The following is a 71,753-nucleotide window of genomic DNA, read 5'->3' as shown; positions in this document are numbered from 1 at the left end:
TTATGCTTTCTAAAATGCCAGCTTGCCCTTCAGGGGAAGGAAGTCTGCTCCATGGAAGCCAAAGAAAGGACCAGCCGCCAGAAAAATGATGGATGGTAGTGGCAGATCTTAGTGATATGTGAGAGCCCTGACTGCCTTCAATGTGTTTCAATGTGAGAGATGGGAAGGGGAAAGCATTTCTGAACCTTCCTTGTTGTCCCCTGCCCACCCCAGCCTAGCCTGTGGCATGCAACAATCCCAAGTCCCCAAACAGAGCTGGAGACACCGGTGTGTCCTCTCTAGCTCTGAAAGAAGTCTGGAGAACTGGGTCACAGCAAGGAGTGAGGAGCACCCTGCATGGCACATGTTGGGGGTATCTCACCACACGATGGGTGGCAGATGGGTCTGCTCTTGTCAGTTAACAACATCTACAGGCACTTGATGGTTCCAGGACCAGATGGTCAAGGCAGGAAAATCCTGAGAGCAGCCCCTGGCCATTGGACTGACCTGCTCCTTGGCCTGGTTCAGGATTTAGTACCCAACTGAAGACAAGTACAGCTGTGGCCACCTTGCTTGGACCCAGGAGATTTGCCCAGAGAAGCTGTGGCTGCCCCATCCCTGGAAGTGTTCAAGGCAAGTGTTGTACTGGAGCTGGAGAAACCTGGTCTAGTGGAAGGTGTCCCTGTCCTTGGCAGGGGAGCTGGAACAAGAGGATCTTCAAGATCCTTCCCACCCAAATAATTCTGTGATCCTGTGATTTTTCAGCAGGGACACAACCCCTCAGTGTACCCTGAATTTAATGAAACAGGTAGTGCTTTGGAGCTGCAGGACAGTGAATGTCTTTGCCCCCTTTGCCCCTGCTCTCTTGCCTCTCCCCAAGGTTCATTGCTGATCAGAGATCTCTCCCTGTTGGCTCCTTCCCTTGCAGTCTGCAATGCCCTCACCTCCCCATCTTGACCCCATTTGCCCACCACACCACCATTCCTTCTTGCCTTCAGAAGAATTTTCCCTCCATCCTCTCTGCCAGCTTTTCTGTGTCTGTCCCACAGCTGCTTCTCCAATCCTTTGCTTTCTCCCACCTCTCCCCCTCCACATCACTCCAAACACCCAGCTCCACCAAGGACTCTCTTCCCATCCTCCCTCAGATACTGTCTCATGTCCTGTCTCTCTTGGACTGTAAGCCTTTTTCTTTGTCTGTACTGTGTGATATCACTCACTGCTTGAATAAATGATACCTCACCTACCAACTGCCCCTTCTCTCTCTGTCCTTTCTTGGTGTGACTTCACTAGATGTGTCTGCAAGTGCCTTGTGTGTCTGTCCTGGTGGCCAGTCAAGCAGTCAGTCTTGCTTCTGCAGATCTGTCTGCTTTTAGGATGACCCTGTTCATGCTTTTGTCCTCTGGTACTTTTGTTTCTTTTCTTTTACAGCCACAGGGACAAGCTTTGTTGTCAGTGTAGGAGCCTGGCACATTCAGAGCTGCAGGATCTTCTGGCCCTTGCCATTCTGGTGCATCTGATAAAGAGGTTGGCCTTTCTCCAACTTCCTGCAGAGATGCCCTGTGCTGCCAGGTGGCTCAACAAAGGCAGCAGCCGAGGAGAATGAAGGAGAAATCTTGTAGCCCAGAGCAGAAGCAGCTGATGGTAAAGGAACAACATTCCCCTGTGACAGGATGCAGTGGGCAGAGATGTGTCAGTGGAAATCCAAGCAGATATGTCTCTCAGGGGAATCAGCAAAAGCTGGCTTAGCATGTTTCAGAGGTGGATGCCCAGGAGGCTTCTTGTGGCTGAGAAGGTGCCCTGGACATCTGCTTCCTTCATCCCAGGCGAGGACTAGACCTGTCCTTCTACCTGTGAGTACATCAGGACCCAATTGTCACTCAGTCTCAGATGACTCCTTGCTGCCTCCTTGTCCCTATTTATTGCCTCAAAGTGCTAGTTTGGTTGGTGCTGGCTGCAGCTGTTAGTGTATATGGAGATGGTGCTTCTTCCCAGGTGCTCCTTATAAACATGGAAAGTTGCAGGAGCAGCTCAGTTCCTCTACCCTCACAGTGACCCTCACTGCCTGTGGTGTGACACCAGCCTGCCAGAAAGCAAAGGAGCCTCCTGGTTCTGCTCAGTGAGCTCAGAGCATGGTCAGCAGTCTGGTTTCAAGGGTCTGAGGACCCAAAGAGAGGCAAAACTGAAGCAGTTTGGTGGACATGGATGGGAGAGGGATCAAGCAATGCCAGTCCCCTGGGCTTCTTTCAGCGCCTGTTCCTGTCCTGTTCTGCCTGCAAGAGCAGACACAAGAGATGAAATGTGTGGGGACCTCAAATCCTCAGTGAGAAGCCTGGAAATGCCATCTAGGACAAGGAAGACTTGCAGCTGGGCTGTGCCTGACATCTTCAGGCTGAAGGAATTTTGGTGTAGGTGCTGGAAAGAAGCATTGGGAAAGAGGATCAATCCCTTGATGTAGGTGATATCCTGCATCCTCTCCTATGTGCCACCATGACTTCCACCTGCCTTGCTTCCACAGGGCTGCTGCCTCCTCCTGCAAGCTATAGATTCCACCAGTAAAAAAGCACTGAAAAAATGCCAGCTGCAGTTTTAGGGTCTGACTAGTATTTAGGACATGATTCATCCATGCTGCTCAGGTCCTCATCTCACTTGAAGGTATGCAGAAGTCTTCTAACATCTACATTTCTCCTAGCAGAGCTCTGTGAGAGCTGGCCTATCTGCTGCTTTGGTTTGAGCTCTGAAGGGTTGAGATGCTTGTTGCTCATCCCACACCTACATCAGGCCAGATTTCACAACCAGGCACTTTCTTCTTCAGACCTTGCTGGCCCCAAACAGGTGCACATTTCCAGGTCTCACACCTTTGCAAGGACAGCAACCCCTCTGGCAAGGCTAAAATTCTGCACTTTCCTAATTTCACAGGGTTATATCTACTGCTTGATGTGCCTTTTCCAAAGAATGCAACTGAGACCTATTATAAACTACCATGTTAAGACCATTTTTCAGTACAAAAAAAGTTTGTATTTTTGTTGCTGTTTTGTAAAGACAACAAGCTTCAGTGCACAAAGGGCAACACAGCATTCAGAAGACAGAAATGACTTGTCATAACCTACTCATAAACTGGGAACTTGCTCAGAAATCAATGAGTTTCTATCTTTTGAGGAACATGAACCTGCCAATGCCCTCCTGGATAAGGGCACCAACCAAAAGGTGGTTCTTCCACAGACAAGAGCAGTCTCCTCTCCTGAATTCTATGGGAAACAAAGGACAGATTTCTCATGTTTTTTTCTTTAAAACATTCCTTCAGCACCCAAGTTCTGCGCCTGAGGCTGTTTGCTGTTTCTGTGCCACTGATTCAGGTAGAGGATTCCTGCTGCTTCTAGGTCTCTTAAAGGCAACTTTTAATTTTCTGTGTGCCTATACTGACTCATAACAGCTCCCAAATAGCTAAACTGCTTTAAATTAAAGTAATTTTGCAGAAGACAATACAAGTCACCAGCTCATTTTGATATGAGGCCACCAAAACATCAAGATGTGAATTCATAGAGGAACAGGGATGAGATGTGAGCATGTCCTCCATATCTCTGAGGAACAGGATAATATTGCTGGAGCTGTCAGAGGCAAGTTTAGACCCCAAGTCACAAAATCCCAGCTCCATGTGGTTATACCAGGACCAGCAAAGAGGAGATGGTGCTATGTGTGCTCATGGTGGCCCATGAACACCCCTAGTTATTTCCAGACACCTTGTGCTGACTCTGGGAAACAAACCCCTCCTGAATTTCATACTCTTTCTGCTCTCTCAGACTTAACAAGAGGAGAAATCTGTCACCTCCAGTTCATCTCTTCCACATTTCTCACCTTCTCACACAACAACTTGCCATCAGCAGCCCTCATGAGGGCAAAAATCTTCAAACTCTTTCCTTGCTTGGCGTGAACAAAGATAATTTATAAATGTTACTGCATGTGTGTTGGGCATTGTGATGTTTCAGGATCAGGCTTTCCTTTCAACTCTCCTATTTGCACACTGCCAGCTCACTGTTCCCAAGGCTGGTACCTAGAGCCAGACCTCGCTGTGCAGCCCTGCAGGGAACAGCCATGGTTGTTCTCTGCTGTGCCTGCTCTGTTGTCTCTGAACACCAACTCTGGGGGAAAATAACATCATTACCCACCACTCACACTCCCTCCAGTTTAAAACAGGTTTGGATGGACAATCACACAGTTGTCTATATGCATGCAAACAAAGGGGAAGCCAGATGGGACACAGTCTCTTTCCCCTCCTCAGTCCTGAAATCCCTGGCTGAAGGATGCACACAGTCATGGGAAAAAAGCCAGTGGATTAAAAGGAAGAACACACACTGCAGGCAGCAGCTTTCTGACTGCCTCAACAGGGAGGGACCACCCTGGTGCTGCTGAGATGGAGGAATTTCCCTGGTGATTCTAGCAAGGGCTCAGGAAAATGTTGGTGGATTGAAAACAGTTCATGTTGCTTCAGGGAGAGATGATTTTTTACTTTCAAAGCTCTCCTCTGAAATGCAGGGTGTAGCAGCAAGAGCAGGGTTGGATACCAAGGAGGGGGTGGGATGGCTCTGGTGTTGGCCCACCTGGATCAGGTTGAACCTGGACCATCATGTACACACTGGGACAGGACAACCTGAGATCATGCCCCATGGTTCCTGCATCCTCCTCACTAAAGGAGGTGTGAAGATGTGCTTGGTACCTGCAGTACCTACTGATGGCCTTCAAACTGCAAGTGCAGGTGCTGTTGGGCACCATTTCCAGTGGCAAGGATGTGCAGGCATCTCCAGCCTTCTCCAGAGACCAGGCAATGGATCCTGTCCCAGCAGATGCCTGTGCATCAGCAGTATGGACCTGGCCTACCCTGACAGTGGGGCGTCTTTCCAAAGAGAAGCTGCTCTGCATTTTCCTTTGATTTGTGGTGCTGAGCTCACCTCATTCCCATAGGAGCTACTGTGCTGAAAGAACTCAGCAGATTTCCCACCAACCTCTGCCAACAGCTCCTGGCAGCAAATGTCTCTTTGTAGGAAGCAGAAAGGGCAAAATGAGGGTGAGTATTTGAGAGAGAGGTGTCCTGCCAGGGCTCTTCACATGGTCTTGCCCCACACAGAAATGGGTTTTCTCATGTCCGGGTTGGGTTGATTTCATAGACCAAGAAAATGGTAACCAGCCACTCCATGGTGTCAGCCCCTCCTTCCCTCCTCTAACCTGGAACCACTCCCTGCACAAAAATCATGCAAAACTGGGGGACAAATGGGGATCTCCACAGTCCCTTGATGCAACCACCATGTAAAGCTCCCCATTTTAAATCTTAGCAGGTTTCTCGTGCATCATCAACTGCTTTCTGCATCCTCACAGACCCATTCCCATCCATCCATGTCTCTCCTCATCCCCAGAGATCCTCCTCCTCTTTCCTAATGAAGACTGATTTCCTTGTTCCCTACAAGTCTTTCCTTCCCCGTCCCTCCCTCTGCGCTTTCTCAGGACCGAGCCTTCCTTCCAACACATGTCCAGAGCTTCTACTGGCAGCATCTACCCCAACTCCAGGCTGCCTTTGTTATTTTGTGCTGCCATCCAAGACTATCCAGGTGCAAAAGTGACCCTGCCAGTCATCCAGTACCTTGGTGCCACCACCACCTACTGCTGTTTCCTGGGGGTATCAAAGAGAAAAGGGGTGCTCTCAAATTGGGGCTAGGATATGTTAGCTGGGCTTACTTTCCTTTGGTTGTTTTTAACAGGTGCTTCCTGAGTGACAAAAGAGCTCAGCTCCACTGTGAGAGGGCTTTTACCACCCATCATGAGGGAAACAAACTGCTTCTTTGAGAGACAATTTTACAGCAAGGTGTTTGTTCGATGCATGTTATGATCAATTGGCAAGTATTTGTCGTAGCTGATGGTGGACATGATCCTGGTCACAGTTAAACCAAGGGCTGGTCAAAAAGTCCAGCCCGAGCCCTCACATGTTTTGTGGACATCCATGAGTTTTGGACCAGTTCCTTGTAGGGAGCAGGACCACTTACCAGCCAGCCTGAGGACAAACCAAATGTGTGGTTGCTTGGGGAACACTCTGCAGAGCCATTGGGAAAATTCCACCTCAGGGGTGGCATTTTGTTTTCATGGGTCAGCTGTTTGCTCTGATAGCTTTGCAATGATGCTCTTTCTTCTGCTTCCAGGACCCCTGAAACAAACACTGGTGCTACAGAGCAAGAACCAAGTACCTTAGTGAAGGATGAATTGACATGAAGTCAGGAACCTTCGTCTGAGCATCAGCTGGAGCAAATGTATAGTTCGCATGAAATGTGTGTTGTCTGGCTGGCATAAAATAAAGCTGATTGTGAGAGCTGAATGACAACTTCTGTTGTCTCTCAAGCACTTTGAAGTTATTGTGTGATGCAGTTAGCATGTCTGTGCCTTGATTTATGTATAGCAAAGTTACAGAAAAAAATGGGTCCAATTCTCCCTTGATTCATAGATGGGAAGCAATACTCATTTTAAAGGTCTCTCTATTTCATGTGGGCAACAGAGAGATAGATTCATATGCATAGCCTGTGGAAGGATCACACTGGATTTCAGAGATTATTCCAGAATCCTAGTTGTTAGAAATGACAACTTTCTTCAAAGATCCTTGGAAGATTTAATACATTATAAATGCTTAACCACTGTCAAGAACTTGTGTTTGGATATTGCCAGGTGAGACACACCTTGTGCAACATCTGGCAGATCCCCTTGTCACTGTGCTGTAGTCACGAATATTTCAGACCTTCTTCTGAGGCTGTTAATATTCAACTGATTGCCAATTTGGGTATCACTTAAAGCAAATAATAAAATTATTTGGGTTTGAAGGGACCTTATTAGATCATCCAGTTCCACTGCCCTGCCATGGGGAAGGACATATTTCACTAGGCCTGGCTGCTCCAAGCCCCATCCAACTTGGCCTTTAAGACTTCCAGGAATGAGGCATGTTGGGAAGGATGAAAGTTTGACAGGAAAGTCTCACAGATATATATGCTTGGCAGAAAGATTTTTGAATGTAGAACCTGAGAATGAAATAGAGATGGAAGCAAGTTTTGATATAGAAGAAAATAATTGCTGAGCCAGTCTTACTGGATAACCAAGGAGGCAAAGGGTATGTTCGTTAGAAGGGGTTTTTATGACTTACAGCAAAGGATAAACCCACCTCAAACAAGAAGATGTTTTTGCCAAGCAGAAAGATAGCACAGGCAAATAAGCCTGCCAATGTTGCAAGTAGAAAAAGGTCTCAGAATTTTCCACTGCAAGAAAACTGAAACACAACTTCTAGCTTATACTGTAATGTACTAACTTTTAGTGATTGGAGAATAGTAACATGAACATGGTAATTATAGTAGTTATGATAGGCTATAGGTAAAAGTTAAGGTACAGATTGGTTCTTCTGTATTAAGATGCTCAGCAAAGAAAAGTATATAATGCAAACCAAAGGGTCTCCAGGCCTGCCTGCAGCTGGAGCTCCCAGCTGTAGGCGCAGGCTCTGTCACCCATGACCCTGGACTGCTGTAATGTATTGGATACAATAAACTGCATTTTAAAGAGCCACCTGGAGTCCTGCATCCCTCATTACGGCTCTTACAGAGGCAGCCCCAGCTTCTCTGGGCAACCTGTGCCAGGGTCTTGCCACTCTCACAGGGAGGAACTTCTTCCTGATATCTAACCTAAATTTCCCTTCTTTCAGTCTTAACCCTTGTCCTGTCACTAAATTTCCTCATTCAGAGTTCCTCTCTGTCTTCCTTGTAGGCTCCTTCAGAAACTGGAAGATGTTCTCAGGTATCCAGGTGATGCCTTAAGTTTTAGCTTTCATATTTTTCAGATTCTGTGCTGCCTAGGTGTGCATCATATTAAGTGTTGGTAAGGTCTCTTCACAGAGTGGGGAGACAAAACAATTCCTTTTCTAGCTTGGGACCAAGGACAACCATTACAAGTTTCAGGCCCAAGAGCATAAACAGTGGTAGTCTGAAGAGAGAAAACAAGAAGGATGGGACTTCATAATCAGAAGCTGTAATTGGACAATTAACCCCAATATGCAAATGGACCAGAGATTATAAAATGAGAGACCTCATGACCAGCCATCCATTTCTGTGACCATTTTGGGTTCATCTTGGGTGAAGCCCTGGCTGGGCTCTTGCACTGCTCAAGGTGAATCCATTGAGGCCTTTTAATAAATCCCTACTTTGTTCTTTAATTCTGTCTAGCCTCTGCTCTAGGTCAGCCTTCTCAAGGTATCAAGGCAACCTTCTGCTTTCCAGGCTGAACAGCACTGACTTTCTCAGCCTGTCTTCTTCAGGGAGGTATGCTAGAGCCCTTATCAAAAGCTGGACAAGACATCAAGCTGGCAAATTACTATTTCTTCTCAGCTTATTTTCTAAAAAATGTTTTACTAAAAAATTGAGAGGTTGTTCACAATTGGAAATGTAGGAAAAATTTGGTTAACTCATGGTTGTTCTGTATGTTCATGTTTTCTGGGTGAGGTTCCATATGTTCATAAGATTGGACCTGGGTGATCTTGGAGGTCTTTTCCAACCTTTATGATCCCCATAGGATGCATGTGGCACCATGATGGGAGATGCAATCCAGTTCTACAGCCTGTCCTGTACAGATGGCATGGAGTCCCCAGACTGCAATTCCAGCAAGGCAGTGGCTCAGCAAACTGCAATAAATATTTCTAAGTTTAGGCTAAAGGGTTCTAACATTTAGAGCTGAGATTAGGTTTACTTTTCTAAAGTGGTAACTTCAGGCAAAAGGCTGCTCTTCCTTCACAAATTAGTTATGCAAAGCAGGTACTTCACTGGAGGTGGGGAGAACTCCATGGAGCATGGCAGCTCCATAGCCCTCCAGATCCAGAGGGTTTGGTTTGCTGGGTCTAGTTCATATGAAGATTGCATTGGGGTTGGAGAAGTCATTCACGTATTTCAAAGTGAAAATGCAAGTCCATGATACACCTCCTCCACCTCCCCCTCCTTCTCATCCTCCTTGTCCTCATCCTTGTTCTCTTCCACCTCCTCATTCTCCTCCTCCTCCTCCTAATGTTCACATTGCAGAGAGTTCTCTTTGGTAGCAGGAAGGTTGGAAAGAACCTCCTTTTTAAAGGGATAAAATATAGAGGAATATTTGTCATGACTGTGTTTCTAAACCTGTTGTAGATCAAGTGAGAGCCTTTAGACCAGCTCTGCCTTAGGTTCAGATTTTTGGCAGCAGCTTTACTCAGACAGCCTGCACCTACAAAGCTCTGGCTTGCAAGTTCTCAGGAATGGCCAGTCAGGTCTATCATAAAATGAGTTACTGAATGAATAGACAGGAGATCAACAGACAAAAGGCCTTAAACAGAGTTACTTACTACATGGGTTAAAAGAAAGAACTACTAATAGATTTCCGTAAAACAGTGCACAGTATAAACGTGCCTATATTATAGCTAGCAAAGAAATAGTATAGATTAGGAGTCAAGTAATTTACACCAATTGATAATGACTCAATCACACACAGAGTCCTTTCACTCAGCCTCTGGAAGAGTAACCACAAAGTGTGGTCCTGACTTCAGGGAAAAGCCCCATACACTTCCAGGAAATGTGCAGAAGACTTCTGCTTTGTGAAAGTTTTGTGTAGCTTTTACAGCTTGTAAAGTGAAGTGTCTGCCAGTCAGAAATTCAAGCTTATCTTCCTTCAATCCTACTCAGTGCAAGATGTTTATTGTCAGCTGGGAATGCCACCTCAATGGCACAAGAAAGAACTCACTACCTGACAGATGTCCACTTGAGTTATCTCACCAAATAGCAAATTCATGTGGAGGGAAGATGCCCTGAGATATCCCGCCAACTGAGATAAGCCAGCCATCCTGTGAGGAGTTACTCTGACAGGAGTAACTCATAGTAACTAATTAAATATTCACTACAAAGGGATGGAGATTGCATGTCTGTGAATAATTGCACTGAGTGTGTGCCTCACTCAGCAGCTCAAGGATGCTTGTAACTTATGATTAAGTAATTAAATGTTCTTGTACAAAATTACCATGATTCCACAATTATTAGAGAGGAGACCAGTCCAAAGGTCGAGTGCCAGATGGTGGTTGCCTGCAGGAGGTTTTGCTTTAGTTCCCTGAAGCTGCTGGTGTCCAGTTAGCCAAAGATCTTATCTATACATGATTATGGGTAGTAACCCAGACATCCACAGTGGAAAACTTGAGAGAAAGAGGCTTGTTCTTCCATCACTATCTGATTTTTAGGAGTGGTTTGGAGAGGCAGAAAATCCAACCCAAACACGCACCAGAAGACATTTTGTCTGCCTCTTCAACTCCCTGAAGGTGAGAGCAGGAGCAAGTGGCCACCAGCTTTCATTTCACCAGCGGGAAATGTAGGGAAATGTGTTTGAAGTAAGAATGTGAAATTTACCAGAGGTAGGTTTTGAAGCAGTAGAGTTGATTTAAATGCTGACCTAAATCAAGGCAGAAGAAAACATTTGTGTAACATCTGTGTAAATAGTGACATATTTTCCCACCAGACCGGCTACAATATTTCAGACAAACCAAAAAAACCCAAAAATTAAAATTCTAATTTAATTTCATATAGTACTGCAGTGTTCTGACTTACCATAGAATCATAGAATGGTTTGGGTTGGAAGTGACCTTACAGACCCCCTCATTCCACCCCCCTGCCATGAACAGGGACATATTCCACTAGACCACGTTGCTCTAAGCCTTGTTCAACCTGGGTTTGAACACTTCCAGGCATGGGGTATCCACAGCTTCTCTGGCCAACCTGTGTCAGGGCTTCACCACCTTCACAGCCAAGAATTTCTCCCCAATGTCCCTTCTAACCCTGCCCTCTGGCAGTGGGAAGCCATTCCCCATTCACTCCAGACCTTTGTCCAGAGTCCCTCTGTGGCTCTCTTAGTGCCTTTAGGCACTGGCAGGGGCTCTAAGGTCTCCCCAGTGCCTTCTCTTGTCCAGTCTGAACACTGAGTTCTCTCAGCCTGTCTCCATAACACAAGTGCTTTATTCCTTGGAGCATTTCCATGGCCTCCTCTGGACTGGCTCCAGTAGCTCCACGCCACTCTAATGCTGGACAGCAGAGCTGCAGGCAGCACTGCAGGTGGGGAGCTCTTGAACAGGGCAGAGTCTCCCCCTCCTCAGCTGCCCACACTGGGGGGATGCAGGCCAGCATGACTTCCTTATCACCTTAAAATTTTAATTTTGCCACAAGCTGGAATATTTACACTTTATTGAGAAAAATTAATAATTTCTCCATTTCTAGTATTTCTCTCCTCTCCCTCCTGGTGTCAGCTGCTATCCTTCCACTTTTTGTTCCATCAGACACCTGTTTCCTTCCACTTTCTGTTCCATTACCTTTTCTTTCCCTACATATTATGTTCTCCTCAGGTTCCTCCTACTCTCAAAAATAATCAAGTTACTAACTGCACTGCCCATCCCATATATTATACATGATTTCCTGCCTTGGTTTTCCTTTTAGATTGCAAAGTGTTTGCAGCTGAGAGTTTCCCTAATTTTGTGACCTGCTCATCTTGATCTGATCCTGAGGGATTACTGTAATACGTGTGATAGTAGGAACTATCCTCCCACCAGCAAGCTTAATTCAATGCTTCTGAATTTTGCATGCCAGCTGTGGTGTGTGTTGCAGGTTCTTTTAGCCCGGGCTGTGATTAGTGTGAGCAGTGGTGTAAATGTGTAAGGCTGAGGGAAAGGAGAAAATCCCCCAAGCAAAAAAAGCAAAGGCTCAAATAAGAGCAACACAGGAGGCCAGAAATTAGAGCAATGAAAGAAAAGTAGTATTTCAAACTCAGACTTTAAAGCAATGGACGCAGATAGAAGCAAGGGGGCAAAATTTTCAATTCCTCCATCCAGGAGCTGGGTAAGAATACTGGTCCAGGGAGTACATATCCCCTAGAGGAGCAGGAGAAGAAAGTGCTTGGGAAAGTGATTCAGACTGGAGCCCTTTGTAGGCTCCAAGCCTCACAGCTTTGAGGGCATTTGCTGATTTTTCAGGGTACAGCATTGCCCAGGGATAAGGAGATGTGTAAAGTTCACACTGGAGATGCTTTAGTCACCAGCAGCACTGGCAGCATGGGCAGGGATTAATGCTGCAAAGCTCCTTATTAATGGGCTAGTTCTTTTTAATGAGGCAGTGCCTGAAGTTGTCCAGGGGCTAAGGAGGGCTCCAGACAGATCCACCAAAGACCAGGGCAGAAGTGAGGGAGGATTCAATTAGACTTTGAGGCCAACAGCATCTGTGGTGTGAAGTGACCAAAACTGTTGGGATTGTTCAATCTGTCCTGATTTATGGATTATGTCCTTGTTGTGTTCTGCTGTAAGGGAAGCCATGGGGTGTTATTTTAACAGACTTCTCAGATGAAATCAAGCACAAATGAGCCAAATATTACATGTGAGAACTATTTATTGATAAAGATGGGTATGTGTCCCTCTCGGGGTCTTTCGGGTCACTGTGACCTCGAGAATGTTAGAAAGTCTCTTTTCCCAGCCCGAGCGCTTGAAGAAGGAGTTGGAGCTCTTCAGTTCTCAGTCTCAAGGTTGTTTGTTGTGTCTTATCTATAAAAAATTTTCTCCTTCCCTGCCGAGGTCTGTCCAGAAGGACAGTTCCAGGCACTCTGCCTGCCCCCAGGGCAGTGTTATGTCTTTATACTAAAAACTATGTATACAATGTTCACAATTACTTCCCAATACCTATCATCTATGCTAGACAGTGAGTTCTACTCTAAACCAATCTGTAGGTGCCAACATCACAGCAGAAGATGGAGCCAAGAAGAAGAAGGAGAAAGGCTGGACACACCCAGTTCTCTCCATCTTGCCTCCTGAACCCCCATACCAAAAACCCCAAAATCTACTTTTCCACCTCGTGATAACTTCACTATTATTCTACCTAAGCTGTTGTGGCTTGCTGATCTTCATACAAGGTTGGTAATTTGCTCCAGGGATCATAATCAAACCCACAGGTGCTTTGGGCTCCGTGCCAGGGCTTCTGAGCCCCCTGGCCGGGGTGTTGGCCGTCCTGGACAGCCAGAGGGATGTCCTGGGTTCCCACATGTGCCGACCAGAGAAGGACAGAAAGTCAAGCAGAGACGGGAAAAGAACGACACAGAGAGAGAAAGGAGGACCGGGACAGAATCACCAGGACTCTGGGATGCACCGTCGGCCTTGGATCGGCAGCCGGCGTCTGTGCACTCCCTGCCGGGGGGAGTTCGTGCAGCGCTCCCGAGAGCCGCGGCTCCAATGGTCGCGGACAGCGGGTCTGCGGCACGGACGGACGGCGGGACACCCTCGGGATCGCCGCTCGGGCTGGGTGGCGGGCAGGACAAGCCGCAGCACCGCGGCAGCGATCAGAACCCCCGACAGCGTCGCGACAGGCTGCGGCGGGGTCGTGGCGGCGATCAGAACCATGAACAGCGTCACAAGGGCATCCCGGGCAGCGATGGGCTGCGGCGGGAGGGGCTCGGGGAGCGGCGGGATGTTCCCAGGGGTGGCGGGATGTTCCCAGGGGTGGCGGGAGAGGCTCTGGGAGCCGCGGGATGTTCCCAGGGGTGGCGGGATGCTCCCAGAGGTGGCGGGAGGGGCTCGGGGAGCGGCGGGATGTTCCCAGGGGTGGCGGGATGTTCCCAGGGGTGGCGGGAGGGGCTCGGGGAGCGGCGGGATGTTCCCAGGGGTGGCGGGAGGGGCTCGGGGAGCGGCGGGATGCTCCCAGGGGCGGCGGGCAGGTTCCGAGTGCGGCTGCTGCGGGGAAGCAGCGAAGCGAGGGCAGACGGAACAGGGGAGACAGGCGGGCAAGAAGCAGGACAGCAAGGAGAAGGCGAGCACAGGTCAAACGAGCCAAACCGCCCCACCAAGAAACTGAGATGGCGGGAACTAATTGTGGCGCGGTTAACAGCTTTTATGTGCTAAGGGTCCTCCTATAGTCCGGTCCTTTGAAGATGACCATTGGCTAGTCAGGGAAATTTTTGCTGGACAGCGGGGTTTTGCCTGCAGGGAAAATGGCTTGCAGGCCGGTGGTGGGAGCTTTCTCTCCCCTGATGGCACCCCAGAGACAGAGCTTCCCTCCGCATGGTAAAGGGGCTGCCTGCACAGGGACTGACTGTAATGTTGGCAGTCTCCACCCCGATCACACGTGTTGGACACCCTCTACACATGCCACGTGTTCGGGCTCGGCCCATGCAGTAATCTTCCACCTGATGCCAGAAAATGAGTTTGTAACATAAAATCCAGAAAATGTCGAGGCATAAATAAAAATTAAATGTGACCCTGTTCACAGGGGTCTTAGGATGAGGGAAGGGACGAGGATCTGACTCCATGTTTCAGAAGGCTGATTTATTATTTATGATATATATTATATTAAAACAATACTAAAAGAATAGAAGAAAAGTTTTCATTAGAAAGCTAGCTAAGAATAGAAAAAGAAAGAATGAATAACAAAGGCTTGTGTCTCGGAGAGAGAGTCCGAGCCAGCTGACTGTGATTGGCCATTAATTAAAAACAACTGCATGAAACTAATCACAGATCTACTTGTTGCATTCCACAGCAGCAGATAATCATTGTTTACATTTTGTTCCTGAGGCCTCTCAGCTTCTCAGGAGAAAAAATCCTAAAAAAATGATTTTTCAGAAAATGTCATAGCTACAATCAAATTGTTTCCTCACAGTCCTGAAAAGGTGTAAATACTCAAAACTACATGGACTCCATGCTGATTTACCCGAGTCAAAGTCTGTCCAAATGGTGATTTGGAGGAATTGACAGACAAATGGATACCCTGCAAAAGTGCTTTTATTTTAGTTGTTGAGAGAGCAGGGGTCCACACCCCACCAAAGTGCTTCTCCAACACTTAAAAATTTCAGCGGGTTTGTCTAAAAATTTTATAAAAAATACCATATACATCTAAGGTTATTATTTGATAAGCAAGCTACTAAAAATACATTGCATCAGATTCCTATACTTTAGGTTAGTGTCCGCATGCTGTCCATGCACAATCTACATAGCCTAAAGCAGCTGGTCTTCCTCATTGCTTCCTTGCACACGGGTGATTCCCTACTTGCCTGTCAACTACTCTGGTATACTAACTCTAAAACTTGTTGTCAAGTCACAGCCAGTCAAGCTAGATCTGCCAGGCTTTCCTATGCTAACTTATGCTAAGCACTTATGTATAGTCGTGCTAAGTGCTTACTTATTTGTGCTAATTTTTTCTGCTTGTTTATGTAAAACAAATTCCTTATTTTGAAAGGGTTAAGGCGTTGTGCCTAGGCATTCTTGGGCAACAATAAGACACACTGTAACTGTGAAAAATGCGTATTTTATGATTGGCTTTTTGTGAGTATTACAATGAATATTATATATATTATGTTAGAAAGTTATGCTGCATTAATTTTTTAAGTATATAGTTTTAGGTTATAACATAATGTTAAAATAGAAAGTATGTATGTGGGATTTTTTTTAAATAAAGGGATGAGGCACTTGCACCAGATAGCAGCCACAGTACACCAGAGAAAGAGAATTTATATCTCCATTATCAGAAGAAACAAACTTCTTCCCACCTCACTCAGCCCTGAACACACTGTAAGGATTAATAGGAAGAAGTTGACACTTACCAGACAGAATCCTTTGTTTAAATGGAATTTATGCATCATGTATGAGGTGTATGAATATGCAACAGGCTGTTGTTCTTAAGGGTTAATCCTCTATTAACGGGTGTCCTTTTTCGGGCTTATTTTGCCCAGAAAAAGGTACTCGGACCATCTGTAACTCTTTGTTCTTATTGTCTCATATTGTCCTAACCCTAATTGTCCAAATTATTATACTCTAATTATATTACTATTTTTATAACCATTTTCTTACTATTAAACTTTAAAAAATTTAAAAACAAGTGATTGGCCTTTTCCACAGTAACCAATATAGAAGCTAGATGAAACTTGGCAAGAAACAGGGAACAAAACTTGAAAAAAATGGAGGGCAGGGCTTGCTAAAACCAGTGAGGAAATCACTGAAGCAGCTAACAAGAGACGGAGCATGCCCACAGGAGAAGGGAGAAAAGGGCACACTGCGGGGAAGACGTCCAGCCTTCATCAAAGGACCAAAGAGGAAGATGTGGAGCCCTCCTCAGTGCGACCACAGGGTGCCCTAGCCTGTGCTTAACGTATGCTAGCAAAATGATGAGTTCTAAGGAATAGTTTGCCTAACCAGACCTTTTCTAAGGAAAACAATGAATATACATGCATTATAACCGTATATTGTAATCTGCTGTGTGCCGGTGTGTGCATATTTGGAGAAGACATCCCCTGCACACCCAGCACACTGAATAAAGCAATATCTGCTTCTTGGACTTTGTCTAGGAAATGTCTCTTGGCCCGGTTTGGGGCAATTCAATTTCAAGGCACAAAATATCCAACAGCTCTTTTTAATGCCATGAATATCATGTTGAGTTTGCTTGGTTCCCTCCCCTCCTCCAGTGATTCCTAGATGACTTATGATCCCTTGTTTCCTCAAGACTCTTATAAATCCTAATCTGAATTATTAAACCCCCATTCACTCCCCCTTTCCTCCACTGACCTTTATCTTTTGTTTCCTTTACCCTGATGTGTTTATTTTCTGCTCTGTCATTCCAGTCACTTCATTTCTCCTTCTATCCTTATGCATCTTTCATCATTTACCCCACTTTTCTCTGGCAAGGGGCAGGTTTTCCTACTGATGGCATCAATTTTTGTGGCATATCTAGGTTACTGTCAGGACTTCTTTCCTGTGTAAAGTGTCTTTCATTTTGTATGAATTTGCTTTAATATTTTATCCCACATCAAAGAAGTATAATGAAATCATTGTCCTGAAATGGCTTTTCCATGTTGAGGTAAAGGAGCAGAGATGGGCTGGAATGCATTATCCCCAGCTAGTATTTTGGTGCAAAATAAGCCACAAGATTCAGGGGAAGGAGAAGGCTGGAACAGCTGAGAAGATGCTCATGTTTGGAGTCTGGATTAGAAGAGAATGGAATGGATCCATCTGTACTTTGCCTTATAGTAGAGAACATTGAAAGCCTAAGAACAAAATTATCCCTATCCCAGCCAAAAGCAGGACAGACATGAACCACTGAATACTCTCCCTCATGGCCTTTGTCTCAGAGCTAAGCAGCACAGAGATGAACTACTTTAAAGAGAAAGACCCAAAACTTATATAAAAGACCCAAAACTTATATAAAAAACCCAAAACTATATCTTCGCCATAAAATCTTATTCACGCATCTCAGGATTCCAAAACCACTCAGGGCTCCATTACTTACCTTTCCTATGCTGCACATTTTCCTAAGCTGGTCCAAAATGGATCACAAGATGTAAATGATGCTTATGACCCTCATTCATAGTGGTGGGAGATCTGCTGCAATCCTGGTGATCTAGGGATACCTGTGAGGCAAGGTTGGTAGTTGTTTTATCTTTTATTGGAAAAGTGTACTTGATCTGGCTGAAATGAAGTTAATTTTTCCATAGCAGCCTTCACAGTGCTGCATTTTGCATTTTTACACAAAACGGTGTTGATAACACACAAGTGTTTTGGCTACTTCTGAGCAGTGCTCTCTAACATTCCCCTTCCCCACCAAGGGGCTGGGAGTGGACAAGATCCTGGAAGGAGGCAGAACCAGGCCAGCTGATCCAAATTAACCAAAGGGAAATTCCACACCGTATGCTGTTAGCTCAGATATAAAAGCTAAGGAAGGGAGGAAGAACAGTGGGCTTTCATTATCCTACAGTGTTTGCCTTTCAGAGCAACTGCTATGCATGTAAAAATCCTACTTCTGGGGAAGTGACTGATCATTAGAAGTAGATATTAAACTTTCTTCCACTTTGCTTATGCGTGCAAAAAAGTTTGCTTTCTTTTTGCTTTAGTAAACTGCCTTATCTCAACCTAGTAGTTGTCTTTTTGTCTTATTTTCCCTCTCCTGCCCGCTGGGAAGGGGAGTGATAGAGCAGCTTGCTGAGCACCTGGCATCCAGCCAAAGTCACCCACTACAAAGAGGAACAAGGGTTTGAGAGGACATTTTCTCAGGATCAGAACTGCTGCACCAAACTGAATTGAGGATGTTGGTCCAGTGTCCCTTCCAGTGTCCTTGGAAGGGTTGGTTAAGAAGTCAAATGCACACATGCAATATTTTAATAGGCACAACCAATTATAGGGCACAAGCAAAATACTCTTAGTTTTTAGGATAGTGAGGCCCAGGCCCAGGCTGCCCACAGAAGCTGTGGTTGCCCCATCCCTGGAAGTGTTCAAAACCAGGTTGGATGGGGCTTGGAGCACACTGGTCTGGTGGAAGCACACCTGCTCATGGCAGGGGTTGGAAGAGGATGATCTTTAAGGTCTCTGCCAACCCAAACAATTATGTGATTCTATGGTTCTATAGTTCTATGCATGAGTAAAGGCAACCCAGAGCTGAAAGCATCACCAGAGCCATATTTTATCCAGATTCTTCTAAGTTCACTCCAGCTTTCTTCACAGCCAAAGGAGAGAAACAAGCACTTCCAGGAAACAACACAACTCATCCTAAGGGAAATGGTAAAAATAGCTTGTATGAATCAAGTCCCAGAGAACTGAGCCAGAGATGATAATCTCAAATATTTAAATTTATATTTAGATGTTGATGTCCAGGGAATTGAACTCCCTAGTGTCGGCATCCTGTGGCCCAGAGAAGCATACACAAAAGTGTGGAAGCATCTTACATGAAGTATGCATTGCATGAAGGATTGCACAAAAAATGGAGGACAAAGCCTTGCTACAATAGCAAAATATGAATAAATTTAATACATCCACACACCAACCCCAAACAATGCCAGGGCTCCATCTGTTAGCACAACATTATATGATCTACTCTGAAGCTGTAAAAAAGCAAGGCCCCTTTGGTTTTTTTGGTTGTTTACAAATAGAAAACCAAATCACAAAGAATTTAGTTACTTTCATGCATTTGTATAGTAGAGCTATGGCACATTCCCAACCTTAGAAATGAGTGAGTAATGGACTTCCTGCTTAAGCCTAGGTACACACCTGCACACCTTACAAGAGGCTCCAAACCAACAAGGCTCCCTTGCAAGGCTTATGGGGGACCCCACCCCGCTGAACAATTTGCAAGAGACCCCAAAGCCCTGCCTGCCTTTTTGGGGGATCCAAGGCCCTGTAGGCTTTGGGAGGGCTCCTGTCTGCTTTACACTGACCAGGCTGCACACTCATACTCAGCCCACTCCAGCTATTTCACCCGCTGCACCAACAGAGAGACCAAAATCACCCGACAAACATAGCAGCAGACATTTGTAATTCAGATGGAATGTCAATCTCAAGGAATTCTAACATGGATCCTTTGGCTCCTTCACGCTTCAGAGTTCCAAGGTGAACTAATGTGGTGCTGGGAGTCAGGTGTTTGGAGAAGAGACTCCAAAGGTAATGGCCTAGGGTCCCATGTGAGGGTCAGCAGATTGCTGAGGATTGATGTTCCATGTCGTTCCCTTGTTGAGGATTGTTGTTCCATGTGGGACCATCCAGGACCCACTCTGGCAGTCACACTCGCACCACCTGAGCTGGGACTGAGGCCCCTTGGCAGCTCCACCTTCTGCACTCACAGTCAGACTGGGTTTCCTTACTGGCTCAATCCCTGGTTTCCCACAGCACAGTCCCAGACATATGGATCCTTCAAATAATTTAATTGTGCAAGAAAAAAATAACAGCTTAGGGTAAGAGCCTCCAAAAGCAAGGAGGAATCCCCAGGAGAAGAAACCCTGCATCAATGGGGACTGTGAGGCCTATGAGGGCTCTGACAGATATGGGGGATGTTCTCACCAAGCACAGGAAAACCCTAACCCTAACAGGACAATTGCATGCAGGGGGATACATTGTCCCTAAGGATGATGAAGAGGCTGAAATAACTGAGTGTGTCTCCAGGACGTGGCTGTTCACAACATCCTCCTTATGGTCCAGTGGAATGACTGGGATAAGGCATCTTGTCTTTGGGTGGTGACATACTGGTGGTAGTGTGTTTTTATGAGTTTTGCAGTTGTTTTATTGTAAAAGTTATTGTGGACCGAACCATTGTACTTAACAAACACTATTCAGTGTTTGTTAAGTACAATGGTTCGGTCCATGTACCCCCATTTTATCCCCTCATGATGGTTTCTGCCCAGTTGTTTATTCCCAAGTTTTCCCGCCACTTGGCTGTCACTCAGTGTATCCATCTCCCTGTTCCTCCCCTCCTTTCCTTGTATGGCCCTGTCAATCCAAGTTGTGCTGCCTCCCATCTCCTGTCTGTCAACCCAGATCCACCCATTATATTCTGAATATATATATATTCTGAATATATATAATTCCAGAATGTTCTATGTCAATCACCCTGGTTCTAATGGGTTTTGCCTTTATCTAGTCTTAATGGTTTAACTTACAGGTGAAAGTCCCAGTCAGATATCATCAGGGAGGCTTCTTTGGTTCTAGCCTCTTTATAGAGTTTTTGTTACAATGAGCAAAACTTTGTATCAATGTTTGAGGCCTGAATTATTTCAGTCTCTGACATCAGTGAAATCTCCACAAAGAAATTAGTCACACTGTCACCCCTCAGGAAAACCCTTTTCCCTGCAAATTCTGCTGCTGAGGTAGAAGCAGGGTTTGGCCAGCCTGGTTTCTCCCTAGTGGTGCAGCACAAGCCTCCCAGAACTACCAAGTCTTCTGCCAGGTTCTCCCAGCTGTCCCAGGAGGAGTTACCAGCAAGACCAAGCCAAGGAGAGGAATTTGAAGGGGCTCTGTGGGTCGCTGGATATCAACGATTGGAGAGGTTGGGAAGATGAGTCAAGGGGTCAGCTGAAAATATATTTACGATAATTGGAAACTGTAGATGAGTTGAGAGGCCAGCTGGGAATATAATTGGGATAGTAGAAGATAGCACATTTTAGTTAGGATTTCAAAATTAGTTAAGAAGCTGAGTTAAGAATATAGATGGCAAGAATCAAGTACCTTAGTTTTAAAGAGCAACAAATACATTAGGAGAGAGAAGTTAGGAGTGACAGGGATAGATGTAGCAATTGTGAAGGAGCAGAGACCATAGAAACACCTTGCCTTAAGAATAATCAAACAGTTAGGAGAGGCTTGGACCGTGACCAGCAGATCAAAAGTGCTGCCAGCTGGCCATGGGTGAAGAGTTCAGCATGAGGAAGATGGCTTTCTTCCTGCCATACGCCCACTCCCTTATTTTAAAATCCCACCGACCCATTTAAGGGAGTACAGTTGTGGAGCCGTAATGGATATTCAGTTGATAATAATACAAAGCAGGCAGGTAATGATAATGTATTATGTGTCCTTAGAAACTGCTTGGATATGTAAAACCTTTCCTGTATAAACAGAGAGCAGGAGTCTGCGACTCCTTGCACAGGTATTTGGAAATGATTTCACATGTGTCCAGTGTGCTGCAATAAACACCCTTCTTTTCAACTTTGATGAGTTGAAGAGTCTTCTGTCCATGCATCAGAGACTTTGAGATGGTTAAAGAATCTGAATTTATTGTGGAGTACAAATGCTTATATACTATTTTAGGAAGGCTAGTAATATTTCACTACAATGATTGGTTTAATCATCACATAAACAAACTTATACATTTTACAACATCTCTTGCTTGCAGAGCTTGATGTAATTTTTCTTTTCTGGTAAATCTTCTTGCAAACTTGTAAGCTGTCTGTTCTTGCCAAGGCATTTTGTTTACCACATCTCTTATGCCAACCAGGTCCAAAGTCCATCATCTATCTTGTGTATCCCAGTAGGTGGGTACCCACAAGATGGTGAGATCCCGTCCACTGCGGGCACAGTGGTCAGGCCAGCATGGCAGCAGCCCAGCAGCTGACACCATGGGGAGGGCAGGGGTGCTGGAAGGGCTTCCAGGAGGGCCTTGGGCACAGGTCCACTGCCAGCAGCAAGGCCAGAAGGAGCAGAACACACATGGGATGTGTGAGCAGGTCTGAACAATGACTGCCTGTAATCACCTGGTAACAGGGGAGGCAGAGCTGGGACATGGCTGTGGCAGTGCTCATGTGTCACAGCTTGGAGCAGGACTGGGGCTCTGGGCATGGAATGTCCATCACCAAGAGAGACTATTTCATACTCATAGAACCACAGCATAGAATCCTACAATGGTCTGGCTTAAGAAGAATTGTCCAATCCTACCCCCCTGCCTTGGGAAGGAACACCTTCCACCAGATCAGGTTGCTTCAAGCCCCATCCAATCTGGCTGTGAACACTTCCAGGGATGGGGCAGTCACAGCCCCATCTGAGTACCTACTACCTACATACTTCTCTGAGTACCTTTGACAGGTCTTCACCACCTTCATACTGAAAAATAAAGATAAAATACAGCAGGACCTTTTCCCAGAACTTTTTCCAAATAAATGTCGCTGGAAAGTCTTCTTTGGGGATACAAGCCTATTCCACCTTCTCTTGCACTTTTTTCTTTATCGCACTCTGTTCCTTGAAGCCTTAAATCCAACCATCAGTACTAGCTCCACATGTTTTGGAGCAACTTCATCCCTTCCAACCCAAAACCCACCTCCTCAAATCTATCCTCAGCACCAAATCCATACCCCAGCTCAAAATCTTCACTCCCTAGTTCCAAATCCACCCTCCTCAGACTCAAATCCACACTTCAGCCCCAAATCTACTCCCAAATTCCTCCCCAGCTCCAAATCTACCCACAGTCCCAAACCTACTCCCCAGTACAAAGTTATCCATAAATCTGCTTCCCCTATCCCCCCAAGCTCCAAATAAGCTCCTTTAATCCCAAATACACATCCTAAGCCCCAAATCCACCCTGTCTCATTGGCTGCTCCTCCCTCCCAGCCCCTCACAGAAGCCTGTCCCACCCCAAGAAGCAGACATGTTGGCAGTATGGGGTAGCAGGTTTATTCTCCAGTTTTCTTTCAGAGGAGTAGGGCAGCCATGGTCAGCAAGGGGCTGGAGCAGGAAGGGAACTGTCACCGGGCTCAAAAGGTGCAGTTCCCCTCTCCATAGCGCCGGCACTTCATCACCTTCAGGTAGGTCTCCACTTTGTGCAGGTCCTTCTTGAAGCAGGAGAGCAAGCCGTAGTTCTGCAGTAGCGCGTCCTCGCTGCGCAGGTGGATGTCAAATTTCTCGTACGTGGCTTTGAGGATCTGGGGACCCCGGGGGCCTCGGTCCTGCAGCTCCTGCAAGAGGATTTGGAGGTACTGGGGGAGGTGCTGGGGGCCTGGGAAGGACATGGGCCACAATAGCCTCATGCAGGTTGGGGCAGTGTGGCTGGGAATGGCCCTGAGAGTGCTGGTTTCCAGTGGCTGAACATGAGCCCGTGTGTGCTCAGGTGGGCAAGGAGCCAGTGGCACCTGCCTGGTGTTAGCCATGGTGTGTTCAGCAGGGCCAGGGCAGTAACAGCCCCCTGGCCCTGGCACTGCTGGGGTACCTCCAGTCCCGGGGGCAGTTATGGGCCCCTCGTGGCAGGAGAGACATTGAGGTGCTTGAGCATGTCCAGAGAAGGGAACAGAGCACCAGGAGCAGCTGGGGAGGCTCAGACTGGAGAAAAGAAGGCTCTGGGTGGACCTTCTCACTCTCTATAACTCCCTGATGGGAGCGTGGAGTCAGGTAGGGGTCAGGCTCTGCTCCCAGGGAACAAGTGACAGGACAGAACAAGTGACAGGACAACAAGACACAACCTCAAGCTGTGCCAGAGGTGTTTCAGGTTGAACATCAGGAAGAATTTCTTTGCAGAAGGGATTGTTAAACATTGGAAGGGACTGCACAGGGAGGTGGTGAAGTCACTGTCCCTGGAGGTGTTCAGGCAATGGCTGGACATGGCATTCAGTCCTCTGGTCTGGTTGACAAGGAAGTGGTCAGTCTTGGACATTGAGGTCTTTTCAAACCTCAATGATTCTACAATCTTCCACAGGACCCATGCCACAGTTCCCACTGAACTTTAAATGAGGTCAGGGGTTTCTCCCTCCAGTCTTAAAGAATATTTCAAACATATTTTTGAGTGTATGTGTTTGCAGGAAGAGCAGTGATGCAGGAGTGATGCTACAGTGAGAAGGGAGTGGGCACAGGGCTGCAGGGAGGGAGGAGTGTGTCTTTGGGGTTTTAAAATAAAGAGTAAGTTGCAGGGTCACTCTGTACCTCCTCCAGTGAAGGAGATGGAACCAGGCAAATAATTCTCTCTTTTTTCCCTCTTTGCGAGAAAACAAAGCTCTAATCCAGACCCAAGCCATGTACATCTGGAGCTGAGAGCTGCACTCCTCCTGCCCTGCTGTGATCACCAGCTACCACAAACAGGTAAGTTTTGGTTAAGGAAAAGGAGCCTTAAATGGGTGAAATATGATTGTTTGGCTGGTTTCTGTGTACCATTCCCTAATGCCCAAGCCGGAGACCAAAATCATAGAATTGTGAAGTCACAAACTGGTTTGGGTTGGAAGGGACCTTAAAGACCATCTCATTTGAAGCCTCCCTGCCATGGGCCAGGAAACTTCCCCTAGACCAGGTTGCTCCAAGCCCCCTTTAACCTGGTCTTAAACACTTTTAGGGATGGACAGCCACAGCTTCTCAGGGCAACCTGTCCCATGGCCTTACTACCCTCACAGTAAAGAATTTCTCACCCACACAAAAATCTGGATGTGGTACTGATACCTATCCCTACTTTCTCCTGCTGAAGTGCCAGGACAGAAGTCTCTGTTTACTCTCTGAGTCTGACTTTGAGAGTCATTTTAATGCTGGAAGATGTGAACAATATTCCAGACTCATTTCTCACAGCTGCAGGTCACAGAGCTCCAGCTACAGGGTGAGCCTGCCAGATAAACTTAATTACAGAATAAACATAACTGAAAAGGTGTCCTGGCAGATAATACATTAAAATCATTTAAAGCAACAAAGCAAAAATGAAGTTGATTATAAAGGGGACTTAGAGCAAAGGTAGAGAGTGACTTTTTACATGGACAGATAGAGACAGGACAAGGGGGAATGGTTTTACAAAAATAGGAGAGAGTTAGATTAAGTATTAGGAAGAAATTCTTCCATATGAGCATGGTGAGGCCCTGGCACAGGTTGTCCAGAGAAGCTGTGGCTGCCCTATCCCTGAAAGTGTTCAAAGCCAGGCTGGATGGGGCTTGGAGCAACCTGGTCCAGTTCAAGGTGTCCCTGCCCATGGTGTGGGGTTGGAAGGAGATAAGCTTTAAGATGCCTTCCAACCCAGACCATTATGTGAATCTGTGATTAGTTCCTCCTTGAAGAGGATCATCCCACAGCTTTCAGCTCTCTGGATGCTGTATTGGTGTATGAGAGAAACACCAGAGTGCAGGTTTCCATCTGTACACAGATGTTGTTATAAAATGTTGTGAATCACAAAATTTGCCACATTTTGAAGTATTTTGCATGGAGATGGTAGCAAATATTATTTTACTCTTAGCACAACTGAATATTTTTTTGTTGCTGGGTTTGGGAAGACTTTGTGGGTGAATTGTTCTGATTCCTGAGCAGTATCCTTTTGCAATGGGTGTTAACATCTGTTCTGTGTTTTCTTATCCTCCCTAGTGATGAAACCCAATGTGCAGTATCAGGATCTCATTATCTAAAGGTAAATAAAGTCCTAAAGATATCACTGATCTTCAGAGCGGAAGGTGGTGAGATATCTCAAGGATCCGTGAGAGCTGAGGGCCCTCTGTGTGGGAGATCTCTATTTAATCTAATTCTGTCTAATTCTATAGTCATGCTACATGCTGCAACTTACCCTCATCAGAGCTTGGATTCCTTCTTCCAGGTCCTTTAGTTTTTCATACACTCTGTCTGAGGTGCCAAAAACCAGATTGTTTGTGAACATCTTGCTTAGGTACTGCACCGGGGTCAGCCAGGACTGGATGAGAATCAGGGAGAACTGAAGAAGCTCCATGTCCTGAAATTAGGATAAGAAAGGCTCAAAGCTGTGCAGGGGTATTTGATAGCAAGTCCTCCTCCCTCTGGAAAACCTGGAGATGCTACCACTCCTACAGCTTCAGCAGACACAAATTTTTCAGGCTGAAGAGCACCACCCAGACCTGTGCAGACCATAGTTTTTCTCATGCTTGGGATGGGAATGTGATTTACAGTGTAGCCCAGAAAAGTATTTCTTTCTTTATGCAGGGTTCAAGTAATCAAAAAGGGAGGAGAGGGAGGAAGCACTCAAGTGCTCACAAATGAAAACACTCTGTTCCTGCAGTGAAGCACAGCTGGGCTCTTCAGGCAGGTCTGTGCTTGCCCTGAGGGTGAAAAAAACTTACTGATTTCTGCTGAGCATCATCCTTCTTCACGGGAGCAGGGATGGTTTCCGAGTAACAAAATGCTACCTGGGAATTCTTGTTTGTGTGTCTTTGGTCCTCTGGAATATAGGTGCGTTCCTATGGAGACATCCCAAACACACACAGATCTATTGCCCATGTTCTGGAGAAGACCTCAGACACTTCCCAATCTGTTCTGAATGGTTAGTCTTTGCAAGAAATAAATGACAAGGTGCCTTTGGACAGGGTTGGCAGGTAGGAATATTGTGTTGGCACAGTGGCTACTGGGCCTAAAGGTCTTCCTAAGCCAAGGTGTTGAGGTGAACAGAAACCACATCTAAATTAGGTTCTCCCAAGGAGAAAATGACCCCAAAGGACAGCTCATGCTAGCTCCTGTCAGCAGAAGAAACTAAATAGTTTTAAGCACTCAGACTCTCCCAGGGCCAGAGTGACCAACACAGGAAAATCGTGTCACATATCTGTGCCATGTCCCAGCTGATCCTGTGCAGCCATAGTCCTGAGAAGGGGGGATGAGCGGGATCAGAGTAGGGGGGCAGAGGGCTAAGAGGAGGAAACAGGGTCCAGCCTGATGGGACATAACCTGTGCTATCCTGTTTACACCCTCTCTCCTCATCAAAAGAGGACAAAGGACACACCAATAGTTGAAAGGTGTCTGTTACACAGTCCTGAAGCCATCAAACCAAAGCAGAGGAGATTACCAGAGACCACAGCACTTACAAACTCCTTGTATGTCTCGGCAGCCAGGAGGTGAAGGTGCTGAGCCCTCAGCACAGCGTTGGCAAACAGGCTGGAAAGGGGCACGGTAGGGAAGGTGGCAGCTTGCTGTGGCCACTGCAGTCCCAGAGTGATCACAGCAATGGTGAGAGGAGAGAACCATGACCCTGCAGCAAAGCACAGCAGAAAGTGTTAGCCATCCTCAGGAAACTGGGTTGGGTTGAGGAGGGAGTGGCACCTGGGAATTAATTCGCAGTCTCTTCTGTCCATGCTGTCTGAAGGCTCATCTTCCTTGGTGCCTCTTGGCACCAAGAGTAAGCTTAGCCTTCTCCAAAATTCTTTGAAACCCTTTCACCAAGACCTGCCCCCACCAAGAGCTTGTGCCTCTCCTAGTGTTACCAGCAGTGTATTCCTGGGTGCACTCATGGCTGCTCCATGAAAACTAGTATGTGTCCCGAAGTTTTTCCCTGATACACTCATGGTTTTCCTTTTCTCATGAGTCCTTGCCCATGTGAAAAGAGCATGGTGCACTCTGGTTACATGAGCAAGCAGGAGACGATGAGTGCCAGGTGAAGGCCTGGGAGCACCTCGCTGTAGCCATGGTTTAGGCTGTACTGCTGATGTGATGCTGTCTGTCTGCCTCACTGGGTGAGAGATGGTGGCATTACCTGTGCTCTGAGTGGCTCTCTGGGATATGACTGCAGAATTTGGTGACCTTTGTCAACCTTAAATGTTTTCAGCCTTTGACACCTGACTCACACTAGTGTCTGCTGCGAAGACCACAAACTTAATCTCAGACAAATACCCCTTGGAGGAGAAATGCCCTGGAGCCTGTAGGACATGGCCTATTTAGAGTAAAGATTAATTCATGAATTAAAGTCACATTGCAGGGAAAGGTATTCTTTTTCATTGGTTTATAAACTGCCATACTTTAAGTTAGGGCTGTCACAGAGCATGTGTATCCCACCACATACCACCCCATCATCATCTCCTCTCACCCTACACACATTGCAGCACTGACAAATCCTTTAAAACTGTAATAAAAAGTACCTGGAGCCATTTCTGCCTGTTGAGTTGCTCAGGTGTTGCTTGACAGCGAATATTTTCTCCTTTCATCTGTCAAGGGGAACTGTTGAGCCACCCTTTATATAGCAGGGAGTCTGTTTAAAATGGATCTCTGTGTCTACGACCACAACAACTGTGCATCTTCTCCGTGCATAAATGCACAGCTGTTCACAGTGGTGTTGCCTCATTGCAGTAATTTATACACAAATGTACAAATTGTGAAGGTTGTTTGCCTCAGGATAAAGTCAGTGCTCAATGATTTTGCCATATCCTGATGTTTATCGCAAATAGAAGTTTTCTGGTCATTGGAATACCCATCCCAAGTCACATCAATGCTTTTATATGGTAGAATTTGCTTTGTCCACCTGCTTTTTCCTGTCTGGCTCTGCACCCTTGGCTCACAGTTCACAGGCCTGACTAACCATTTTGGGAGATTTCTGACTTAAAGCAAATAGCAAGTTGTGCCAGGGGAGGTTCAGGTTGGATATGAGGGAAAAGGATCTCCTCAAAAGGGTTGTACAGCCCTGGCACAGGCTGTCGTGGGCAGTGGTGGAGTCCCCATTCCTGGAGGGATTCAGAAGCTTTGTGGATGTGGATCTTGGGGACACAGGTTAGTGGTGGGCTTGGCAGTGCTGGAGGAACAGTTTGACTCAGTGATCTCAGAGGGCTTTTCCAACCTAAACAATTCTGTGATCCTTTGTTTTCACCTTTATTGTTAGTGGGGATAGAGCTGGATGGATGTTGTCAGATTAATCCTATTTCTTTCAATTTCTACAAAAATATCAAATATTCAGCAAATAGTATCGTTGAGCTGGTTTGCTGTGGGTGTGACAAAGAGCTATCATGCCTAGGTGCTTGTTTGGGTTCCAGCCTACCCACTGCAAATCCAGCTGCCAGAGCTCTGGGAGGTTTCTCTTATTCTCAGTCTGTGAGGAGATCTGGTTATGAACATCTTCCTGCTCCTGAATAGACTAAGCAGAGGGTTGCTGTGGAAAGGAGGTAGAAGAGATAGGGAAGAAAAGGTGGGGAAGACGATCATAGAATCACGGGATAGTTTGGGTTGGAAGAGACCTTAAAGCTCATCTCATTCCAAGCCCCTGCCATGGCACTTCCTTCACTAGACCAGGTTGCTCCAAGCCAGCCTGGCTCCACAGCACACCTACACTTTCTTTTGAGCAAAATGAAACAGAACCTCAGATGGGCAACTACAGGGCAGGGGGGTCTTAAAGGTCTTTTACTCCTCATAAGGCACTGATTACCCCAAATCACACTGATTTGAACTTTTGTTGGGAGTTCGGGGTCTATTTCTTTCTGGTCAAGTGGTGATTTGTTTTCTCCAGGCCCTGTGTTTGCCATGCCTCCCCCAGACCCTGTGTTTGCCATGCCTCCCACTGTGGGTCCAGTTTCCAAGAGGCAGCGTCATCCCTGGTGCAGCTGGAGCATAGGGTGGAGAGGTGGTTAATAAACATGCTGTGGAGAGTATGATCTGTTCTGAAAGGCCCCTGGGGTGGAGGTGTGGTGGTGTCACAAGGTAAATGTCAGTCCTTGCACAAGTGGGAATGGCTATCAGGTATCCCGTCACCCAAGAGCCAGCAACATCTGGTTGTGTTTTTCTAGTCCAGATTATGTTTAAATATATCAATATTTGTCAGAGATGAGCAGAGCAGCAGCACCTCAGCACAACCCACGCCCTGCTGCCTGTGGATGATGAAAATGTACCACTGCAGCACCTTGCACCCATGTTCTGCTGCCTCTCACTGTCACTGGCTGGCTGTCTAGTTCTGTTAGTGAAAGCTTGGTGCAAAGTCTACATTTTTTATGTTGTAGCCAAGCATGGAGATGCTGGGATGATCAGCCTGTGCAATTCCTCTGAGCCTTGGGTTGTCCCCAATAATTTCTGGGCATTAAATGAGGAAGAAGCATTGTGGGGAAGGTGGTGTGACTGAAGTGTTGGGCTGGGCACACCACTGGCAAAACTGTAGTTGCATTAGCTCTTAAATCTCAACTTAGCATTTTTCTAGATTTCAGACACAGGCATTTGCAACCTATAGCAGTATCTCTTAAAATCACTTGTCATTTCCAAGTTTCTTTTCTTTTTTGAAAGAGAGAAAAACCCCACTTCTCTTCAGCATGTTCACACATCCACCCACCTTACCCTGAGCATCACCTACTCTAACACGTTTCACTAAAGGAGTGAAACAATTCTCCTTGCAGGTTTATGTGCTCCCTGATTCCTAGGAACCCCCCATCTTGGGGTGGCTGTGTGGAGAGGACCTTCCCAGCCTGGCCTCACCTTCCTACCCCAACCTTCCTAACCAGGACCTCCGTGGGTAAGCACAGCTGGTAAGTCCTGACCAAGGAGCCACCGCCAGCCCACAGCCTGGCTCTGTGCATTGGAGGGCAATGACATGACTGACAGAGGATTGAAGTGGCAGCTGATACCTCTTCCAGCTCACTGCTCAGAAGGTAAATTCCTTCTGGAAATTATGGATTCTGCTTACTGGAGGTAGGACTGCACAATTTCCCGGAACCCATTTGGAAATATTTTAGAAACATAAATTCATAGAATGACCAGGATTGAAGGGGACCTTAAAAATTATTGTGTTACAACTCTTTCCACTAGACCAGGTGGCTCCAATCCCCATCCATTTTGGCCTGGAACACTTCCAAGCAGCAGCTTCTCTGGGAAATCTCTGCCAGGGCTTCACCACTCTCACAGCCATGAATTTCTTCCCAATATGGCATCCAACTCAGCCCTCTGTTAGTGTGAAACCATTCCCCCTTGTCCTGTCAGTGTGAAACCATTCCTCTTTGTTCTGTCACTACACTGCCTTGTAAATAGTCTCTCTCCTTCTTTCTTGTAGTCTCTTTTATGCTAAAGAGGTACAGGACTGCAAAACCAGCCACCCTTGTTCAAGCAGCCCTGATTCCAGTTTCTAACATGTGGAACTTTATCTAATGATTATTTTTTTCTGAAAACCCTCCTGTTTTCTGCATCCATAAATGTTGGTTGGAGTTTTTAGCCCGCTTCCTTACTAAACCAATCTAAACCATGCTGTTTTTCTGCTTTACCAGGAGGTCTGCTGCTCATGCTCATTTGCCACACGGGCCATGGCCTCTCTCCTCTGGTTCTGCAATTGTTTTTCCATACTAATTACCCATAAGAAAAATCACATACAGAGAAGTGTGCAAAAGCAGTAAGACTGCTATCTATGAAGTGCAATTTCCATGTGACTGGCTTGGGGCTGCAGCACAGGAACCAGATAAAGGGGTTTCAGATCCCAGGAATAATCCCTACCCCTGTCCTGGGGAATGTCACAGCCACTGCCCATGCCTCAGCTTCTCCATTAGCAAAATGATGGTCCTGACACTCATTAGCAACACAGCTGGAAAGCAGGTAATGATTGCAGAGACACAGGTAGATTAAAAATAAATCTCATCTCTTCTGCTGGAAATAAGGCAAAGTCAGTCAATTTTGCCCCTTTCCAGGGATTTTTTTAATAAGTCTTAAATTGAAATGCAGCAACAGCAAGTTGTCCAGAAACAGGCAGCAGCAGGGAATAAAAACAGACTCTGGGAAGAGCAATTCATTCCCATTTTTTAGTCTCTCTCTCCACCAGTGGATCTGACATTATTATGTGTCTCCCAGCATGAGCTGCCACTCAGGAACCATCAGCCTTCACCCTCCTGGGCTGAATTGCTTGGTCAGTGCCTCACCAAATGAATGCACTGTCCTTGGGGATGCCAGTGGGGTGGAGAGGGAAGGTGCTGAGCTCAAATCCCAGCTCTAGCAGTGCCACAGTCCCATGGAGATTCCCAAAAAAGCTTTCGCTGGAGGATTTTCTGTAGAGTGTGGAGAGGAGCCATCCCAAGGTGCACAGTATGAGGAGGACCAGACCCTCTCTACTCTGGGGATAGACTGTGAGAGGTGGAATTGTTCAGCCTGGAGAAGAGGAGGCTCTGGGGACAACTTAGAGCCCCTTCCAGTGCCTAAAGGGGCTCCAAGAGACTGGAGAAGCACTTTGGACAAGGGCATGGGGTGACAAGACAAGGGGGAATGGCTTCCCATTGACAGAGGGCAGGGTTGGATGGGATACTGGGAAGAAATTCCTGTCTGTCATGGTGGTGAGGCCCTGGCACAGATTTCCCAGAGGGTCTGTGGCTGCCCCATCTCTGGAAGTGTTCCAGGCCAAAATGGGATGGGGCTTGAAATAATCTCCACTAGTGAAAGGCGTCCCTGTCCATGGAAGGGCATGGAAGATGATGCTTTTTAAGGTCCCTTCCAACCCAAACCATTCTGTGATTCTATGGCTTAGGGTGTTCAGCACAAGACATCACAGATCTGCTGGTTTCTGGGTGCTCAGTTTTGGCTTGATCTTGGTGACTTCCATTCCAAAAAAGGCACTTTCTTCTCCAGTGGTGCTACTGGGAGTGGTCAGCAAATACAGAGACTGCTGGCATGGTTGAACTGCAATTTTATAAGTCTGCAAGAGGGCTTACTCAGTTTGTAATTTAATTTTGGAAAAGTCATCTTACTGCCTGCCTCAGTTTCCCCATGTATGAAAAGGGGTTTTGAAGAGGACGCACTTTCAGAAACATTCCCCACTGCTTCAGCTCCCAGCTAGCAGAGTTAGGAAAAACCCTTTTCCTAGGATGCTCAAGAGGTGAATTGGACCAGCCCTGAGATGGAAAGTATATTCTGTGACCACATACCTGATTTCTTAACCCATTTACAACAACAAGCTCAGAGGTAGTCATATATTACCCATTTATTAAAATGTACATTTTTTTGGGAAAACCCACAAAAGTCAAAGATTTGGTCCTTCAAACTGTGTTCTGGGTAGACTGCTTCTTAGGGCATTAGGGTTGTAACTCTTTTCCTTCTTGTTGTTGTGGTTCACTAATGCATATGGTCTAATATCTCTTTGGTTTTATGTTCTGATTTTCTTCCTGCTTCCCTGCATCTCTGTTCTCAATCTGACTCCATCTCATCAGACAAATTAAATCTGAAATGCTGGAAAATGTTTTCAAGTGAATTAAAAATTTGATTTATTTGGTGTTTCTGCTGCCTCAAGAAAGGCCATATATTCTCCTGATATTATGGGGAAATTGCTTTGAATTTATGAGAAAGCCAAACTCAAATTATGGTTATTGAATATTTCCATTAGCAAGACTCCCTGCGACTACGATATTTTTCTTCTTCTTTGCTTAGGAAGAAGCTTGAATGAAAACCCTGGGCTGTTTAGAACTTGACATACTCAAAATTTGGCCCTTCCTGATTCCTCAGGGTTCTCATGCACCCAGCCAAGAACTCTCAGTTACTTCTCTCTTAAGGTATTATTTATTTATTACCTTTAAATCCTTAGCTGAGATTTCCAGAACCTTTAATTGTCTTTATTTTGCTGTGAGTTTCAATCCAATGTTTAACCCATTCCCCAGGAAGAGGCAAGGAAAATACCCTGGTTTACTGCCTTACAATTCAACCACCGTTTCCTGAGCTGCTTTCCTCTCTATTCCTTGCACATCAATATTTCAGTGTGCAGCTCCAATTTCAGTACTAAAATCTTTCAACTACAACCACTAGTCTCCACAGGGAAAAGCTATCATGGCAAATTCTTGGGGCAAACCCACAAGATTGCAACATTCAGTGGGGAAATCTGGCTGCTAAATTTTTCCAAGATGCCATCTTTGAAGGAACCAAGGAATCACAGAATGGTTTGGGTGAGAAAGGACATGACAGTTTCATTCCAATCCCTGCCATGGACTGGAGCACCTTCCATTGGACCAGGTTGCTCCAGGCCCTGACAAACCTGGTCTTGAATACTTCCAGAGATGGGGCATCTGCCATGGACATGTCCTGCTCCCACTGTGAATCCCAAATGCATGGCTTATTTCCTCTGGACACGACAACTAAATTGCTTGGGGACTTCGTGCCACTGGCTTCTCTTACCAGTTGATCCATCTTTTAAGTCCTGAGTGTGACACTCAGGCTGGGTGGAAGAAGGTGCTTCATTCAATATTTTCTGTAAGGGCATTAGAGATTTCCCAGATGCTGGGAAATCTTTTTCAATCTTAAGAGCATCCAAGCAATTTGGAGATACACTGCACTTTGTATCTGCTGTTTGGCAATGAATGAAATGGTCTGGATGAATTTGGGGAGAATAAACAGAATATTCCCCCTTGGTGGAAATAAGCTTATTGCTCTAGAAAAGCACAATTATACAGTGATGACTGTTAAAAAATAATTAAATAAGGATAATTGGTACAATTCTACATTAGCTTTCAGATAATTATGATAGTCAGGACCAGCTGTTGATGATGTCTCCAGACCTCAGCAATGTATTAATAGACAACACATATAGTTTGTGTTCTGTGAAACACATTATGGTTTTATAGCTCACTAGTGGTCTATTGACCGTAGGTTAACACTGGATCAGTGCAGCGGAGCCTGTGCTTTACCACATGAGACACTTCTGCTCACATCTGCTTATTTCTAGGGTAATTTCGCTGATGATGTGTCAGAACAGAGTCATAAAGCCATCCAAATGCTATTAAGCACAGCTGACACCTTTATGATGCTTTTTGCAAGTTAATCACTCACAGGTTTAATGATGGAAATGGTAATTGCTTTTATAGTCAGGATTTCCTCTCCCTTTGAAGGAGAGTCTGAGTTGCTTCTACCACCACAAGAGAAGGCAAAAGGGAAGCATTGACCCAGCAGAGGCTTAGGGAAAACCAAGAATATAATACCTAAATTTTTCCAGAAGAAACATATTTATTACATGACAAAGCAGGGCAGGTTTTTCCCAAAAGTGAACTTGGCCCTTGGAGCAGCTCCCAAGTTGGGAGCTGCTGGTGACTTGTTTGTGCATCCAACATCTTGTAGATGTCAGCCAGTGGGCAAATGGAAAGGGAAGGCTGACACACACACCCAGTGGCTGGAAAGTCAGGTTGAAACTGGATTGTGCTGTCTAAACATTTCCCCAGAGAGCCTGTATTTACAAGGTTTGTCTTTTTACAGCAACAGCCATGAATAACCCTGTTCATTCAGAGTGGAAATTCATGTAACAAGCCCTCTGGTTTGGTTGTGGACCACATGGCCTTTCCATCCCCTAATACAAATATATTCGGATTGTGTCAGCTGCTTAAGTATTTGGTCAATTCTGCTGACATAACTGTATCATTGCCCTCATTTATCATGGCTCTTCTGGATGGGATTGCATTGTGAATTTGTAATTCAGCGCATCTGTCAGAGGCTGGGGGAGATGAGTGTCACGTGGGGAATGGACAGACCCATAACTGGCTGCAAAAGGAAGTCGTAATTCATTCCCATTACAGCTTCTTGGCTCCATCTGGGCTGGAGTCTAGGCAGGCAAAAGATCTAGAAAGATCTGCCTTCTAGTAAAACCTGCCATTCCTCATCAGACAAATCACCTTGTTGGATTTAGCAATTTAAGCTTCATCTTAAATTGGATAGTTTTTTCTAAAGGCTAACACCGCAGTTGCAGAAAGTATCTTTTTTGGGTCCAAAGAAATCCCTTCAAAACAGGATACACAACTCTTATGATACAGTTATTAAAGTTATTAGAAATGCCTTTGCCCAAATGAAGGTGTAAATGAGACCATATGCCAAAGTCAATAGTATGGGTTTTATTTGATAATAAACAACCTGTCTGCACCTTTAGGGATGCAGCTATAGAGACTGGGGAGAAGCAGGCTGGCACAGCACTGATCAGGATGGGCTGTGACAGCACAGCATGTTCCCCTTGGCATTCCCTGGTAAAACACCTTCCTGCAAATTTGGATCCTCTGTTTAGTCCAGAAATCACCTCTCGGCTGCAAGTAACCAACATCTGCTTGCTTTCCTTGCCAGCTCCACACATCCTGCCAGGGCATCTTGCTTAGTGAAAAGAAAGACTTGGGCATCATCATTGAAATACCTGTGGGTTGCAAGGCTCCTGAGATTTTGTGTGGATGGGAGGTCCATCAGTGCCTAAGATTTGGAGCTTTGTGTCCTTGTGAGGCAGATATCTGTTCAAACATGGTCTGAGCCAGCTCACAAGGGAAACAAAACATAGGACAGCTTTCTTTCCAGCAGGGAAGGATCCCTATTGCATTTTTCCATTCAAGGACAAGAACAGGCTTTTGTCCAAAGCCAGCAGTGTTGTTTACTCTTTGCCCAAAGTTTGCTCTGTCATTAGCTTTAAGAGAGGACCAGGCAAAAAATGTCCTGTTGTGGAGGAGGCTGGTGACTCAGACAACAGGCACAAGGACAAGGTGTGCAGCCTTTTCACAGCAAATATCCTCATTAATCATCATTACGAAATCCAGGCAGTCATGGAGACCATTGAATGTGACAGAATAAGAGAAGAAAGGGGAGGGAAAGCAGAAAGTCAAGGAGGATCCTTGCTCCAAGGCTTCCAAACATCCTTGGGCTGACCTAGTGCTTTTCAGTAGTAGCTGGGATTTTGAGGTAATACATCCACTGATCTTCCTGTTTCATCCTACTGTTTCATTTTTCCTTTTTCTGATCACTGTTTCTAGGTAGATGTGCTCAGGGCATCCTCTCTGTTTGAGGGATAGCACTGGAAGATCCACATTCTGCTATGGAACACTTCTGAGCTTTCCTTGAAAGCCAAAAGGTCAAAGAAATAGAGAAGTGTTCCATTTTTTCTCTCTTTTTCCCCCCCCAGGAGAGGGAGAAAAAGAGAAATTGTATATGTATTTGAGTATTTCCAACCATCTGCTCCTTACCAGGGACAACAGTCCAACACACACCCAGCTGCCCAGCATGCACTGCCTCACCTGCCTGCTCAGGGTCCTAGTTCAGCTGTTTCCATGACAAGAAACAGTGAGATGTAATTAGAGGCTCTTCCCTCCCGAGTCAGTGGGATGCTGATGAAAACAGATGCAGATGCCATGTCCTGAGATACCTCCCTGCCTCTCTCTCTGTCCTGTGACCCGTCCCACCTCAACTGTTAGGGGATTTATTATCATGAAACCTCTATCATAAACAAACTTGAGGCTTTTTCAAGGACAGAGGCTCTGTTGAGCTATAGATCCTCTTCTCTGTGAGATGCCTACATGCTGCTGTGACAGTCTCTTTTTAGCAGGTCAGGACCCATCTGTAACGAGGCTGAGAGTTTTGACCAAGGTGAGATTTGTAGTGGAGCTGGGTGACGAGTTCAGTGCTTCTCCTAGGGCCCAAAAGCCACCCTTCCTCCCCTCCACGTACCCCTCATGTTCACCTCTGTGTATCTTTAGACAGATGTAACCAGAGGTGAACTTGATTTGGTTTTGGGAAGGAATCTGGACCTGTGTTCAATATTTGGGCTGCAATCAAACACCAGCTTTGACCCCTCTGTTTTTCCCACAGTACATCCATGCTCTCATTGCCTCCATCTACTACAAAGCAAGGACATAAGTCTGCTTCAAACTTTTCTGCTCAAGGTGCTAAAATGCTACACAGAGAATTCTGTACAGAGAATTCTGTACAGACAGCACAGGGCACCCATGAAGGGCTTTTACATTCACGTGTAGACTGTTTTCCACCACCCAGTAATCTGGATTAAAACAGACTCCAGTGTCTTGGCCCTGCTACTGGTTCTACTTCAGGAAAGCCACCTTGGACCTAAGTTTGTTTAAAACAAACTTCATCTAGGATTAAAAAAAAAAAGAAAAAAAAACAACAGCAAAAAAAACCCCAAAAAACCAAAAAAAACCAAAACCCAACCAACCAACCAACCAAACAAACAAAAAAAAAACAATTAAAAAAAGCCCCACCCAAACACACTCTTTTCCGCAGCAGCCATTCCCAGACTTGTGCTGCCATTACTGTGAGTTTCTTCGAATCACAGAATGGTTTGGTTGGAAGGAACTTTTAAAGATCCCCCAGTTCCAGCCCCCCTGCAATGAGCAGGGACACCTTTAACTAGTTCAGATCACTCAGAGCCCCATCCAACCTGACCTGGAATGTTTCCAGGGATGGGACAGCCACAGCTTCTCTGGGCAAGCTGCGCCAGTGCCTCACCACCTTCAGAGTGAAAAAATTTCTTCCTTATATCTAGTCTGGATGTATCCTTTTGCAGCTGAAAACCATTCACACTTGTTCTATTACTGCAGGTACAATAAAATCTCTGCCCCCATTTCATACAAGCCTCCTTATTCCTCCATGCTGCACAAACCCAGACTGCTAGATGTCTGCCTGCATTTGCAATTTTAAGGATACTCATAGCAGTAGGGAAAAGAGGACAGCACCTTTTCAAGAAATTCCTGTTGGAAAGCACAGCAAGAATAGACTGAAATACAGCCTGGATAAAGCTACTGGTGGTTTTAAGATGACACCCAATGGTGTGGAGCAAGACTGCAGCTAAGGTGTTTCTGGCCACCAGGCCAGGAATAACCTTAAGTGTGCCAAATGTCCTTAAAAGATACCAGATTTAACTGGAACATCACAATAAATTTTTTTAAAGTGCAGGTGAAATTTCAGCCTGTGGCTGGTCTGGAACTGCCTATCCCTTCCATCTTCAGAGATGTTCATGGTGGTTTTGTAGTGTTTTTTATTTTATTTTATTTTATTTTATTTTATTTTATTTTTATTTTATTTAAAATTTACTTTTATTTTATTTTAAATTTAATTTTATTTAATTTTATTTTTAATTTAATTTAATTTAATTTAATTTAATTTAATTTAATTTTGATCAGTGGAACATTTAAAAGACCTAGGCAGGAACAATGGTCCTCACACTGTCCAACGGGGAGAGATGTAGTACATCCTCTAGTACAAAATAAGGATGTGCTTTCCACTCCTCAGAGGTGATCTTCTGGAATTCTGGCAGTGCCCTTACTTTGGGCAAGGTAAGCACTCTCCATGCTCGGTCTTGGTAAGCAGCTGATATAGGCCTGGGGCAGGGAATGCTTGGTAACAAGGCTCTGGCACCTTTGTATGGGATCAGTCCCTGGAGGTTGACTGTTTAGGAGGAGAGTATGCCATTTCTTTTGAGAAGAGCTTTTGAGAAGTTCCTCTCTTCGATGGATGCAGTTGGATGGGTTTGGTTGAAGTTTTAGGTGGAAAGAGCTTTTTCAGCTGACATATTTGTGAGCTGCTTTTTGCCTGATATGTTCAAGTTTGTAACTGACTCTGTGAGAGTGAAAAGATTTATTAGCGCAAATGAGTTTGTGTTGCCTTTGGAGTGTGGTGCAAATACGAGTCTGCACTTGGAAGGGGAAGATCATCGAACTCTTTTTGTCCTGACATAGCTGATTGGAGATCAGCAACGTTTTCAACTTGGATCTGCACTTGGCATGGATTAGAGCTAGGCGAGGTGTCCTTTAAAAACTTTTTTTTCTTTCCAAGTTGACAGCGTCATCGTGTGGTTGTTTTTATGAGTGCTCACGGTGCCCAGGAAAAAGGCAAGTGTTTTTCTGTCCCATTAGTGTGGGAGCAGTTACGGTAAGATCTCTGTTGAGGATCCCTGCTCTTTGAGACCGAAAGAACATGACCGGGTATAGCACTGGGAAGGAAAACAAATAATTTTATTGTTGGCTGTGCATCTGGTAGGCTGCAAAAAAAGGGGAATTCTAGCTTGGCTCATTTTCTTCTAGGACTTTTTTCTGCGGGACCAGCTGCTGAATATTTCTACTTTTGTAACTGCTCTTCGGCCTGAGATTTGGATTGTTTGTCCTTGGTCCCCACCTAGAGAAGGAATTGTTTTGTCTACCTACACTATGAAGAGAGCTTACTATCCCCTAATATGAAGCTCAGAACTACACACTAAAGCAGTACACAATCTGAAAAATATAAAAGCTAAACCCCAAGGCATCAGGCCTACCAATAGAATTCACCGTGGCAGTCATAAGGATTAAAATTCAGCAAGAGTTACTTGTGCTGCTACCTATGCTTCTTCCAAACCCTCTGTGGAAACAATTGTGCCTGCCTTTAGGCTCCAAGATCCAGAGGATACAATGGTAGATGCAGTGGAGAAGGGAAGGACAGATGAGTTTGGTGTGCTGTAAGTGGGGCACGCAGAAGGTGCATCCCTGGACTGGCTTTTCCTTCTAGAGTTTTTTTCAATTAGAGTAGCTGCTGGATGCTTGCAACAAAGACATGACAGTGAAAAAACCTGACGGCAGGTCTGTCTGGGAAAGGAGATTCATTCTATGTTTCTGTGTCAGCCTTCCCCTCAGAGCAGCCAACAGCAGGAAACCTTTTATGAGTGAAAAAACCTGTGGATGTTTTTCATTTCTTGTGTGCATATTTCAGCCTTTCAAAGCACATTCTTCAACCTGCAGCTGTTCATGTGAAGTCAGAGCAAACTCTTCTGCTTTGTGAGACCACAAAGCAAATATTTTGGCCTCTGGGCCTCATCTGTGGAAATTTTGACAGGGGTGTGAGTTTTGACAGCATTTAAATAGTTATCAAAAATCACTCCTGAAGAGCACTTAGGAGCATTGTTCTGGCCTGGACACGGAACATATTCATTGCTGGGCAGTACAGACGAGCCCATCTGAGGTTTGGGAACACGCTGTGGCCCCATGGCATAAACAGGCCATGCCTCTGATCTCAGGTCACAACCAGCCTGTGAAAAGTGCATATTATATGGCTCTACACAGATATTTCCTGTATGTATTTTGCTGTATTGTGGGAAAAATAAATGTATTTTATGATGGGCTTTTTGCAAATATTAAAATGAATATTATATGTGTTGTGTTAGAAAGTAATGCTGTATTAATTCTCTTAACTACTGTATTAAATATAGTTTTAAGTAATAAAAAAATGTTGAAATAGAAAGTATGGTATGTAGGATACTTTTTTAAAGAAAGGACTCGCAGCAAGATAGCAGCCACAGGACACCTAAATCTTTCAGAGAAAAGAATTTATTGCTCTCTTATCAGAAGAAACGAACTTCTTCCCGCCTTGAAGCTGCTGTTAGGATTCAGAGGAAGAAGCTGACACTGACCAGACAGAATCCTGTATTTGAATGGAATTTATGCATCATGTATGAAGTGTATGAATATACAACAGGCTGTTGCTTTTAAGGGTTAATCCTTTGTTAACGGGTGTCATTTTCTGGGCTCGTGCTGCCCAGAAAAAGGTACCCAGACGTCTGTAATTCTTTGTATTTATTGTCTCATGTCGTCCTAGTTCAAATTGTCCAAATTGTTATCACTCTAATTGTATTACTATTTTTATAACCATTTTATTACTATTAATTTTTTAAAATTTTAAAAACAAGTGATTGGCGTTTTTCGCATATTGATTAGTAGTGCTGTATTAACATTTTAATAGTATGATAAATGTAGTTTTGTAGTTAAAAGATAACTTCTGTAGTTAAAACAGGAACTATGTAAGTGGAATATATTTTAAAGAAAGGAATGAGGTACTCGCACCGATAGATACCAGCTACAGGACACCAAATCTTTCAGAGAAAAAGAATTTATTGTTCTCTTATCAGAAGAAGCCGACTTCTTCCTGCCTCGCTCTGGATCCAGGACGCCGTCAGGATTCAGAGGAAGAAGCTGACACTGACCAGACAGAATCCTGCGTTTTAATGGAATTTATGCATCATGTATGAGATGTATGAATATGCAACAGGCTATTGCTTTTAAAGGTAAATCCTTTGTTAACGGGTGTCCTTTTTCGGAAAAAGATACCCGGACGTCCGTAACTCTTTGTTTCTATTGTCTCATATTGTCCTAATCCAAATTGTCCAAATTATTATTACTCTAATTGTATTACTATTTTTATAACCATTGTATTACTATTAAAGTTTTAAAATTTTAAAAACAAGTGACTGGCGTTTTTCACACAACCACAGTTTCAATCCCACTTTAAAGACAATCTCGATTTAAACCACGGCAGGAGCCCCCTCGAACACCGCATGATCAAAGCGGCGCAAACAACACCGGCGCCGCCTTTCAGCCCTCCGCTGTGACACCGGTACCGGGTCACCCACGGCTGCCGAGCGGGACAAAGGCGGCGGGAAGGCAGAAAAGAGAACACCGGAGTGAGACACAGGCCGCCAACATTCCAGGACCCGCCAGCCCCGCTCGGGGGCGGCCGCAGAGTACGAGGAGCCCTCCCGGCTCCGCCTGCCCTCCTCCCCCGCCATGAGGCCGGCCCGCCCCCGCCATGAGGCGGGCGGCGGCTCCGTGCTGCAGCCGGCATGGAGCGGCAGGGGCGGCGCGGCCGGACGGAGAGGTGCCCGGCCTGCGGGGTGTTGTTTCCCCCTTTTCTCCTCCTCCTCCTCCTCCTCCTCCTTCTGGCAGGTCAGCGGGACCGGCGTGGGGCGGGGGACGAGCGCGGAGCTGCGGGCGGCGGGTGTGAGCGGGGCCGGCCAAGTTTAGGGCAGATATGGAAGCTTTTCCGATTGAATTGGCATACGGAGTTAGAAGGGGATCCCCGGCGTGTCCCAGCAGAGCGGGAGCCCCTCTCTGGCTGCAGGGAGAGTAGACTTCGAGGAGACAGGGCTGAAAGAGGACCTCATTCACGTGTATAAATATCTGTAAATATCTGAAGGGGGTGTGCCAGGAGGATGGAGCGAGCAGAGGCTCGGTGGTATTGAGCAGAGGAGCGGGGAGGGCAACGTGCAGAAGTTGATGCACAGAAAGTTGCGCTTGATCATGAGGAGGAACTTTACTATGAGGATGTCCACACATCTGGAACAGATGGCCCAGAGTGGTTGTGGAGTTTCCCTGAACAGAGATGCTCAGGAACCGTCTGGATGCAATCCCATGCCACATGTGCTCTAGGAGGATTCAGGTTGGACCAGATGATCCACCGTGGTCCCTTCCCACCTGACCCGTTCTGCGATTCTGTGAACCCACCCGCGCAGGATAGACCTGGATGTGCAGGGTGAAGGCACCTTGGTGCTCTCCCACCAGGGAAGAGCCTGGAGGTGGGATGGCAGAGCCTGGAGGGTCCTGGCATAGCACAGCTGGAGCCATGAGTACCCATGCCAGAAAAGAGGTGACACTGCAAAAGCCTGGAGCTGCTGGCACAGGGGTGTGCCAAAGCCTTGGTATGGGGTGTCCTGTGTGGCAGTCCTGCATTGCTGCTTCCTACAGAAGTGCCTGTGCTACCCCTGGCCGGCTGTTCTCCCTCTGGAGATGGGTGTCCTGCTGGCTGCCCTGATTCACTCATTGGTAGGGCTGGTTGGCAGAATAATGGGTAGATTGTTCTGGTTTTTTTCATGTTTTTCTTTAATACCATCTCAGAGGGTTAGGGTGCCTCTGCCTGGGCTGACCAATGTGCTGTGTTGCACAGCCCTCTCCAGCCCTCTTGGTGCTCGTTTTCAAACAGAGACCAAGTGTGAGCAGGTTCAGAGAGCTGACCTGCTAAAATGCTGTGAGCAGTCAGGCTGTGAGATGGGTCAGCAGCATGAGTCAGTGAGCAAAGGAGTCTCAGGGCAAGGTGGGAACTTTTCACCTACCTGGGGCAGGAATGGGAGTGTGGCAGAAGCTGAGGTGAGGAAGGGTTCCCGGATCCCAGCACACCAACCAAAAGGGTCAGCAGAGATGAAAGGCAGTAATGGCAGTGGGAGAATTAGAACCTCTCAGGTGAGTTGCAGCCTGGGAAAGGGGAGCTACAGTGCGTTGGGAATGCAGAAGCATGGTTTGCCATCGCTGATTTCGAGTCTTTGCCGCTGCAGTATGCGACCAAATAGGTCACCAAGGGTGATGGTGTGTGGGGCACAGTCTCTCTCTGAATTTATCGAGGCTGCAGCTGAAGCCTTGACCATGGAGATGGTAATCCCCAAGAATGTTTTTACAGTGCAGTGGCAATACAGTGTCATCTTCTTGGGGGAACCTGACTTAGGGCTTTGAAACCACTAAATGTCATGACAGCACAAGAGGTAGATACTGTTAAAATAGCTTCCCATAGGAATAAAAAGATAGATGCTCTTCTGTGTTTCTTAGTTGTAAAGGGCTCTCATCCAGCAGAGCATCGTGGTTTGGGAGCACTTGTGGCCTCAAGTGCCCTTAGTGGGGCAGAGAGGGCACTGCTGGCCCCTGTGCCGGGCACTGCCATGCCACACTGGCCCTGGTGTTGGAGCACAGTGAGGAGAGCTGCTGCCAGATGGCAAGGGGTAAGGGAGCCCTAGGCTGGGAGAAATAGCCTGTTCTCTGACAGCTTCCTCCTCTCCTGCCACCCTCCAGATCAACAAGACAGGCAGCCCAGACTCAGGTTTCTTCTGGACTCCTTGCTGGGATGGAAAAAGTTGGTCTGTGATGTCCTGGTATTTCAAAAATTTTTTTCACTTTAAAGGATTAAGTATAAGGAGGAACTGACATGGACAGCTACAGAACACCCATATGGAAAGCACCTAAGTCTGAAATGCAGAATGAGTGGGCATGGGCTGCCATTAGGATTACAGAGTCAGATCACAGGGCAGTGCTGTGGTTGTATGAAACTGTTAGACTGCATTTTCTTCAAAGCTGTGCTGTGCAAGATTTTGATGTTTGACATCATGAGTGTTATTTTTATTCGACAGAAGATTGTTTGGCTCAGTGTGATAATGGCTGCAAGGCTTACTGCTGTGATGGGACTGCTCCCTACTGCTGTTCATATTATGCCTACATTGGGAATGTCTTTTCGTGAGTATATTTGCACTTTAAAAAGAAAGGTCTGCTGTATTCATGAAGTCAGTGTAAATTTGCTGTGGCAAAACTATGTTTTGGCAATAAACTGAGGCAGTGTTTGAGTTTGTTGTTTTCAGTTTGGTTTTTTTCCTTGCTCTTAACAATCTTTGGTATTCTTTTGAGGTCTCATGTTACATGAATTTTTGAAACATACCAGAAAGCTTGCTAAAATTGTGGGTTCTGTCCTTAGTTTGTGTACAATAATATAATTTCTGGAGCTAAGCTTTAGAGATAGTGAGAACTTTGTTTCAAGCTTGAGCTGAAAAAATCTGTGAATAGAAATCTTGTATGTTTTGTTGAAGTGGTTTCTCACACTGAGTTGATAGTGATTGAGTAGTAATTCAAATTACTTGGATTTGGAATTCATATTGCTTGGAGTACTTTTTTTTCGTTTTCACTTTTATTCACTTGTTTGTTTTTGTTAAATAATGTTTTGGCTGCTGGTGGAATTTATTGAACAGATTCTAGGTGAGAATAGTCTGACCTATATAGTCTGACAGTGCTTTAAAAAACACGGCAGATGAAATTAAGTGGTTACAAATATTTTCTATCTAGAGAAAAATACAGGAATAAACTTTTGATTAAAAAACATATGCTCTAGTGCTGCTGTTTGTCTTTGCATTGGTGAGGAAGAAGAGAAGCTTGCCTGCTAATGGACCTGACTCTGGCCTTAACTAAAGTCACATGTGAAAAACGCCAATAATTTGTTTTTAAAATTTTAAAAAATTAATAGTAATAAAATGGTTATAAAAATGGTAATACAATTAGAGTGATAATAATTTGGACAATTTTAATTAGGACAATATGAGACAATAGAAACAAAGAGTTACAGATGTCCGGGTACCTTTTTCTGGGCAGCACTAGTTAACAGAGGATTAACCCTTAAAAACAACAGCCTGTTGCATATTCATACATCCCATACATGATGCATAAATTCCATTCAGATACAGGATTCTGTCTGGTCAGTGTCAGCTTCTTCTTCATAAGCTTAACCCCAAGTGAGGCAGGAAGAAATTCTTTTCTTCTGATAAGAGGGCAATAAATTCTCTTTTTCTGAAAGATTTAGGTGTCCTGTAGCTGCTATCTCACTGCAAGTCCTTTCTTTAGAAAAAAAGTATCCTACATAGCATAGTTTCTACTTTAACATTATGTTATAACTTAAAACTATATTTAACCCACTACTTAAGAGAATTAATACAGCATTACTTTCTAACACAAGACATATAATATTTGTTTTAATATTTGTGAAAAGCCAATCATAAAATATGCATTTTTCACATCACATGTCACAAGTTGTACATTCATGTGCAAGGTCAAACCTAAATGAAACATAAAATGTGGTTCTTCATGATAGGGCATCTTATTTTCTGTTGCATCACTTAGACTAGAAACTTCCTTAGCCTTTAGCATGCCGTCTGTGACTTATTTTTGGTTTGTGAGAAATGGCTACTCACTTTTAATAATTTTAGAAAGGTTTATTAAACCTTATCCAAAAATACAACAGAAGACTGAATAGAGAAAATATTACAGCGCCAGGAGCAAAGGATTTTCCCCACCATGTGCTCACCCACACAATGGAGGTTTTGCCTTTTAACCCTTTAACCCCTCCCAAAGTTCTGTCCACCGGCCCCTTCTTTGCTGTCCAGTGGTGAAGATCTCTTCCTCAGACCCTGACTGGAGGTCAGATGTCACCATGGTGACAAGCCAGCCCTCCCAGATGTCCCAACTCCAGCTGTCCCTTGATAACCACGCTAGGGGGTAAAACATAACTATAAATCTATAAAACTGTTCTTAACCTATATACATGATATTTGTCTGTTAATTGTGAGAGTCAATCATTGCATTACTCATCTATCACAGGTTTATATCCTTGACTAAAACCAGAGAGGATAAAAATGACATGGCATATGGACTGCCTGGTACTTGGGGAAGACTGAGTGGGAAGGTGGCAGTTTATATTTTTTTAGAATGACTCCTCTGATGCAAGTTTTGTTTCAGCCATGGTACCTGGGGAATATTCCAGTGTTCCCATCAGTATATTTTATAGCACTTTGAAGGAGTAGGCAGAGTGATGGCATTTTAATACAGAATTGATCCACAGTTTTTGAAACAGATCACATGCTTCCTGGGCTTAAGTAAGTAAAATTATGGTAGAACACCAGAATCCTTCATTCATCTGGAAATGACAAAGCATGTATTTAAGATGGATGTTATAGAATGACAAGTGATTTTTTTTTCCTGGTTACTGAGTGAATGTTTGCTTTGATTTGTTTTTCTGTTTTTTCATTTCAAAATTGTTTTTTCCATTTACAAGCATCAAAGGAGATTCTCATTCTGAATACCTTGCTCCAGGCCACGTGTGGTTGGGAATGATGGACACACGAGCATAGGACAGCACATTATAAGAAGGAGGGTTCCTGTAGAGCAAGTGGATTTAATCTCTCACTTCTGTGAGTGCATAGCTAGCATTTGTCTAGCCTGATGTAGAGCTGTGCTTTGTGAAGGCCTTGACCAGGGGGTTCTTTAGAGTGGCTGCTGAAATGCTGAAACCATGCCTTCAGCACCAAGTTGGCACCTTGTCTTTGGTGTGTTTCTTTAACAAATATAAATAGGTATTGAATTAGAGCTGAGTGTGAGTGGCTCTGACACATTTGGAAGGGTTTGTGTTTATCTGGGTGGATTTGAATACTAGAGGAGGCTCTTGCAAGTGCTGTTTGCCACAACACATCTTGAAGAAGACATTTGATAATTCTGATTTTTTATGGCTAAATACTCCAATGCCTAGACTTGAAGATCAGTCAGCAGTTGTTGTATTCCTCTGACCCAAAATTTTGCATGATTAAGTCACAGATTTTTTTTTTTTTTTCCTAAAAGCAGGTCAGGACATGTCTTCTTTAAACATGTAATCTCATTTTGAAAACTTTCCCCTTCCCTCCCCTCCTCCCTCAGGCTTTATCCCAGGCTCAATTTCACTCCTCCATCCCCAGCTCCTCTTCTTCCCCACTCTGAGTGGCACAGGGAGTGGGGAACGTGGCCATGGTCAGTCCATCACAGCCCATCTGCACTGCTCCTCGTGCTTCTCCTTGGTTCAGCCTGTGCTGGGTTGCAGTGTGGTTATCTCCTTGGTACAGTGCTGTAGGAGTTGGAGAAATTGTCTTCTCTGACTTACCATAGTTTTACATGGACAAAGTACAGTAAGGGTCATTTGAATGCTATGGAGAGGAGAAATTATTTTGAAACTCTCTAAGGGAGATCCTTGGCTGGCAAATACCTGGGTTAATAATTGTCAGCTTTCATAGACTTACATTCTCTCAAGCCAGCTGGGGATCCAAAACAACTTTTTGTCCTCTGGGAAGAAAGAAGAAGCTGTTTTCTGTATTGTGAATGTTGTCACACATGTGTGGTGTTGACTAATTAAAAAGAGGGGAAGCTCTTTTAGCAATCTGGGAAAGAGATCATCTCTTTCTCTGCCTGTGTCCAGTGAGGCTGAGCACGAGCACAGTGCAGAATGCCAGTCAAAGGCAATCCAAAATGCAGCCTTGGTGTTCCTCTGTGGAAATCCAGCACAGCTATAAGGCTAGGAAAAGCAGATTATGTGATCATGACTTCTGTGTTGGATATGAATTTAAACTCAAACTTAACTGCTTGCCAGTTGTCTAAGCTGTCACAGCTCGGGCAGGATTTACATTTTTATTTTGTCGAGTTTGATTCTGTAAGGAACTAAATATGCTAAATGAAACAGCTCTCTGTGCAATTAATTAATGAGGAAAAGGCAATACTAAAACATGGTTGTTTCCTTTGACAATTAAATAGGAACAAAGGACCTCTGTGCTTTAAATCTATGAGCTTTCTGCTAAGATGCTCATTACTAATGAAAACCTTTTCCTCTGAAATCTCCTGAACCTTGTTTTTGAAGGGAGAAAAATAGGAAAAAGAACTTCATTAAATTGCTGTTTTGAAATGGAAGGATTTCATTTATCTGTTTCTCTGCATCTCAGAAGTTGTTGTTTACAAGAGGGTCTTTCTTTATACCACATAATCTGGTAATGAGTCTAGCATAGCCTTCAGTTTCTAAACAGATGTTTGTTGTTTGAAATGAAGGGCTTAGAAAACATGAAGGCATGTATGTTACTTTATCCAAATGAGTTCTCTGATCAGAAAAAGAGAAGCAGTAAATCTCTTTCTTCTTAATCATCTATGTGATAAAGGAGGGTAGAAATAGAATGTGAAAAAAAGGATTATTAAATAACTCCTAAGCAAAACCCAACCATAGAAACATTACAACAATTAAGTAGCTAGAAGATCACATACTTCATTGCTCACAAGCTGGCAAGTCATAAGAAATGTGCAAGAGCCTTTTTATGACAGGAAATACATCCATTGAATTACTCCATTACTCCATCTACACCAGTCATTGTATTCTCTTTCTCTATGGGTTTTGTATCGACTTTACCTTCTATTCAGTGCTGTAGACAAGAGGATGTCATTGGAAACAGGTAAAAATGCCTTTCCATGACTGATAAATCGTGGGGGTTTTTTGTTCAGACAGACAAATGTAGCCGAAGTATGTAATAGCAAAACTGCAAAAAAAGTCACTCAGAGTGTAGGCTGTCCATTGGATCCAATTGTCCAAGAAGTTTAAAAATCGAACTGTGTGATGAAACACCTTCATAGTTTTCCCTGTTTTCTCTAGTTTCTTCATTATACACAGTAATGTTTTGCTTTCCTCCATTCTTCTCCATTCTTTTGAAGTCTTTTTTTTTTTTTTAGTGTTCCTGGTGGTACTTTGCTCTTGTGCAATGATTATTATTCCTCATATATGTGAGTGACTTATTTGCTAATTAATACACCTGACACGATATTCAGCTGATGTTCCAATTCTCCATCAGTCCTTTTTCAGTCTGTGCCTGGATGTGTCTTTGTCATGTGGCCAAAATATAGTGGCTTTCTATAATGTGATCTCATTCTGTGGTGGGAATATGTGTGTGCCAGGTGATGAAACCATGGCATCATTCTGCATGCTCTTGTGTCAGCTGTCTGGGACTGACTCCTATCACCCCCACATTGCTGTCCTATTCCTAAAGTGTGCCTGTCCCAAATTTCCACTCTGTTTGGAATGTTCCTTGGGTCCTTGGGTGACTTTATGATGCTCACATCCCCATTTGTCTGCCCAGAAATAAATTTTGCACTTTTGTCTGTTTAGCCCCAAAATAAGTTTTGCCTGGTTCTGAGAGCCAAGGCGGGGAGAGAAGAAGAGCAGTTTGTTATCAGAAGTTGCACTTGCTCCCCTGCATCCTTCTCCTGGACTGAGCTGTCTGCAGCACAGCCAGTGAGAGAGAGCTCTCCCTTGCTTTTAGCTAGTTTTAGCTGAGGCAGAGAAGTTCCCTGCACTGTGATTTTTCTTTTCCTTGGAACTGTTTAAACCTGCTCTGCACTGAACACCCATGTAAGAGACGGTCTAAAATTTCCCTCATTTGCTTCACGACCACCGTGACGGACAGAGATTGAAGCCCCCTCCCAAGGACTGAGACTGAGACCCTTAAAATTCTAACACAGCAGTGCTAGGCTGGCTGAAGCAGGATGTCTGCCAAGTGTTACCTGCAAGTGTGTTTGCTGGACCAAGAATGGTTTCCCATAGAAACCAGTCCTGAAACAATGGGTCCTGCTCACTGCTGGGACTGGTTTGTCCTGTTTCAGAACTGGACTGTCTGTGCTTGTTCTCAATGGACTTATTCTCCACTGTCCTGTACCTGTTCCTCTCCCCTGGAGGACTATAACAGACCCCTGAGTTAACCAAAGACTTTCAGATTCTCCCCATGTGACAGGACGGATCTATTGGCTGGACCATGAGGATTTTGTCTCTCCGTTGGTAGCTACATCCCCTGCTCTTTCTCTCTCTCTCTATCCTTTATCTCCTTTCTAATCCTTCTATCACATTTGCTGTGGGCACTCAATAAAAGGTGCATTTGTTTTGATTAATGCTGAAATTCCCACTGTGTTGTTTTTGCACTCTGAGATCAGTTAATGAACCATCACGACCCCTGCTTGTGCGAGCGGATGGTGACATTACAACCCAGCAGAGCACTGTCAGCTCACAGGCCTGGGCTGCATTTCCAGCACCAGAGGGACTGATAAGAGACTGAGTGAGCTGAGCTGCAGCCCACAAAAGGACTTTCTGAGTTTGTCATCTCTTTTGGAGCAGCAAGAGGTTTTACTGTTTAATGTTCATTTTTTATGCTGGTGAATGCTTTGCCTGTTAAATAAACAGTTTTTTCCATTTTTCTCCAAGGAAATATTTTTCCCAAACCAGCTGGGAGAGGGACCACTTGAATTTGCTTTTTAGAGGAAACCCTTTTAGAGGTTTTTCCCCCAAATTTGCCCTAAACCAGGACAACTATTCATATAAAGGATGAGAAACAGTGAGGCTATTGCTTGGAAATTGAGACACAATCAAGAGGTGTGTTGCTATAGAGTGTGACAGAGCACGTGCACCAAGACTCAAATCAGAAGGCTGAATAGGGCTATTTATTAAAGCAACATGTTGCCTTTATAGTTTTACAGGATATTTACATTTGCTTAACAAACACATACACTGCCCATTGGTCATGAAAAAGAAACAAAACCCTCAATAGGTGAAAAGGAGCCACGTCACTCTGTGAGCCAACTAAAGTCCATGTCTTTTAACTTTCTCTCTTCACATTATCATGGTGATAGAGAGAGATTGAGGACATTTGAGAGAGATACAGGACATTCCTTATCTTCAGAAAGCCTTTGCTGGCTCACAAGAGCAGCACAAAAATGTCTTTCCTACAGAGGTGGGGCACCACTGCTCATAAAATTCTGATTGCTATAGAGATGTCAGTGAGCCTCATTAGCTTGACATCAGGATTAGACCTGGTTGTGTCATCTCGGCTGTTGGTTCCTAAAATCCTGTTAATTCTTGCCTCTCTCCCCAGCTCCTTCTATTTCATCTCATGTCACATACTAGACTCAAGGTGTTCTGCTGCTTCTGCCAGGTCCAACATACTATCACCAATTTTTCCTTTCCTGCTTTTCTTGTTCCCCTTAAGTGCTTGTCTTAGTTTAGAGACAAGTTTAGGAGAAAATCACTCTAGAAGGAGTGTTTCCTCTTATATTGGTTTTGCATGGCCTGCCTTTGGTAGTGGAATGGCCACAGAGGTGACTTCTGTGAGAAAATGTTGAACACTTCTACCATGTCCAGCAGAGGCAATCCCTGATGGCTCTGAAGATGGACATGCCACTGGCCAAAACTAGGCCAGTTAGAGAGGTTGATAATGCCTCTGTGATAACATATAAGAAGAAAATCAAAACAAAGTTATAGTTGATAGTTCCCTCTGGCCTTGGACCAAACCAGACTGAACAGTTCAGGGAAAAAAACCCAAAAACAAAGGCCACGGAAGGATTGCTGCCATAGTCTCCAAGGCCAAGGAAAGGGAGAAAAACCCAACTTCTTGCCCAAGTTAACAAAAACCCAAGCTAGCTAAGCAGCAGAGTAACCACCATCCTCACTGCACCACAGAGGCCTGGGGAGTGAGGCTTTGAAAAAGCCTGTGCAAGAGCCCCAGAGCTCCCTTCTTCCCCTGGACCAACCTTATAGCTACAGCAACCATGGAGCAGATGGTAAGGGAATAGAAAAGCACCCCAAGGCAGTGCTGGAGACCCCATGCCACATTTAAACATGTTCTACTCTAAATGATCAGGACATTTGCATTCAGCTTGGCTTTTGAGTGTGACTAGCCTTTGAAGTTTGAGAAGCACAAGGAGAAATCTTCAGCAGCACAGACAGGCCCAATTAATTCTTTGTTATATTGGCCTCTTTGGTTCTTCAATTAGATTAGAACTCTTAGATTCCCCTTTTTTACTTTCTTTGCCTTATTGTACCATTTGCCTTTTTGCTTCACATCACTCTATTCTTTCATTTACCACTTGCCTTCCCCAAAGTGGGAAAGCGTAATTCTACTTTGTACCTCAGATAATTTGTTGTGCAGTCCAATTAATCTGGCTGAGTTGGCAGTTCAGACTGCCTGATGTGTGACACGCTTCTGGTACCACCAAGGATGCCACTCCTATGCCATGAGACAGGTCTAAGGGTACTGTCTCATCTCCATTGGTCCTGATGGGACAAAAATATCTGTACTGGAGTAAATATTTGCTTAAGAGTGTTCCTGTGTTTTCTGTGGGACTAGTTGATTAATGCAGTTGCTTTGGAAAAAAAAGAAAAAAAATTAAATTTAGAGAAGTTTGGAATGGAGGCTGTTAATCCCTCTCTCAATCTGTGAGCCCAGGTGCAACATATGAAGCACAGTCCCCAGATGTGGTGTGTCTGGAAACATTTATTAAAAGTGTACATAGCTTTTATAATATTTTTACTATCAGGCTGGAATAGCATGAGTCTGGATAGCCAATAGTATGAATATTCTGATGACTGTAACCAATAATATACATGGTTGATTCCCTAAAGAGCAACATCAGCTTTGTTTCTCTAAGACAAGCACTTGTATAACAATTTCTTCTGCAAAACTGCCATGCTTCTGCTACTTGTTACACACCTTGTTACATCTCTCCTGCCTTGACTGCATAGTCCTTTCTTTTCTCTACTAGAAGCTCTTTGTTTCCTTTCCCCACACCCAGAGCTTTGGTGACTTAGCACTGACTCAGAGAGACGTGAGTCCTTTTGATGTCTGTGTATTTTTTTTCATACCTACTACAGCTTTGCTCTGAATTCAGGGCTTTTGCTTGCCTTGCACTGCTAGGTCAGTGCAACCAGGCTCCCACTATCACAGGCAGCCCATAAGTGTGCCAAGCTCAATGTTCACAGTTCTCAGTAGCTGACACCTGCTGCATCTACTGGAAATCTCTTCCAGAGCTATATTTTTTTTGCCATCAAGAATATTTTCTTTCACAAGCTTTTTTTCTTGTGATATTTTTTAAATTGACCCATCATTTTGATATGAAATTGTGAAATAACCTTTTTCAACCCTTCTCCAAAGTGATGGCTTGTGGACTGGGTTTGTTTTGGGGAGCTGCTATATGGCAGAGTAGACATCCATTGTGTGTATCACATGTGATTCTTGGGGTGTCCTGTGCAGGGCCAGGAGTTGGACTTGATGATCGTGATGGATCCCTTCCAACTCATCACATTCTATGATTCCCATTCACTGTATTAGTTAATGTGTACATTTAAGTATATTTCTTGATTCAGAAGTATAACTCATGCTTAGCCAGTGAGGTATGTGGTTTGCACATACATAGAAGGAAAAGAATTGCCTGCTTTCCTAAGTAAACATTTCTTTGTGTTACTTGACTGTGCTGTTGACCAGCCTGTCTGCTCTTTCCCACAGTTGCACATTTTTCTGAAGTGACTATAATGGACTGTGATCCTTGGGGGAAAAATTTGACATCTTGAGCAAATATCTTAATGAAGATGGTATTAATATGTTGTTTAGTGGTTGTGGACGCTTTTGATGTTTTGAATATCTTGCAAGCCATGTAGTGGCATTCAGTCACCTCCTTCATGGTGTTGCAAAGTTGAGGAAGTGAAGGGAGACGACCATCCGATTGATGAGCATCGAACTCCGATTTATTGATCCAGCTTACACACTTTTATAGTAGTGTTAATCAAGCTCATACATATTGCAAAACCTGAGCTCATCATTGGCTACAGATTACACACCAACCCCTCCTCTGTTGTCAATACCTGTGGTTTCTTGTTGAGGCTAATACTTGTTTTTCTCATCCTGCTGTTGACTTGTTATTGAACACCCTTTCAAGGACTCCATGTTTTTCACCATATTTTTCTCATCACTCAATCAAGGACACGATATTTACTGTTTAAGGGAAAAGCCTGAGAACTTGCTGCTTACTGCTGCCTTTTACTTTTTAACCAGCTGTATGTGATCATGGCATTTCCTATAAGCCATGTCTGAACAGAACTCTGCAACACAAAATGGTGTCAAGTTTAGATTAGTAACAGGTTGTGACATAACAGCAGGATTTACCTCAAGGGAAACTTCACATAATGTTGTGTTTATAGATCATTCGGTCAAAATAGCTCAGATTGTCACTCCACCTGATTTTGCTAACAGAGATATTTTCATGGATAGGATCCAGGAAATAGGATAGGCAGGTCTTCTGGCTTGTGGATCCTATTGTTTCTTCCCATGAAAAACACCAGCTCCGGTAAAGTGCGTGGACTTACTAGAGCACATGGGATGGCAAAGGGCAGCTGAAGGTTGGTTGCACTTCAGTGTTCCTGGTTGTGTTTAACTACTCTCAGATATGATAAGAGCCTTCTGCCAAGCTTCCTTGTGCTTCAACGAGGAGGGAGCAAAGTGTTTCTGTTTTGCTTTATCTCATTAGCATAAAAAGCAAGGTAACATGTCTGTTCCTCACCAAAACTGTGAGGAAGGAACCAGGTGCAGGGGGTGTCTCTTCTGCACAGCTCTGCAGGAGTAAGAAATGTCCCATCTCCTGGGAAAGGGGAGGAAGGGATTGGATCCTCTGTTTGTGTTACCCCACTGCTGGGGTTTCTCTGTCCTCCACCTGGGCCACGCAGGGATCTGAGCCAGGATTCCATGGATTTGCAAGGGAGGTTATTGCTGGCTCATCAGTAACTGGCTCTTCTCCAGGCCCCAGTGATTGCTGAGGTGGAGGAGGTCAAGCCTAGCTCAACATTACTTAATGTGTGTGCGCATGTCTTTACCGTATGGTGACTTCTGCAGCCTCAGCATAGCTGCATCCAGATAAAGCAACTTCCATCATTTTATGGAACCTGCAGGAGCCACAGCATGTTTCTCTAAGTATAGTTTAATTTTCAGGTTTTTTTAGTTTTCTGACTCATAGTCCTCTTCTCCAGAAGCATAAAATGATTCATATATCCAAGCACTTAACACCTTTTCCATTTGTAAATGGCATTTCATGCAAGCTTAATTAGGATATTCCAAACCACTAAAATCATAATTTGGTTATGCTTCGTAATAAGGTTTGAATCCTGCAAAGACTTATGTTAATACTCTAAAGTTCATTGTAGGTTTTTGCAAATGGTGATTTAGAATCAGAATGTCCTCTGGCTTAGTCTCAGTGGGTTTTTGTGCCCCTTATGAGCTCTGACACAGCACCTGGGAAGAGAGAATGGGGAAGAAAAATGGAATTGGTGCTGTAAATCTGACAGAAAGAAAAAAATGAAGGAGAAGCTCTTTTATTGCTTTCACAGGGGTAAGATTTGAGTATTAAAGTACATTAGAAAAAGATAAAAACCATTTTTTCATTTTATCTGCTTTAGAATTTCTAAAATTAAACTCTCAGTGTCTTATTATTTTCATATGAAGATATGAGGGAAAAATCCCTTTGCTGGGTAATTCAAAGCTCAGATAGATTTATTTAGACTCAAAATGTACGTTTCTAGCTAGCACTGCAGTTTTAAAAAGCTATTGCGTTGTTGCTCAAGCAATGCACATATTTTATGATTTTAACATGGAATAAAATAATTTATGATGTTAGGTTTTTAATGTCCTAATTCACACTTTTTCTGCCAGATCATCCTAGAACCACTCCAGATTATTCAATGTCAAAAAAACCCTAAATAATTTTCATTTGTCCAACACATAGAATTCTAAAAGCAGTAAAATCTTCTAATCTGAGCTGAAATTTAATAAATGCATTTATTTAATGTATTTTTGAGAAGAAGTTAATATTCTCAGAATCAGATTTATGAAACGGTCAAAAGGCATTTTTTATGGTTCTTAAGGTAGTGTTATTTATTTGTATTCAGATATTTTATTACTATGTTTTATTCAATGTTATTTTCACTATTGTTGTGAAAAGGATTTTTGGTTACAATTTTCCTCTCCTTTGTTACATTAAATGGCAAAATTCTCTCCTCTATCTTCCCTCATTCTCCAATAACTTCAAAAAAAAAAGGAAGAAAAGTCAATAAGCTTCTGCTTCAGGAGTGATTTATCACTCATTAAAATGTCAATGAAAGAGTCCAACTGAAGTAATGCTAAGAGTTGGGAAAGGACCATGAATTCCAGTGCCTGCAAAGCTCAATGCATGCCATGTGTGTTTAGCTTTGTAGAGTTGGAAATGGCTTGGCTCCTTGCAATCAAAGCTGTTTTCCACGTGCAGGTGTTGCCACCAGGGAACTGGAATCAACCCCGACACTACTTCAGCAGGTGGGTCCCTGTGCCTCCTCCCTCACCAGGCTGGTCTCCACACATTCCATTAAAATGAACAGGAGCATTGCTGGGCTTTCCAGAAAGTGCAAGATGAGCTAAAGCCTCCAGTTTGGTTATGCTCCTTGAATGCTTTTCCAGTGATGTGGGCAGTGCAGGAGCCTCTCAGAGGCTATGATATAGGTGTATATAGAATAATAATATGGTGGTGTTCGCAGGGATCCCGGGATGGGGGAAGAGATGAGAATCTTGACTCCATGTTTCAGAAGGCTGATTTATTATTTTATGATATTTATTATATTACAAGAAAATTATATACTAAAACTACACTAAAAGAATAGAAGATTTCATCAGAAGGCTAGCAAAGAATAGAAAGGAATGATAATAAAATCTTGTGACTGCTCACAGCCTCGGCACAGGTGGCTGTCATTGGTCATCAAGTAAAAACAATTTCACATGCTGGGTAAACAGTTCTCCAAATCACGTTCCAAAGCAGCAAGACATGGAGAAACTGAAGCTTCTCAGGAGAAAAGATTCTAATGAAAGGATTTTCCATAAAATATGTCTGTGACAGTATATACAAAATCACAAGTAGGACGGGACTGCTGTGGAACACGTCTCAAGCTGTTTATTTTCCAGCATCAGTCTCATTACATGGTTGGGATCATGGGAAGATGCCAGCAGCTCACGTCCTCAGCAGCAGCTGAAGAACTTCATGTTACAACTCACTTTAAAAGTTTTTTAACCAATCACACAAAGCAAAAGCTTACTGACAGTAGATTTATCCCACCACTGTAAGTACACATACCTTGGTTAAACAGTGCTTGCTTATTTCGAATACAATACCTGCTTGTAGGCCTTAAAATACAATTTTACCTCTAATTTTAAGGATTCCCACAGCCTACATCCAAGATGGATGACAGTCATGAGATTTTCAGGCAGATATAAGTTTGGTCTGTTTTCATATTGGGGGTTAATTGTCCAATTACAGCTTCAGGTCGTTAAGTCACATTCCTCCAGTTTGCTCTCCCCTATTTACTTTTGTTTATACTTTTCAAGCCTGAGGCTGTGATGATAACCTTGGTTCTCAGGCCTGGAAGGATTGTTTTGTCTGACCAAACTATGATGAGAGCTTGCTAAATGTGACAGCGCTACAGCCGGTCTGAAGCTGCACAGATAAATTGGCCATAACAGACAGCAACTCAACCAGCCTAGCTCATTAAAGAATAGAAGTAAACAAGTCCCTGGGTATGATAATTAATGTTAATAAACTCAAACGGGGGACCTCAGCCAATCCCATTGAATCCTGAATGCAGCCGTATCATTGGCCAGTGAGCTGGGCGGTGCTAAGACTCCAACCAATCAGATGTTTAAGCACAGGAAATTTGAAGCCTATAAAAGAACACCCAACAATAAACCTCAGCTGTTCCTTCATGAACTCACTGTGTTCTTATTGCATGCTTGTCTCCAAAACTGTGACAACTAACACTCTGTATGAAATTCAGAGTTAGACACTAATGTAGTACAGCATCTGAAAAATATGAAAGCTAAAATCGTAAGGCGTCACTGTGCTTTGAGCCACCTGGCCTCTGCTGTGCTAACACAGGCCCTTCTGTGAAATGCCTGGAGGATGCCCTGTCTGGGGATTAGGTCCCAGCTCTAAATAAACAGATGAGTAAAGTCTAAATTTTTTCACACTCTGCCCCCTAAATGAAATGAAGAGTCCTGCTGCTATTTTTTTTTTTTTTTTTTTACAGAAACTGCAATCAATAGGTATGGTTATCATGTTAGGAGCTGTAGGATTTTCTGCAAATTACCATTTAATTCCCTTTCATTGGCTAAGGAACCAATGAAACAAAGATATTCCAGGTCAAGGAAATATGGCAGCAGAGGATGGTTAACTCTCAGCTCTGCCAGTGATGACTTAAACCTAGAAATAAAACAACACACTTTCAAGATAATATCAGTATAGGAGCTGATACAAAGGTTGGTCTTTATTAGAGGCCTCCAGGGGCAGGTACGGAAGTTTCCACAAAATGCCCAGACCCACATGGGGTGAATGCAGTTTTGTAAGTTTAGCAAATTAGCATAATTGACAGAAATCACCAATTAGAGACATAAGTGCTGATGCAATTTCCCACAGTTCAACCTTCTCTGAATCCTCCCCCCTCAGATGGAAACTAAATTTTGTTTGTGAAAATGTGTCTTGAAGAGCTGGTTTTCAGCCTTAGTTCCCAAAAAGAACCAAGATAGGATATGGGGCCTTGTACCCCATGGGGCTTGGAGCTCTGAAATATGTTTCGTCTTTCTGCCTAGGGAAAAGGTAGGGAAAAGTACTGGGAAAACTAGCCACAGATACAATGATAGATTACAGAGCTACAAACGCATGTGTAAAGAATACAGAGAATATATAAAAGGAAAAGGCAAAAATTCTGTGGTGTTGTCTGCACCAACAGCTCATGCTGCAATGCTTGCAGTAGTGGCTGGATGGCAAAAGGCTGTCAAGGAAATGGTTTTATGTAGAGAAATACAAGAAGGACCAGTCTTTGTTATGCAAAACTTTGCAACTGAAGTTGATTGGAATGGATAGAGAGCTGTGAAACAATGAAGACAAGACAGCTTCCTTGTTGAAACAGCAAGGTAAGGAAGGGCATCTCTGAAGATGCCTTGAAGCTTGACAGAGTTCTCTGTTGGTTTCCATACCTAGCATTTACTTCTCTTGTATAGCCCATTGACTTGGAAATCTTGAGGAAAGCTTGAGGAATTGCTTTTTATTACAGCAATTGCAGTCCTTCCTTTTTAAAAAATCAGTTAATCTGTGTGCCATTTGCATCCTGCCTTGGTGAAAGTGTTAAAAGCCCCATCTCTTGACCATTTCCCTCAGTGTCTGCACAGTTGTCTCGCTGACACTGTCTCACTGTGTCTTTGTGCAGAATGTTGACTGTCACACCAAAATCACGTCATCTGTGGCTGTTTTGAGGTTTTGTTACAGGCATTAGGCAGGCAGCAGATAGAAAAAAAAGGTGCTGAACTATCATTCTTTCTGGCAACTGTGACTCTACAGGTTTGGTTTCAGGCTGGGCAGAAATACTGTGAAGAATGCCAATCACTTTTAAAAAAAAAAATTAAATGTTTAATAGTAATAAAATGGTTATAAAAATAGCAATATAATTAGAGTACTAATAATTTGGACAATTTGGATTAGGACAATACGAGACAATAGAAACGAAGAGTTACGGACCGTCCGGGTGCCTCTTTCTGGGCAGCATAAGCCCAAAAAAAGGACACACGTTAACAGAAGAAAAACCCTTAAAAACAACAGCCTGTTGCATATTCATACACCTCATACATGATGCATAAATTCCATTCAAACACAGGATTCTGTCTGGTCAGTGTCAACTTCTTCCTCTTAATCCTGACGGCGTCTTCATGGCTGAGCGAGATGGGAAGAAGTTCGTTTCTTCTGATAATGAAGCAATAAATTCTCTTTCTCTGAAAGATTGAGGTGTCCTGTGGCTGCTGTCTCGGTGCGAGTCCTTTCTTTAGAAAAAGATCTTAGGTAGCATAGTTTCTATTTTAACATTATGTTATAACCTAAAACTATATTTAACACATTACTGAAGAAAATTAATACATCGCGTAACTTTCTAACATAATACATATAATATTCATTTTAATATTTGCGAAAAGCCAATCATAAAATATGCATTTTTCCCAAATACCATCTAAGATACACTCCTGGGTAAAGCAATGCAGGTTTGACTGTCCATAGGTCAGAGATTTCAGGATCTAACTGTTAAGATGTCCAAAAGTCAGAATAGTGACTTAGGCTGCTTCAGCAAGAACTCCCCAGAAGGGGAGCTGCAGGATTCACCTGCATTGACCTTATGGAGTTTGTAGAAGCTACTATAACTAAAATCAATGTTAGAGAGGATATGTTAAGAATTACTAGAAATACCATTACCCTGTGATTCTCCTAGGTGTCTAGACTCAGTAACCCAGCTGCCAAAAGTGATCTATACCTGGGGTTTAATAACTTTTTGGAAGCCCACTTTGTCATCCTGACTTCTCTTGTGCTTTGATTCTTAGAGGGGTGAAAGTTGAGCAGTGCTGCTGCTGTAGTTGTTATTAGTCCAAGTAACCAAGGGGTTTGCCAACCAAATTGGATAAATAGTCCAACACTGCCTCCCTCTGAATCACACTGAGTCTGAGTCCAAATAGTAATTTTTCCCAAACAAGAATATCTGGATCAGAGTATGAAAGATCTTTGATTTTTTTGTTTTATTTTATCTCTGAGAGTTTTAAAAAATCATTTATCAGCTTTGTCACAGTTAGACACTTGCACAGTGCTTCTTTTCAAATGCCTTAAAGGGTGAGAAAATAAAGGGCATTAATTAATATTGGCAGTAGTTTTTCAGAGTCTATTGCATGCATTGTTACTAATATTATTCTAGAGGTACAGTGCCAACAAATCATAAATACAGAGAGTTGGCAATAAATTAATTGGGGAATTAATAAAGAACTGGAATTAGGAAAGATGATGAGATGAAAGAGTTGAGCTGAGCGAAGTCTGAGAATGGCACATCTTTCTTGCAGTAACATGGTAATGAATATTGTGAAGACAGTGGGAATACTGATCCTCACATGTTTCTAGCAACATGCCATACTTGGTCAAATTGTTGTAAAATTGCTAACATTAGCAATTTCAGGCTGAAAATACCTTTATGCCAGTATAAATGCATCTCTGATGCAGAGCACTGTCCCTTCTACAATGAGAATTTCTAAATTGATGCAGTATTATAAAGTGTGCTGGGCTTTGGCAAAACTGGTGGCTCAAGCTCACCTGTGCTTGAGTCTGTGTCCTGCAGCAAAGGACAGGAGCCCAGGCACTGAGGCAGAAAATCCATAAACACTCCATGGTACATCCAGGGGGAAACAGCCCAAGCTCCCAGAGGACTTGGTGGGCTCTGGACTAACTTTACTCTCAGAAATGAGACTTGGTACTATGGTAAACAGTGCCAAAAACCCTTATTTCCTGACTGTTTGACAGTCAAGAAAGACAAATCTAATACCATGCTCTCAGGAAACAGCAAAAGAGGTTGAGAAAAAATGCAGTGAGGAGTGGCCAGGGCTTCAAGGCATGAAGGAATCTGTAGGCACAACAGCCAAGAGGGACCAGGTTTCTGCAGGGGAAGAGTTGGCTGGCAGGGATGATTCTAAATGTCTGTAAAATCACATGCAGTGCAGAAGGAAGGGGTAGCTGGTATGTGATGAGCTGAGGGCTGGGATCCCCAGAGAAAACTATTGGATATTTAATTAAGAATAGTCACAGAGGGGACAGTTTGTCAGACACATCATGGTTTTAAACTGAAAGAAGGCAGGTTTAGATTAGATGTTAGGGAAAAATTCTTTACTGAGAGGGTGGCAAAGTAATAGAATAAGTTGTCCAGAGAAGTCCCATCCCTGGAGGTGTTCAAGGCCAGCTTGGATGGGCTTGGAGCTGTCTGGTCTAGTAAAAGACATCCCTCCCAATGGCGGGGAGGTTGGAACTAGATGGTGTTTGAGGTTCCTTCCAACATAAACCATTCTGTGACTATATGGCTCTTTTATAGTTAAGCCGGGAAATTCTTTGCCACCTGAGGCTGTGGGTCCTAAAATTTACCTGAGCTTAGCTCAAGGCTAGACAGGTTTGCAGAAAAGAAATCCATCAAGTGATACAGTAAAAAATTAACCAATCTGTCTGGGCCAGAAATGTTAAGCTGGGAATGAGATTTATATTCTTTCCAGTGGGATGTTGCTAAAAACAGGAGAAAAGCTGCTTCTTTAAATAGCTGATTTTTATCTTGACAGTGTCTCTTGACATTTCTACAGCTTTAAAATTACTTTTCCCCTCTCAGTCTTTACTTTCCCATGTATTATTTCTCTGTGGCAGTCCTCCTCTTCATTGGCTTTGTTTCTGTGAAGAACTTGGTAGGCACACAGTTTGTGGAAATTGGGAGTGGGGCTGCAGCTGAGCCTCACCCCTGATGGGCTACAGCTGTGCAGGACAGGTGAACAGTATTGAAGGTAATGAGCAATGAGTGCCAAGGTGCACTGAACAACTACAAAAGGGTACAGGGGGCAGACAGGCATGTAGGATGAAGTGTATAAAATGTTGTACTTGAAGAACAATAAAGAGCTGATGCTTGAAGCCTTCCTCAGGGTAAGTTTTACCTCCCCTGTCAGGACTTTGCATAATGTTTTCCTTCAAACTGTTCAATTTCAAAATCTTCCCTTTTTTTTTAAACTTCCTAGTTGCTCTGTGATTCTGCTGTGTAGTTTCCAAGTCTTCTTCTGCTTTAGTCTTCTTTTGCAAAAGGTGTCACTTTTCTCTTGGGCACTTTCCCTTGAACAGCTCTAAACTCCACTGTATTCCTCTGTGTCTCTATACAGAATCTAAAATATCAATAAGAGAAAGAGGGACAAAGCAAGCAGGCTTTAATAAAAAGGCATATTTGCTTTTAGGATATTTATTTTCAAAAATTCTGTAACAGGGCAAAGAGAAACCTTAACATGTCAGAAAAAAAAAATGCTTATTTTTCTTCATATATGTGAGAAATGGAGTTGTAAAGAATTCTCAAAACCTGACTGAAAGCTCACATAGTCTTGTACATTTCTATGCAAACTCTGAGATAAGGTGTGCTGATCTTAGAAAGGCCATGGAATAGAGATGACATTGTTGAGAGAGAGATTGAACTAGAAACAAGTTTCAAATGATGGCCTTGCAAAAAGACCAGATATTCTGGAGAATTAGAACTGTGAAAGATGCATTGTAGCAAGACCACGGGGGGTAAAATAATAGGTGATTGGTGTTAGAAGTATTAGCAGCATTGTGTGGCAAAGGCTAATAGGCTGAAAATTATTTATAAGGTATTGTAACCAGGAAATAGGTTGGGTTCTGATAGAACAGCAATGAGTTTTATATCTCTTATGTCTCACCCTTCAATGAGACTGATACTGGAATAAAATCTTTTTAAATGCCTCTCAGTTGCCCAGTCTCTGTAAAGCTGGGATTTTCCAACACTTATATTCTAGTCATAGGCTTTCCACAAAAAGAACAAACGTTTCTTTTTGTGCTGTGTGCCCAGAAAAGCTGCTACATGACCACTCTCTTGCCAGGATTGGATGCTGAGAAGATGCAGCCTGAGAAGTGGAGGCAACAAGCTCCTGGTTCCACTGGGGCCATTGTGAGGGGCTTTAAGGGCAGGTCTGTGAGTCAGAGTGAGTTTGCATTCTGACTCACCATTAGCTGGTGGTATGGAGTTAGATGTATTCTGTTATGTACATTTGAAAGAGTACATCTCCTTGAGTCCTCTCGATCAGTATAGTTGTGCTTAGGCTCAGAGGCCTTTTCCAACAGTGGACTTCAGCCCTTTTTGAGTTTCAGGTGGAGGCAGATGCAGAGGGGCTTTCTACAGCTGCGTCATGCCAATGAAGAGTGCAGCCCATTTCTCAGCCCAAATGGGGTATGGAATCTGGCTGAACACTTCTGGAGTAAATGGGATGGTGAAGGTAAACTATTTAAACCGTGTTATACAATGGGCTTTATTAACACAGGAATTTTAATTTAGCACTGAGAAGGTAATGTGTGCTGTGTGTTATGTGCTTCTAGGATGGAGGTTGAGTTTTCCTCAGGGTGCAGCTGGTTGGAAGCACAAGGAGCTGTTGTGGTTTCTGGGGTTTAGCAGATCAGCCAGGCAGAGTGTACCAGGCACATGGGAGCTGGGCAGCAGTGGACCATGAACAGAGCAGTGCAGGACTGGAGGGCAGTGGTCAGCAGTGACTGCTTCTGCTGCTGGGAATCCAGCTGGGAGAGGGATTATTTCTGCATAAAGGAGCTCCCTGCAACTCTGATGCAGTGCTTACAGAGCTTCATCCACCAAGTGAATGTAGCAAAAGCGGTAGCGAATCACTTATTTGTAGAAGGGGTACCATAGTTTTTAATTGTGATATTATTAGAGAATCTTCTGGCATGAAGAGAGTCAAGGTTTAAAGCATCTTCTGAATCAAACTATTGTCTCCTATGACATTTTCCCTCAAGACAGTTATATTGTTGCCTTGATTTTCTTCCAAGAGCATCTCTGAAAGGAAAAGACTTCTTTTTTCTTAGATGCCAGTTATTCTAAGTGTGTTTCTCAGTTACTCATGGTGGTTAATGCAAAGCACTTGATCTCATGGGCATTTTGAGCTACTGGTTTTACAGCCAGGTGTTTGCTGTCATGAGTTAGGTTTTTGTTGATTAGGGCTTCATATATTCTGCAGAACATTACCAGATTTGTTCTCCCTGCACACTCTTCATTCATTGCTACAGAACAGCAGAAAACAATTTAGCTCTCTGGCAGTGTATTTATTTTAACACCATATGTTCTGTGTTTACTTATGCTGCACAATTAAGTGATTGTACTGCAAATCATGGCCAAGTTCCTGAACAGCTGGGGCCTAAAAACAAGATCTTAAATTCATATTTAGATTCCCAAATAGAAGATCTTGTTTTCAAGTATTGAGTCCATCCTGATTCTTGCTCAGTTTTTTGAAGTGAGCAGACGATCAGCATTTTGAAAAACAGACCCGCTATGTTTTCCCATGCTTCTATGGGGAATCTAAACTATGGTTTAGACTCCTCTTAATATTTGTGGTATTGCAGTGCCTGTTGTATTCTCTACATTGCAGTAATTCCTAGTCAGGCTTGTTCATGCTGACAAACTATCAATTTGGATTGCTTAAAATATTCAGTAGAAAGGTTGCCAGCAAGGTTGCAATTTGGAGTCTTTGCTGAAAGATGAAGAGAGGCACAAAGTAAGAATATTTCTGTCAAGTCACTGGGCTTTTTCCATGAAAGGGTAGGCTATAAATACCATCTTTCATATAACATGCTTAACTGCCTGTAGCTGGCAACTAACCTGAGTGAAGCAGGGTTCATCAAAAAGGCTGATTTTGCTCTCAGTATTATTGGAAGCTCTTCAGTGTCTCTTAGTGAGGTTCTTTTTTTTGAGGTTTTCCAAGGTTTTTCTCCAGTGTGTGAGTACAATAAAGCTTTCTTTCCTTTCTCTACATTAAAATTTCAAGGAAATTCTGATTCATTATTTCAGGAGTCGAGTTAAATTCTTTCCTCTGGATCATTTTAAAAGAAATTGTGTAAGCCTCAGATATGTGTGCTGGCTGCAGCAGCAAATGTGTGAAATGGCGGTGTTGCTTTGCTTTATGCTGCTCATCCTTGAGAAGAGGATGCTATCCTTAATCTGTGGGCTCAGAAGCACAGCAGGAGGACTTTTTGACCTAGAATAAAACAATGACAATATTCTGTGAAAGTATATAATGCACATGGATGCTTCTGAAATATATTGCTGGGGATAACTTGGTCTTTCTTTTCAAAAGAAAATCATACTAATATGTCACAATGATATTTTCTGAAAAATCCCTTTGCCAGGATTTTTCTCCTGAGAACTGAGAAGAATCAGAAAAGAAATGTAAATAATAATTATCTGATTGCTTTGGAGTGTGGTCTGGAGGTTGTTTACCAACAGGTGCATCTTTGATTGGTTCCATGGAATTGTTTTTAATTAATGACCAATCACCATCAGCTGTGTTGGACTCTGAGGAGTCAGTCAAGTGCTTTCATTATCATTCTTTTCTAGCCTTCTGATGTCTCCTTTCTCTAGCATAGTTTTAGTATATCATTTCTTTTAATATAATATCATAAAATAATAAATCAGCCTTCTGAGAACGTGGAGTCAAATTCTCATCTCTCACCTTGTCCTGGGGACCTCACAACCCTACACCAATGCCTTTCAGAAAAAAAGAGATCATACATGATGAGGGGAAAAGGAAGGAATTATTCCTCATAATGTAAGTAAAAGTAGATAAATTTAGATGGTCCTAAAACAGGAGGATTTAATATATAATAAATCAGCAGAGTGATCTGACACAATTGCAAAGGTGACTTTCAAAGAATTTCTCATTTTCTTTTCAGATGTCTTTCATTTTTCATATTCACATGCCTTGATGGATCATGCCTTTTGTTGGATCAAGATATGAGGCCTTTTCAGTAATTAAAATGCAGTTTTTGTCACATAGAGGCTGCTCTTGAGAAAATAATTTTGCTTTATAACATTATTTGTCTGAGTCTGACTGCATGTCTGCATTCCCCTTGCAGAGGCACAGCGATAGCTGGAATTGTTTTTGGCATAGTATTTATGATGGGAGTGCTTGCTGGGATTGCCATCTGTATCTGCATGTGCATGAAAAGCACCCGTGAGACTCGAGTTGGGGTCATCCGAGCAACCCACATCAACACCATCAACACGTACCCAGGTAAGGAGGCAAAGGGACAGCCCTGCCAGAGTGCCTGTGGTCATGGCAGGAGTGTTATCCTTGGAGAGTTACAGCTCCACACTCATGATCTGGTTATTAGAATTCTTAGAAATGCCTCTGCCCAAATTAAGATGCAAACGAGACCATATGCCAGTGACAATAGTATGAGTTTGGTTTGACATGAGAGAGAGAGAGAAAGAAATAGAAAATAGATGGGGGGACAGAAAGGTAGGTGACAGAGACAGAAGAGGAAAATATCACCACTCCATGGATTCCAATGATGTTCCATTCATTGATCCTCTCCAGCTGGTTTTCTTGGTGGTGATGGTTCCCCCAAAAAGTGTAGAATCCAATGGGATAATATGGCTCAGGCCAGGTAGGAAAACCCAGGCACCTCCCTGGGGCAGGGGGAGTTTGCCATTGTCCCTTAGAACAGGTTGTGGGTTCATTGCATCACATGCAGTCCTGTGGTGCAAGGCTTCAGGAATGACTCTGGGGGGCACTTCAGGGAGTCTTTGATGGATTAAGGCACTCTCTCAGCTGCCTCTGTCATGAATGTCCCATGGATGTGGCCTTTGGGATTGGGGATTCCACAGCTGGGCCAGTTTGTGTAAGGGAGGATTGGTGTTCACTGCCTCTGAGCAGAGGTTACACCCAAAAACTCCTGCCCCTCCTTGTTTTGGGGAGAGGAAACCTGGCTGCTGTGGGCTGGGGTCTCCCCAACACCAAACCCAGCCAGGGAAGAATCTCTGCTGGGTTTGGCTTTCTTGTGGATACATTCCCTTAGCCTTGTTTGTTTTTCCCTAGGCCTGAGATGACTGAACAATAGCACCTTATCTAGGTGGTTTAACTTGCAGTCTAAAGTTTCAGTCTGGTATCTTCAGGGAGGCTTCTTTGGTTATAGCTTCTTTTATACAGTTTTTTGTTATAATGTGCAAAACTCTTTTATATCAGTGTTTGAGGCATGAGCTATTTCAGTCTCTGGCACAAAATAAATGGGGAATGTAACTACAGCAGGAGGCTCTTCTCAGTCTGGAGAGGAACAGCACAGCTCCTGCAGAGAAAGGCAGGGCAGCTCAGCATGCAGAGTCTGGCAGCACAGCTCTGTCTGGGAGGGTTTATTCAGCTGCTGGGTGGGCTAAGGAGATCTGGCCAGGGGACACACTTCACAGGTTGGTGGCTCATGGAGCCTGCAGGAGTGTGTCAAGTCCTTGCTCAGGGCAGTGCTGCATTTTACAGGACAAATAAGCCTCCATCTCCCTGTGCTGGAGGCTCTCTGGCTATAGATCACTTTTTCTTCTTTAGTGTTCTGTTTTTTTAATTTGTTCTTCATGTGCAGCTGGATCCTTTGCATTGTCCAATATAATGGAGGCCAAGCATATCACAGAAGGGGGGAACCTGCACAATAAGGTCTGTGGACCACAGTGCAAAGGCTTTGAGTGGTGATGTGGAGTCTGATGGCACCTGAGCTGACTGATTTTGCCCAGAGCTCACAAGCACTGCTGGGTGCTGCAGGATCCCAGGTGGCTTCTACAAAAGCCCATGGGCATCTCTGCAGGGTGTTCTGTACTGCATGTCCCAGCAGGAGGGACTGCTGGCCATGCCTGAACTGGAATTTGGAGTACAAATTTGGACAATGGTTATAAAATCATAGAATGCACTGGGTTGGGGTGGGCCTTAGAGATCACCTAGTTCTAACCTCCCCTCAAGTCCCAGGTGGGGACATGGTGCTGAGGTACCTGTTTGTGCCTTAGTCACAGTTAGCTGAGTGTTGGACCTGCTCAGTGCCAGCTTCTCCGTGAGTTAGAATTGTTGTGATGTCATTTTTTGAGGTGCAGGCAGCAGCAGGAAGGCACAGGGTCTAAGCCAGAGGTGTCACAGGATCTGCAGCATCCCAGGGGACAGTAGGGACCCCTCGTGCCTCTGGGGCAGTGCAGTTGTGTCCAGAGTGAGTGTAAGCTGGTACATAGAGCTGTGTATGAGCCAGCTTGCTGTGGAGTCACCACTGCACCACACTTGTCAACTTGCACCACTCTGGGAGCACCAAAGGAGGTGGCACCAAGCCAGCTGGGGTCTGCAAGGCACATTTGCCTCAATTCCACATCTACCATATGGAAATGGCCACATTGTTGAAGAGAAAAGCAGACCCTGGATGCAGCATAATGGTGTTTATGCAATTCAGTGACATTGTTAATTACAGATTTAGGAGCAATTGCCTTGGGATAACTTTGGGAGTTCATTGTAATAAAACACAGAGGTGTTCCATGCATGAAGTCTTGTCATCCCACTCCTAGACATCCCTACTTTTATATTCCCTCCTGCTGCAAAGGTTGCAGAGAACCTGAGGTGCATTATATATACTTATCAACAAGCTATGCAATACTTTTTATGTATTCCTTTGTTATACCATCTCTAATGTCTGTTTTCTCCCTCACAGTATTAGTTTCCAGTTAGATTGAAAGCATCTCTGATCATCCTTATAATTTCAACATTGTTTTGTGTACAGAGATGAGTATGAAAGAAAATGGCAATATTCTCCACCATGCATTGCTGAAGAGCTACTTCAAAAATAAATAGTTGCTGCAAGCTGTAAAAACAAGAGCAAAGTGAAAAAACTCCAGGGCTGTAACCCTTTCTTCCCCAGTTCTGCTCCTGCAATGACACACAATCTCTAGGCAGTTTGACTCTACACCTCAAGGCCTCTAGTTCAAGCATCAGTTTGAGCAACTCTTCCTCTCAGCAGCAGGGTTTGGAGGATGGGGAAGCTTGGAAGTGTTTTCTGTGTTCCTTGCTGTCTTGAACACTTCTGGAATAATGACTGACCTGGTTTGGCTGCATGGCTTGCCCCTGCCATTACCTGCTTTGGACAGGAACAGCAAGTGTGAGGATGCTCTTGCTTCTGCCTCAGCCACAGCAGCAGTGTAGTGTTCAAGAGGGCAGAGCATGCTTTTCATGGCACAGTGGGATTTGAGTCTCTTCCCCCATCACAAACATCCTTGGTTTCTGTTTCCACTCTTTGCTAGTACTGTCTTGTTGCCAGCCTGCCTGAGACATCTATGGAGGGGACAGGAGAGCATCTGTGGTGACATAAATGGAGACATGAGCAGACTCTGGACCTTAAAATTTGTAGAGAATATTCTATTTGGATGCTGACACAGAGCCTTTAGTTCTTACCTGCTATCATTCTGCAGCATTCACTGTCTTTTTTGTCAGTGAATGAATCCTTTTTCTTTAATGTTATTAGAAGTAATTGAGAAAAGGTTTTCAGCTACTTCTGAATATTTTTGTTGCCTCCTAAATGCCTAAACCACTTTATGAATGCTGGGCTCTCCTCAGATGTCCCCATTGATGTGAACAAGGTGAAAGCTTTGTTCTTCCTCAGCCCAAGCTATTCTGTCTTGCCCTGGGAAGTGTGATGCTGCTGTATTTGCCACCTGGAGATCCAGAGGGTGTTTTAGGTGTCTGTGGAGATCAAGAACCCTGACTGCTGTCACTTTGACATTATATAAATGCCTGTTGCTGCTGAAGGAGGTGGAAGGGAATGGATCTGATAAACTCAGCCTTTCTCCCCCAAAAATGTTTAGCTCTACCACATTTTCCTGGTATCATGTGCCATACAGGCACTCAGACACTGTTACAGGCACAGCCTGTTGGTAGGCACGTAGCTAAGGAGGGAAGTAAAGGGCAATAAACAATGACTCACATTGATATAAATTGACTGTATAATGGCAGTCTGTGAAAAAAATGAATGGCTTGCCAGGAAGTTTTATATCAGTTGCATGCAAGTCTGGGTATCAGCAAGAAAATACTTGAAGGCTGCATCAGTTTTTTAACTCTGTGTTCTTTTTTCTCCCATTTCAGTGGCTCCACCACCATACAGTTATGAACATGAGATGGAGCACCGAGCTGACCTACCTCCACGTTATACTGCAGCCCCACAGACTGTGATACAGTATCCCCCACCCCCTCCATACCCTGGGTATTCAGGGAAATGATTAACATGGCTTCACATGGATATTGACTGCCTCTTGAAACAGCCAGCACTGCTGGGACAATGCTGTTGGCTCAGGGACAAATAGGATTGGGTTCTGCATCAACACATGTGGCCAGGTGTTGCAATAAACTGCAAGGTTGCCAAGGCTCAGGATGAATGAAAATACTGTCCACTGTGGACCAGCATGTTTCATGATTAAACAGCATATGACCAAAGAAACAGTGCCTAAAAGTTAGTGTCAGATGAGAGTGCTTAACACCAGTTCTTAGCTTCACCTGCAGCAGGAGTGGGGGTTTTCCCACATAGGAACGTGCAAATGGTGCAAACAGTTCAACAAATTGTTTCAAAAGCACAAGAGAGTGTGGGGCTTATTCTGGAAGAAAGCATCAACTGTTGTCTTGATGTAACCACTCTGCCTTTCTTTGAAATGAGGGGAATAAGCAACAAGAAAGATTGAAACTGTTTTCTATTTCCAGCTGATAATA

General features: G+C 44.0%; 2 protein-coding genes across 2 annotated transcripts; one reads left to right on the top strand and one right to left on the bottom strand.

The window, feature by feature from the left end:
• Positions 1-23,004: 23,004 nt before the first annotated feature.
• LOC128933304 (somatotropin-like) lies at positions 23,005-42,200 on the bottom strand. The gene is given in 7 exon segments (XM_054270233.1): positions 23,005-23,205; positions 25,767-25,928; positions 26,293-26,409; positions 27,028-27,060; positions 27,062-27,191; positions 28,075-28,133; positions 42,033-42,200. Coding segments are annotated over 7 exon segments (870 nt in total).
• A 54-nt stretch (positions 42,201-42,254) lies between these two features.
• On the top strand, positions 42,255-71,269 carry CYYR1 (cysteine and tyrosine rich 1). The gene is made up of 4 exons (XM_054270232.1): positions 42,255-42,357; positions 44,583-44,685; positions 67,117-67,274; positions 71,136-71,269. Exons 1-4 carry the CDS (start codon positions 42,255-42,257, stop codon positions 71,267-71,269), a joined length of 498 nt encoding a protein of 165 aa, XP_054126207.1.
• The last annotated feature ends 484 nt before the right edge of the window (positions 71,270-71,753 follow it).

Source organism: Melozone crissalis, unplaced genomic scaffold, assembly GCF_028551555.1.
Source record: "Melozone crissalis strain CALT ecotype California unplaced genomic scaffold, PUWL_Pcris_2 ptg000009l_1, whole genome shotgun sequence".
Taxonomy (NCBI): domain Eukaryota; kingdom Metazoa; phylum Chordata; class Aves; order Passeriformes; family Passerellidae; genus Melozone; species Melozone crissalis.
The sequence above is the reverse complement of the archived record's forward strand: the minus strand, read 5'-3'. Positions and strand labels throughout refer to the sequence as shown.

Bases quoted from the DNA above. Each gene is read 5' to 3' on its own strand.
- CYYR1 (XM_054270232.1), top strand. From the start codon at position 42,255: ATGGAGCGGCAGGGGCGGCGCGGCCGGACGGAGAGGTGCCCGGCCTGC. The intron at 44,686-67,116 runs GTGAGTATATTT...TTCCCCTTGCAG, and splicing joins TACATTGGGAATGTCTTTTC to AGGCACAGCGATAGCTGGAA. The intron at 67,275-71,135 runs GTAAGGAGGCAA...CTCCCATTTCAG, and splicing joins CACCATCAACACGTACCCAG to TGGCTCCACCACCATACAGT.